This window comes from Haematobia irritans, chromosome 3 (assembly GCF_050003625.1).
Source record: "Haematobia irritans isolate KBUSLIRL chromosome 3, ASM5000362v1, whole genome shotgun sequence".
NCBI lineage: Eukaryota > Metazoa > Arthropoda > Insecta > Diptera > Muscidae > Haematobia > Haematobia irritans.
Window position 1 is genome coordinate 171,586,784 of NC_134399.1, and position 72,089 is coordinate 171,658,872.

Sequence of the window (72,089 nt, forward strand, 5' to 3'; positions counted from 1 at the left end):
GGTGTTTGTAAAGAATCTTACAGTGTGTCGCATCGATACGACTTGACGGCGATGACTAAATAATCGGTAAATGTATTATAGATCCCATAAACATGCAGCAGTATCGATTATGCCATCGGACTTAACTTATAATGTGCACAATATATGGGATATGATCGACACGAGTACTGTCGTCCGGAATTGTTTTTCGTTTTCTGAATTGTTTACATGTTGTTTAAAGTTAAAAGTTCGCCTACTTCATGCGTCATATCGTGTAACCTTATCGTGAAACTCAAACAATTGTAGTTCCCACATTTTAACTTTTTTGACAATGGAATATAAACCCTGCCAGCATTTCAAAGTTCCATTTCATCCTCATCGCTACCACAGACTCGTAAGTGACACTGCAACAATCGTCAACTGTGATAGTATTTTGCCATCACTATTGTTACAAGAGCCATTTTATATTTTGTGAAACACCAAGCACAACTAGCTTCTTATAATTTATTTAAATAAAAATGATAATGAAGTGCTGAAAACATAGTTATTTCGCTTAAAATTGTGAAAGGTATATTGGGGAACAATTTTTGACTTTCCAAATGGAATAAAGTGATAGTTTTTCAAATATTTTTCCAGACACGTTGCCTCCATTGGGAATAAAAGCACTGGCTGACGCTACAACATGTAACTTGCAACTTGTAACTCACCATCAATCTTTTATTAATGCATAAAAATATGTTAAATGTGATGTGATAGTCGTATAAATGTTATATTTATGAGAATTTATAAATGTTTAATAAAATTAATAAACATCTATACAATCGTGTTTTACTTGACCACAATGATTCTTTTACAACTATCTTAAAATGCACTTTGTCTGATTGTTTGAAGGGGTTCTTATTGGCGTCGTTCTAAATTTATTAGAAAAGGCACCTAATAATGCGTGGTACAACTTCTCAATAGTGATGGCGCTTTTCGGGCGAGTTTTTGATGTCGTATACGATTGTTTTCGACGTGGTGGGGATTCTCAGAAGCGCCGTCAAATCGCATGGTATGTAGTTCCACCTTAATGGTTCCTTTGCTATGATGTACTGAAGACGCGTATAGGAGAAATTTTCGGTAGCGTTCAATGTCGTAAGCTGGTACTTACATCTAAAATTTTTGTTCATAAGGCCGGTATGCACCTCTAGCGAAAAATTTCATTCCCATAAGAAATGCATTGCTATTTATGCTAACGAAATTTTCGGTAGCGTTCAATTTCGTAAGCTGGTACGCACCTCTAATGAAAATAACAGGGTTGTCAAAAGCATATTTTGGCAGCAAACATTTACACACCTCTAATGAAAATAACAGGGTTGTTAAAAGCATATTTTGGCAGCAAACATTTAATTTATTACAATCATTGTGTGCGTAAAAGTTTTAAAAGGTCTGTAAATAATAAACAATTTATTTGAGGAATATTTGGAACATATATTAACAATTTTTAAAAGCGATTAGCTGGTTTAAAATTTGTGTACACAGCCCTGTTCTTTTGTTGTAGACTTAAATAAATTTTTGCTACCGAAAATTTTGCTAGAGGTGCATACCGGCCTATAACAGGGATGTAAACAGAATATTTTGGAGAGATCTAGTCGATTCATGACAGCAAACATTAAATTTATTACAGTCATTGGGTGCGTAAAAGTTTTAAGAGGTCTGTAAATAATCAGTAATTTATTTGTGGTATATATGGAACAAATAGTAGCAATTTTTAAAAGCGGTAACGATTAAAATTTGTTTGCATTAGGTTTTTCTACACTCTATGCCCAAGTCGTTTTTTGTTGTAGTCTTAAATAAGTTTTTGCTACCGAACATTTCGCAATCCGATATCAAATGAGTTTCGTTTTGTATATGAACGAAGGCTAGATTTCAAATATTAGAAATAGGCTGATAGCTAATTCTTTGTTTGAAAGCATGTTGATTACAAACAGTTTTCCAATGTTTGATTGCCTGGTAATTACCACGTTTACGATCTACATGTGAGAGAGGGTAACTCTGTTCATCGACCAATCAATACCGAATACCAAATACCCGAAATGCTTACTATACCATTTATAACAAGCGTGGTTCGGGTTTTAAGCAGCGATAATTTCTTAATTTTCGTGTGAAAACGCACTAAAATTGGAATAAATTGTATAGAAAATTGCAAAGAAATGCAATACGCTCAAAATGGCGTTTAACGCGGAACTTGTGCAATGCAAATTAACGTGAAAAGTGTGAATTTTCATATACCACACACCGACTAAAAAGTCTAAAAGGACAGTGTGCAAAAGTGATAGAACAAATCACACACACTCATACAAACCTATATATAAACAGTATTGGTGAAAACCCCCACGAATCATCAGAGAATAGCAGCCAATAGAAGAAGAAAGGCGCATCAAGACGGGTACGACCAACACACAACGCCGCCACGAGTAATCGAATTTCTTGGGGCCGCAAAAAACGAAACAACTGACATTTTACTTTAACATTGACATTTGCTTTTGGGGGCTGTCATTTCAAAGTGATTGAGAGACACGGGCAAAGAAAATACACGAGCAGTCAACTAACTAGAAGAAAAAAAAAGAATGGATCTTCTCAATGAAATAAGGAATAATTAATATAGTTCTAGTGGAAAAACAACGGAGATTCGTTCGATCAAAAACGTGAGACAACAATTTGCAAAGGGAAATTAACCCTTACACCAATTTCCGGAAACCTCGCTTTACTTGAGGAATCAACATCATCATCATCATCATTATCATCTCGAGAGTCTTCGTCATAACCGTAATAAGTTAGTTGGGGTCTGCCTCAATTTCGTTTTACGTTGCTATTTGTATGCTGCTTCTTATTTTTCATGTGATACTTCTCCTCGTATCGAGTGTGTTTATTCCCTGAACCTCGTATCGAAATTTACTACGTACGGATTTTCTTGTCGGATGGATGGCGTAGTAGTATCGTTCTTTTTTCGTTTTGGTTGATTCTATTCAAAATATTTTGATAACTCTTTATAAAGTGAAGCATTAAATATCGAGAGAGAGATAGAAAAACGCGAAACTCCAATCCAATGATGATTAGGAAAGGGTGAACTCTGGCAAAGAACAATCTAAGATTTTTTTCTCGATAAAACCCCCCGCCTCCATAACAAGTGTTTGTGTGAAATAAACAAAAAGTTAAAAACTCATAGTGCAGTGGTAAATTTTTTTTTCAAAGACGACGACTAACCCGAAAATTGATACACAACAATATATATGTATCGTCGTCATTCATTCAATAGAAGACAAAACAAATTCAACCACAAAAACGGAATTTTAATCACATCAAAGTGAGAGGTATTAGTGTTTCTGTTCTACTAGAACACACACACGAACGAAACGACGGACAACGAATGTTGCAAATTTATCGGGGGAAACATAAAAAAATGATGGCCTTAAAAAATTGTCTGGCAATTGTTGTAATTGCTTAGATTCTTCCATATAGAGCAACCGTAAGCGCCACAGCAGTTACATTAATGCCAACAAGAAGAAACTCCTATTACCACAAGCAACAACAACAACGAGAAGCCTCCAGTCAGACGTAGTATATCACCACAAACGAGTGTGTAAATTCTACGAAAACATCAGCAAATTTCATTCAAGAAAATAAAACATGTAAGGATAAATGAAATGAAATATCTTCCATGATATACTAGTGGCGTTTAAATGGCCTATTGGCATTTTTTACGTCTCATCCAAAATGCAATTGTATAAATAATTGCCTAAAAAATTGTTTATTGTTGTAGTAGTTTTTGGTTAATAGTCAGAAACAAGTTTCTCTCATTAATAATTTCACCAAATCTCATACATTTCAACCTCTTCTCCGCGTGCTGTCCTCGCTCTCTTCCTTTTAGAAAGCAAAATAATGTTTCAAGGATTTTTTCTATAATCTTTTGGAAGTAAATGCCTGTTAGTGGTCGGACATTATGTTGATTATCATCCGAAGTTAATCGGTTTCCATTTCTAAATTTGAGCTAAAGAAAATTTATTAAATATTAGCCTAAATAAGACATCTCTACTAATATTACGTGTTCTCCATTCATCTGTAAAACCATTTTTGGTCATAATACTTATTTTTGTATGGTATATACAATCAGTAAGTTCATTGGAGTTTTTAATGATTAAGCTCATACACTGACGAACAGATTATTAGAGGCTTTTGCAATTGATGACAATTTTCACATTACTATTTTGATCCTATGTCGACTAAACTACAAGATTAGCTTAAACAACATTGCAAAAATATATTGATACACGTACACTCGTACACTGATGTGACAGGCGATGGCCGGTGAATAAAATCCATCGGGTCAATCCGGTGCAAAGAACCCGCCGCCGTGGGATTGAAAATATATTGATAATCAGTGTTGCCGTTACTGGCTCTAAAGAGCCAAATTGGCTCTTTTTTCAGCCGCTGATCCTTTTCTGGCTCTATTAGATTTTGCCTCCAAATTGGGCTCTTTTTGGCTCATTTGTAGTTTTATTTTCCGAAATAAAGTGAATAAATTTAAGGCTAAATCAAACAAGTGCCAAAGGAAATGTAAGGCAGGTTGTGAGGTTGGATCGAAATTTGTTATAGCAGCTTTGATAAAGAATAAAATAAAAAAAATATCATATAATCCACATTGGCGTTGGTTGATTAAATGAATGAATAAATCCATTCCATATTGGATGAGTTTTCATTCTATGGACTTAAGAAGGCCACATTAAAATACATACCAAATGATGTCGAACAACTACACAGAAAAAAATATCACCAATATATTCCCAATTAAAAAGTTGATTGAAGTTGAAAACTATCTCAATAAAAAAAAATAATTGATACCATTAACCTTTTAATCAAACTAGAAACATTAACGGCCATTTTCATGTAGCTCCGTTAGGCATTAACTGCCAGTTAACAGAAAGTAAATTGCAAATATCTTCTCTTCAGTTAACTTTAACTGAAAAATTTTCATCAGTTAAGTTCCTAATTTGCATATGGAATATATAGGCAAGATGACAGCTTCGTCCATAATATGGTTTAAAAGTTGGTTAGTTAACGGAACACTAACGGAGCTTTATGAAAATGGGGGTAAGTCAATTAAGTTAATGATTGAGAGTTTTTAAATTTTCAATTATACATTTAATTAATCAAACTCGGAAGAGTAAAACAGTTAAAAAATTATGGATGTATATTTTTTTAATTCTTAAAATTTAAATTTTTTTTCAAACTATGAGTTTTGGAATCAAACTAAAAAGGGTTAAAAATAGTTATAAAGGGTGGTTACAATTTCAAGGGCCGATGTTGATTTTGAATAAAACACAAACTATTTAGGAAATTATTGTAATTTTATTTTATTATGATATATTGGCATTACTCAATTATGTATGGAACAAAATATCGGCCAGATGGGCGCCGCGACCTCGGTGGCACACTTTCATCCGATGGTCCAAATTTTCGATGACGCTGAGGCATAATGGAGGTTCTATGCCGTTAATGTGCCGAATTATCTCATCCTTTAGCTCTTGAATTGTTGCTGGCTTATCGACGTACACCTTTTCTTTCAAATAACCCCCAAGAAAAAAGTCCAACGGTGTCAAATCACATGATCTTGGCGGCCAATTGACATCGCCATTACGTGAGATAACACGGCCATTGAATTTGTTGCGCAAAAGTGCCATTGTTTCGTTAGCTGTGTGGCAAGTGGCACCGTCCTGCTGAAACCACATATCGTCCACATCCATATCTTCTAGTTCGGGCCATAAAAAGTTCGTTATCATCTCACGATAGCGAACACCATTCACTGTAACTACCTGACCGGCCTCGTTTAGGAAAAAATATGGCCCGATGATGCCGCCAGCCCATAAACCGCACCAAACAGTCACTCTTTGTGGGTGCATTGGTTTTTCGATAATCACTCTTGGATTCTCATTCGCCCAAATGCGGCAATTCTGTTTATTGATGAATCCACTGAGGTGAAAATGTGCCTCATCACTGAAGATGATTTTCTTCGAAAATTGATCATCCTCTGTTGCCAATTCTTGGAACCATTTAAAACGTTGTTGGATTGTATATCTCTCCATGGTTCAAATTGAGTAAGTCTGAAATAGAGAAATGTCAAATAAAATTCGGAAAAAAACTTGGAGTTTAGGTGTGGTTCACATTCAACATCGGCCCTTACAATTTAACCACCCTAGAAAGTGATTGAAATATAGTATAGCGATTAAAAATAGTTTCGTTTTTAATTGAAAATTTAATTAAATTTTGCAATCAACGTCAATTAAAAATTTAATTGAATCAATTAAAAAAATTAATTGAAATTTGCTAATGAAATCAATTAATTTTTTTAATCAAGTATTTTTTTTGGATGCTCAATCAAAACTGTGATTGATACTATAATTTTCATGATTGAAGACATTTCAATTAAAAAATTAATTGGATTAATTAATTTTGTGATTGAATCTAATTGTGTGTACAACGAAATCTTTCTACATATTTTAAAGTTTCTAAACGCCAATCACTTTTTAAGGACCACAAAACTATTTTCGAAGTCCCAGAATATAAAATCTTGAAACTTATACCTCATTCACTTTACACTTCCAAAATCCACTTTAACTAGATGCCACCCATCATTTGTCTTATAAAAAAGGGATTTCAAACCCATTTTTAGTAGATTTTGAGCCTATTGTATATGAGCTATTAGGTTTGATTTTTGAGTTAGGTTTGATGTAATAGAAAGTTTTTTTTTTTTTTTTTTTTTAACGATGCAGAAAAAATAATTAAAATCTTCTGAACCTCTCAACAAAATTAATATCATAGAAATGGGATCATGTTCACGTACAGGAGTGCTTGTGCGGAGCTTGCTTTTTCTAAGTTAAGCCTTATAATGAAATTTGTGATAAATAAATGTCAGCACTTAATTTGGTTGATTCCGTCATAAAAGGATGGTTCTGATTTCAGATTGAACTGATAAATAGCTAAAACCTTTATCTGCGAAATGAAAATTTCAAAAATTCAATCCAAAATTATTTTATTACAATTGAACTAAACGAAACTTCGTTCAGTCTTTCTTTGCAGAATGTAGCCTTGTATTACTGAATTTTTAATACGCTTTCTTCCAACAAAATTAATTTTTTATGAATTTGGCTCTTTTCAAAAAAGTCAGTGGCAAAGCTGTTGATAAAATTTGTTAGGGCAAAAAACCTTTAGACTGCGTGACGGTTAGATCGACGATAGTTTAGGAACTTCAACATTCCCGAACAGCATCCATTTTTTCTGATTCAATCAGGAAATTAATTGATTCAATTTAACACATTTAATCAATGTTGATTGCAAAACTCAATTAAATTTTTGAATTAAAAACGTAACTATTTTCAATTACTTTTTATCTAACTTTGTTTTTTTTTTTTAATTTGATTAAAATATTGATTGTTTGAAATAAATGCTTATTTAAAAATTAAATAAAAAAATCCATAACTTTCTAAACTGATTAAATAGTTAATTGTATCAATTAATTGTTTAATTAAAATTTTAAAAATTTAATCAATGTTGACTGCAAAACTCAATTAAATTTTGGAATTAAAAACGTAACTATTTTCAATTACTTTTTTATCTGACTTTGTGTTTTTAATTTGATTAAAATATTGATTGTTTGAAATAAATGTTTATTTAAAAATTAAAAAAAAAAATCCATCACTTTCTTAACTGATTGAATAGTTAGTTGTATCAATTAATTTTTTAATTAAAATTTTAATTTTTCATTGACTTAAATAACTTAATGTTTCATATCTTGATTAAAAAGTTAGATGTATCAATTAATTTATTCATTGAAAAATTTTTCAACTTCAATCAACTTCTTAATTGGAAATGTTTTGGCGATATTTTTTTTCTGTGTACCAAGCATTTTTCAGACAACACTGCAATCGGTCCTACATAACGGAATTGACACAAATAGTCTCTCCTTGTCCTTTCCTTGTTGGACTGCAAGCTCATTATTGAAATATGTTTATTTCGCGTGGTGCAATAGCATGTCCGCCATGAACAAAACATGATTTTAGTCCCAGTTTCGTCAAAACACCAAAAAATTGTTTCAATTGTGGATTATCCCCTCTCATTACTGGTAAGGTTAGGTTATAGAGGATTTATGACCATTTAGACCATAATTGGTTCATTGCGGTTCCTCAAACTCCTTTTCTCTTGTACTTCGTGTATGTCCTACTCCGGCCGGGATAATCCCTTCATATGATAATTTTATCCTTCTGATCTGCCTGCGTCCTCCACCCAGAGGCCTTGATGAAAGCAAGAATACTTCCCAAGCTGCATTTTCGCAAGTCGATCATACTCTGAAAGAAACTATGGGCTATGGCAAACTCCTAGGAACCTGTTTCATTTTGAGTATCAGAATCGCACCAAAAAGGAAACAATTTTTGAATATGATAATGATATTTCAGTAAATGTGTCGATCCAATAAGATTTAATTACCAAGAGAGTGTAGATATAAATAAATTTTAAGAAAATTTAAAAATTGAGGCAAACTGGAGCACTGGTATCAATGGAAATATTTTTACAACGAATTTAAAAATTGAGGCAAACTGGAGCGCAGGTATCAATGGAAATATTTTTAAAAAGAATTTAAAAATTGAAGTAAACTGGAGCACTGGTATCAATGGAAATATTTTTACAAAGAACTTAAAAAATTGAGGAAAACTGGAGCACTGGTATCAATGGAAATATTTTTACAAAGAATTGTGAAGAATAATATTTTGAACCAGGATTGTAAGCACAGATATTCGATAAATTAAAATAATTTATGGAGAATTTATATAAGGAAATCCAATAGTAAAAGTACATTTTTTTATTTTTTTGGCACATGTAGGCTTGAGTTTATAACACAATTTTATTTTTACCAACATTCATGTCTGACTAACCTAATTCGATAAAATTGCCATAGCTCTCTATTCAATCTTTTCGTTCATCATTGTACATAACATTCATGTCGGAATATGCTCTTTTCTTTAATAAAGTTTGTTTTAATTAATTAGCGTCTTGTATATTACCTAACCGCTAATTCGTAAATGTAGCACTTGACTTTCCTAATCTCTTGCCCGACCCCCTGAATTTGTGTTATGTTATCTTTGTCAATATTGGCTAAGCCATTGATATTTTTCGTCTTTCTAATGTTGAATAATGGTTGAAATAATCTACCAAAATTTGGAGAGAAATTAACCAAAAACTACCAAACAAAAAAATCCTATTATACAAAATTTTATTTCTATAGAAAATTTTGTCAAAATTTTATTTCTATAGAAAATTTTGTCAAAATTTTATTTCTATAGAAAATTTTGTCAACATTTTATTTCTATAGAAAATTTTGTCAACATTTTATTTCTATAGAAAATTTTGTCAACATTTTATTTCTATAGAAAATTTTGTCAAAATTTTATTTCTATAGAAAATTTTGTCAAAATTTTATTTCTGTAGAAAATTTTGTCAAAATTTTATTTCTATAGAAAATTTTGTCAAAATTTAATTTCTATAGAAAATTTTGTTAAAATTTTATTTCTATAGAAAATTTTGTCAAAATTTTATTTCTATAGAAAATTTTGTCAAAATTGTATTTCTATAGAAAATTTTGTCAAAATTTTATTTCTATAGAAAATTTTGTCAAAATTTTATTTCTATAGAAAATTTTGTCAAAAATTTATTTCTATAGAAAATTTTATCACAATTTTATTTCTAAAGAAAATTTTGTCAAAATTTTATTTCTATAGAAAATTTTTGTCAAAATTTTATTTCTATAGAAAATTTTGTCAAAATTTTATTTCTATAGAAAATTTTGTCAAAAATTTTATTTCTATAGAAAATTTTGCCAAAATTTTATTTCAATAGAAAATTTTGTCAAAATTTTATTTCTATAGAAAATTTTGTCAATATTTTGTTTCTATAGAAAATTTTGTCAAAATTTTATTTCTGCAGAAAATTTTGTCAAACATTTTATTCCTATAGAAAATTTTGTCAAAATTTTAATTCTATAGAATATTTTATCAAAATTTTTATTGTCCAAATGTTATTTCTATAGAAAATTTTGTCCACATTTTATTTCTATAGAAAATTTTGTAAATTTTTTTTCCATAAAAAATTTTGTCAAAATTTTATTTTTATAGAAAATTTTGTCAAAATTTTATTTTTATAGAAAATTTTGTCAAAATTTTATTTTTATAGAAAAGTTTGTCAAAATTTTATTTCTATAGAAAATTTTGTCAAAATTTTATTTCTATAGAATATTTTGTCAAAAATTTGTTTCTATAGAATATTTTGTCAAAAATTTGTTTCTATAGAATATTTTGTCAAAAATTTGTTTCTATAGAAAATTTTGTCAAAATTTAATTTCTATACAAAATTTTGTCAAAATTTAATTTCTATAGAAAATTTTGTTAAAATTTAATTTCTATAGAAAATTTTGTTAAAATTTAATTTCGATAGAAAATTTTGTCAAATTTTATTTCTATAGAAAATTTTGTCAAAATTTTATTTTTATAGAAAATTTTGTCAAAATTTTATTTCTATAGAAAATTTTGTCAAAATTTTATTTCTATAGAATATTTTGTCAAAAATTTGTTTCTATAGAATATTTTGTCAAAAATTTGTTTCTATAGAAAATTTTGTCAAAATTTAATTTCTATACAAAATTTTGTCAAAATTTAATTTCTATAGAAAATTTTGTAATTTTTTGTTGTATAAAAAATTTTGTAAAAATTTTATTTCTATAGAAAATTTTGTCCAAATTTTATTTCTATACAAAATTTTGTCAAAATTTTATTTCTATAGAAAATTTTGTCAAAATTTTATTTCTATAGAAAATTTTGGCAAAATTTTATTTCTATAGAAAATTTTGTCAAAAATTTATTTCTATAGAAAATTTTATCACAATTTTATTTCTGCAGAAAATTTTGTCCAAATTTTATTTCTATAGAAATTTTTGTTTAAATTTTATTTCTATAGAAAATTTTGTCAAAATTTTATTTCTATAGAAAGTTTTGTCAACATTTTATTGCTATAGAAAATTTTGTCCAAATTTTAGTTCTATTTAATTCTATTTTGTCAAAATTTTATTTCTATAGAAAATTTTGTCAAAATTTTATTTCTATAGAAAATTTTGTCAAAATTTAATTTCTATAGAACATTTTGTCAAAATTTTATTTCTATAAAAAATTTTGTCAAAATTTTATTTCTATAATAAATTTTGTCAAAATGTTATTTCTATAGAAAATGTTGTCAAAATGTTATTTCTATAGAAAATTTTGTCAAAATTTTATTTCTATAGAAAATTTTGTCAGTATTTTAATTATTTAGAACATTTTGTCCAAATTTTATTTCTATAGAAAATTTTGTCCAAATTTTATTTCTATAGAAAATTTTGTCAAAATTTTATTTCTAAAAAATCTACCATTCTTGGTAGAATTCTACCTAATATGGCAACCGTGGTTGGAATAAATTTTTTTTAACAATTATTGGTGAAGTAGAAGTTTCGAAAATATAAAAATAAAATGTTTAAGAAATTCAAATTGTTAACCCAAATTTTAATGTTCAAAAATTCCCATCTTTAATTGTAAGGTCATCCCTAGCCACGATAGATGTTGGGTGTTATTTTTGTTGATTTTTTTTCTTGGTCTGATTAAACTTGGCACACGTTTTGTTGTCGGTTTTCGTTGTTATTGCTTTACACCTTCTTGCCATTTATTACAAATATCTCGTGATGGCGCACTAATCAATTTTTGAAGTAGTTTTCCCTCGTTTCTCTTATCATGGCTGCCATATTTAAAATAAAATTAGATTACTATTTAAGTTTAGATATGTCTGAAGATAAATAATGTTTTGTTTATTTATTTTTTATGTAATTACAGATAATTTCCGAGAAAATAAAATCGTAAAAATATCAAGAACAAGAAGAAGAAGAAGGACTTTGACTAAGTTGTCCGAAATTGTCATCATCATATCATTGGCATTCCATAGTTTTGAATAATTCGAGTTTTCTTTTTCGATATCCCATAGTCCCAGAACTGCTGTTGAATTTCGAATATTGCTCATAAAGAAAAGGGAAAATCGAAAACTGGTGGGAAACCTTTGAAAAACGCATCCCACATACCATTGGATAAACAAAATACATAGAATTTGTTGTGTTTGTAGATTGGCTTGATCGAACTAGAGATATAATACCATAGGCCAACGAACAAACAATTGGACACCAGGTGCTAATCTCTTTTTTAGCAAACGATATTTGTGGGATTTGTGTGTCGGGTGAGGGATTTGTTTGTGTTATCACACACACACACATATAAATAGAAAACATTTTGAATGGATCCTTTTGTTGGTTGGTTTCAAGAGGAACAGGAGGGTCCAGCCTTACGCACATGGTGTAAAATTTGGGAAACCAATGCGCATGAAATGAGCCAATTGCTGGAACAGCAAAATCAACAATTACAATTGCAACAATTACAAGGCGGTGGCAACAAATTCAGTGCCATTACAGCACGCGATCGTGACTCCATACAATTATTGCTGCAACAATTTGGTGGTGGTTTTCGTAATAATCACAACAACAACAACAATAATAACAGTAGCAGCAACGGCAACAATTCCAGCGGTAATAATTCCAGCAACAATTCCATCGATTCGACCAGCAACAATACAAATAACGAGACTTCAACACCTGCCACAACACCAGGAGGAGGAGGAGGCGGAGGTGACAACAACGGTGGAAATTCAACCACCACAAATATAGCCGGAGGCGGTGGTAAGATGCCATCACACGAGCGTCCCAGTTATTACAATCCCTCACGTAGGAAAATTGGCCGCATTGTTGACAATAAGGCCAGCACATACAATCTGAACAAGCACATGGATAAGCTTATATCGAAATATAAAGGTTGCCCGTGGCGTGTTGCCGATTTCAATTATGGCCGTGGTGTTTTGGGACTACATCAGGAGATTGAACAATTTCATAAATATGTTATGCCTACAGCTACCGAACATCGTTTACGATTACAGGTGGTACAGCGCATCGAAGGTGTTGTCCGTGCAATATGGCCATCGGCCATAGTTGAAGTATTTGGTTCCTTCCGTACTGGTCTATTCCTGCCTACCTCTGATATTGATCTTGTTGTCTTGGGTAAGTTTTGAATTAAAAGCATTTTTTTTTAATGTTCGAAATTTCGAAAATTTTCCCATAAGAAAAAAATAAATGTTGCAAAATTTTCGTATATGAATACTCTAGAACTTGGACACTCTGAAGAGTAGACTTTCAAAAGTGAACAATTTACGCAAGACGTTTGCTATATTATCACATTAAAATTATTCTCTCATTAGTATTGTACATAAATTAAATTCATGTTCGCGAATTTAATTTATGTCACGTTCGCGACCAAATTCACTCAGGGAAATTCCTATTTACAATAAAATTCACACTCACGATTTCAATAACCCTCACAGTTTTAATTATAAACCATTTCGAAAAAAATTTCTATAGCATAAAGAATTTTGACAAAATTTCCGCTAGCATAACAATTTTGACAAAATTTTCTAAGCATAAAGAAATTTGACAAAATTTTCTAAAGAATAAAATATTTTGACAAAATTTCTATAGCATAAAAACGTTTGACAAAATGTTCTATAACATGATAAATTTTAGACAAAATTTTGTATAGCATAAACATTTTGACACAATTTTCTAAAGCATACAATATTGACACAATTTTCTATAGCATACACCATTTTGACAACATTTTCTAAAGCATACAAATTTTGAGAAAATTTTCTATAGCATACAAAATTTGACAAAAATTTTCTATAGCATCAAAAATTTAGACAAAATTTTCATAGCATAAGAAATTTTGAGAAAATTTTCTATAGCAAACTTTTGACAAAATGTTTTATAAATGACAAATTTTGGAAATTTTTTTCTATAGCATAAAAATTTTGACAAAGTTTTCTAAAGCATACAATATTTTGACAAAATGTTCTATAACGTGACAAATTTTGACAAAATTTCTATAGCATACAAATTTTGACAAAATTTTCTAAAGGATACAATTTTCTAAAGGATACAATTTTCTAAAGGATACAAGGATACAAATTTTGAGAACATTTTCTATAGAATAAAAAATTTGACAAAATTTTCTATAGCATCAAAAATTTAGACAAAATTTTCATAGCAACAATTTTGAGAAAATTTTCTATAGCATAAAAACGTTTGACAAAATGTTCTATAACATGATAAATTTTAGACAAAATTTTGTATAGCATAAACATTTTGACACAATTTTCTAAAGCATACAATATTGACACAATTTTCTATAGCATACACCATTTTGACAACATTTTCTAAAGCATACAAATTTTGAGAAAATTTTCTATAGCATACAAAATTTGACAAAATTTTCTATAGCATCAAAAATTTAGACAAAATTTTCATAGCATAAGAAATTTTGAGAAAATTTTCTATAGCAAACTTTTGACAAAATGTTTTATAAATGACAAATTTTGGAAATTTTTTTCTATAGCATAAAAATTTTGACAAAGTTTTCTAAAGCATACAATATTTTGACAAAATGTTCTAAAGGGTGATTTGTTAAGAGCTTGATAACTTTTTTTTAAAAAAAAACGCATAAAATTTGCAAAATCTCATCGGTTCTTTATTTGAAACGTTAGATTGGTCCATGACATTTACTTTTTGAAGATAATTTCATTTAAATGTTGACCGCGGCTGCGTCTTAGGTGGTCCATTCGGAAAGTCCAATTTTGGGCAACTTTTTCGAGCATTTCGGCCGGAATAGCCCGAATTTCTTCGGAAATGTTGTCTTCCAAAGCTGGAATAGTTGCTGGCTTATTTCTGTAGACTTTAGACTTGACGTAGCCCCACAAAAAATAGTCTAAAGGCGTCAAATCGCATGATCTTGGTGGCCAACTTACCGGTCCATTTCTTGAGATGAATTGTTCTCCGAAGTTTTCCCTCAAAATGGCCATAGAATCGCGAGCTGTGTGGCATGTAGCGCCATCTTGTTGAAACCACATGTCAACCAAGTTCAGTTCTTCCATTTTTGGCAACAAAAAGTTTGTTAGCATCGAACGATAGCGATCGCCATTCACCGTAACGTTGCGTCCAACAGCATCTTTGAAAAAATACGGTCCAATGATTCCACCAGCGTACAAACCACACCAAACAGTGCATTTTTCGGGATGCATGGGCAGTTCTTGAACGGCTTCTGGTTGCTCTTCACTCCAAATGCGGCAATTTTGCTTATTTACGTAGCCATTCAACCAGAAATGAGCCTCATCGCTGAACAAAATTTGTCGATAAAAAAGCGGATTTTCTGCCAACTTTTCTAGGGCCCATTCACTGAAAATTCGACGTTGTGGCAGATCGTAAGTCTATTCATGATGAAATGTCAAAGCATACTGAGCATCTTTCTCTTTGACACCATGTCTGAAATCCCACGTGATCTGTCAAATACTAATGCATGAAAATCCTAACCTCAAAAGAATCACCCTTTATAACGTGACAAATTTTGACAAAATTTCTATAGCATACAAATTTTGACAAAATTTTCTAAAGGATACAATTTTCTAAAGGATACAAGGATACAAATTTTGAGAACATTTTCTATAGAATAAAAAATTTGACAAAATTTTCTATAGCATCAAAAATTTAGACAAAATTTTCATAGCAACAATTTTGAGAAAATTTTCTATAGCATAAAAACGTTTGACAAAATGTTCTATAACATGATAAATTTTAGACAAAATTTTGTATAGCATAAACATTTTGACACAATTTTCTAAAGCATACAATATTGACACCATTTTCTATAGCATACACCATTTTGATAAAATTTTCTAAAGCATACACCATTTCGACAAATTTTTCTAAAGCATACAAATTTTGACACAAATTTCTATAGCATACAAATTTTGAGAACATTTTCTATAGAATAAAAAAATTGACAAAATTTTCTATAGCATCAAAAATTTAGACAAAAATTTTCATAGCAACAATTTTGATAAAATTTTCTATAGCATAAAAACTTTTGACAAAAATTCTATAACATGACAAATTTTGGAAAAATTTTTCTATACCATAAAAATTTTGACACGATTTTCTATAGCATACAAAGTTTCTAAAGCATACAATATTTTGACAAAATGTTCTATAACATGACAAATTTTGACAAAATGTCTAAAGCATACAAATTTTGACAAAATTTTGACAACATTTTCTAAAGCATGCACCATTTTGATAAAATTTTCTAAAGCATACAAATTTTGACAAAATTTTCTATAGCATACAAATTTTGAGAAAATTTTCTATAGCATAAAAAATTTTACAAAATTTTCTATAGCATCAAAAATTTAGACAAAATTTTCATAGTATAAAAAAATTTGAGAAAATTTTCTATAGCATAAAAACTTTTGACAAAATTTTTTATAACATTACAAATTTTGGAAAATTTTTTCTATAGCATAAAAATTTTGACAATTTTCTAAAGCATACAATATTTTGACAAAATTTTCTTAAGCATACTATATTTTGACAATATGTTCTATAACATGACAAATTTTGACAAAATTTCTATAGCATACAAATTTTGACACAATTTTCTATAGCAAACAACTTTTGAGATTTTTTTTTTTCATAGCATAAAAAAATTTAGACAACATTTTAGCATAACATGTTTTGACAAAAATTTCTATAGCATAAAATTTTCTATAGCATGAAAAATATTTAAAAAATGTTCATAGCACAAAAACAATTCTGACAAAATTTTCTATAGCATACACCATTTTGACAAAATGTTCAATAGCAATAAAAAAATGTTGGACAAAATTTTCTACAGCAAACAAATTTACAAAATTTTCTATAAAATTTTTGACAACATTTTCTATAGCATAAAATAATTTCGACAAAATGTTCATAGCATAAAAAATTTTTACAAAATATTCATAGCATAAAAACAATTCTGACAAAATTTTCTATAGCTTACACCATTTTGACAAAATGGTTTATAGCACAAATATTGTAGACAAAAAAGGTTGACTAAACTTTCTATAGTTTTGTTGCTTTAGAAAATTTTCTATGGCATAACAATTTTAGAAAAATTTTTCTATGGGATGCAAAATTTTGATCAATTTTTATATCATAAAAATTTGTGACAAAATTTTCTATAGCACAAAAAATGTTTACCAATTTTTATACCATAAAATTTTTACAAAATAAAAAAAATTCTCACAAAATTTTCTATAGCATACACCATTTTGACAAAATGTTCTGTAACAAAAAAATTACACATTTTCTATAGCACAAAAATTTTTTGGACAACTTTTTCTGTAGCATAAAAAAATTTTGACAAAATGTTCATAGCATAAAAAAATCTATAAAAATAAAAACAAAATTTTCTATAGCTTACACCATTTTGACAAAATGTTCTATGGCATAAAAATTTTGGACAAAATTTTTTATACCAAAAAAGGTTGACATAATTTTCTATGGGATAAAAAATTTTTATCAATTTTTATATCATAAAATTTTTTGTCTATGCATAAAAAGTTTTTGAATAGCACAAACAATTTTAACCAATTTGTATAGTATAAAGGTTAGGTTAGGTTATGTTAGGTGGCAGCCCGATGTATCAGGCTCACCTAGGCTATTCAGTCCATTGTGATCCCACATTGGTGAACTTCTCTCTTATCACTGAGTGCTGCCCGATTCCATGTTAAGCTCAATGACAAGGGACCTCCTTTTTATAGCCGAGTCCGAACGGCGTTCCACATTGCAGTGAAACCACCTAGAGAAGTTTTGAAACCCTCAGAAATGTCACCAGCATTACTGAGGTGGGATAATTCACCGCTGAAAAACTTTTTGGTGTTCGGTCGAAGCAGGAATTGAACCCACGACCTTGTGTATGCAAGGCGGGCATGCTAACCATTGCACCACGGTGGCTCCCAGAGTATAGCATAAAATTTTTACAAAAATTTCATAGCATAAAAACAATTCAGACAAAATGTTCTATACCACAAACATTTTGGACAAAATTTTCTATAGCAAAATAAGGTTGACAACATTTTCTATGGCATAAAAATGTTGACAAAATTTGCTATGCCATTAAAAATGTTGACCAATTTTTTTTGGCATTAAGTTTTTTTACATAATTTTCTATAGCAAAAAAAAAATTTTTTGACAAAAGTTTCTAGTAGAGGTGTGCACGTGACGCAAAATTGTCGTGACTCACGAAAATTTTCGTGACCCACGCGTGAGTGTGGGTGACTAAACAACCAAATGTCGTGCGTGAGTCACGAAAATAATATCTTCGTGAGTGTGCGTGAGTAACGAATTTCGGAAAAACAAACGAAAATAATTCCGCGTGCGAACATAAAATGCTTACGAGTTGAATTCATTTATAATTTTAGTGACACCCTAGGTGTAAAGAGTTTTATAACGCTCTCGATTTTAATCATACTCACGTTTTCAATCAGGTTCTATAAGTAAATTACTCATAAAATTATTCGTGAGTCACGATATTTTTCGTGAGTCACGACATTTAAAAGATTTTCGTGCGTGAGTGTGCGTGAGTACAAATTTTCTTTTCGTGAGCGTGAGTCCTACCAAAAAATATCGTGCGTGAGTGTGCGTGAATAAGATTTCTCCGTCGTGAGTGCGCGTGAGCAAAATATTACTCACGTGCACACCTCTACTTTCTACTAGAGGTGTGCACGTGACACGAAATTGTCGTGACTCACGAACATTTTCGTGATTCGTGCGTGAGTCGTGAGTCACGCTCATGACAACAGCGTGAGTGTGCGTGAACGTGATTAACAAACCAAAATGTCGTGCGTGAGCGTGAGTCACGAAAATAATATCTTCGTGAGTGTGCGTGAGTAAAGAATTACACTCACGAAAATATTCCTGCTCTCCAACGTAAAACACTAAAGAGTTAAATTCAATTACAATTTTAGTGACACCTGGGATGTTAAGAGTTTAATAACACTCTCGATTTTAATAATACTCATGTTTTCAGACACTTCGGTAAGGTAAATTAATCATAAAATTATTCGTGAGTCACTATATTTTTCGTGAGTCACGATATTTTTCGTTAGTCATGGTATTTTTCGTGAGTCACGACGTTTTCGTGCGTGAGTGTGCGTGAGTACAAATTTTCTTTTCGTGAGTGTGCGTGAGCGTGAGTCCTACCAAAAAATATCGTGCGTGAGTGTGCGTGAGTATGAATTTTCAGTCCTGAGTGTGCGTGAGCGTGAGTAAACTATTACTCACGTTCACACCTCTACTTTCTACAGCGTTACAAAATTTTCTATGGCATAAACATTTTATTTCATTTCATTTCATTTTATTTAACAATACAGTAAGCCTTCGTGGCCAATAAATCGTATTGTTCTTAAAAAAAATACATTAATAGTAATTGTAAAGTTATCAATCCTAATCATTAATACTTAAATTACCCTACTATGCCTACCACTCCACCATCCTCACTTTGGCCAAAGTCACATAGAAAACTAATATTAATAAAGGTAAACTAACACCTACCATTGGTAAATAACAGTCAACATTAAATATATTCATTCAAACTAGTCAGTAGCAAGTTCCTAAATTGATTCTCAGGAAACCCTAAATCCCTTACTGCTACAGGAAGATTGTTCCAAACCCTAGCAGTAGTAACAATAAACCCCCTCTCAAAAAGGGAACAATTTATTCGTGGTATAATTATCTGCGGATTTCTCACCGATCTGGAAAAAACAAATCCCTGAAGAAGTTCATGTAACAACCCATTTCTTTTCATCATATGGAAAAACATTAATCTCCGCGACAAAACGTAAGGTTCAAATGAAGAACCAAGAAAATCAATTACCTTATCTGTCACGTGTTCAAAAATACGCAACCCAAAAACATAACGCACTACCCTGTTCAGAATCAGAGCAATCTTTGACCTATTATATTGAAACGTACAAGATACCACCTCGATACAATAGTTAATCTGAGACATCAGCAAAGCATGGGCCACTATACGTTTGACACGCTCAGTCAAGTATATACCACAATTGTATAATTTCCTTAGTCGCAAAGTCACTCTCGCTGAGAGGGAAGATATATGTTGTTCAAAATCCAAATTCGCATCAATTGTAATACCCAAGCATTTGACCGTCTGAACAAACTGAATAACCTCACCACACATTCTGATCTGCGGATAGGTCACATTGCGATACCCCGCCTGAAACATAATCGCCGTCGTCTTACCTGCATTAATAACCAACCTATTGTCAACCATCCAGGAATAAACAATATCAAGAGCAGAATTCATGCGCCTCTCCAAACTATCCAGACCTTCCATCCCACCTGTAAATACAATTTGAATGTCATCCGCATACATATATACTCTAACAAAATTAGGTTCCAAGCATCCAACAAAATCATTCAAGAACATGATAAACAGGAGCGGTCCAAGTACAGAACCTTGGGGTACTCCACAACTCAAGAATGCAGTACCCGAACTCCGCCCATTCAGCTCCACGAACTGCGATCTTCCATGCAAGTATGACAGAATCAGTCTACACGCAACTCCTGAAAATCCATAGTTCGCCCTAAGCTTGTTAATTAATAATGTATGATTTATTAATTAACAAGCTTAGGGCGAACTATGGATTTTCAGGAGTTGCGTGTAGACTGATTCTGTCATACTGATTCTGTCATGATTCTGTATTTTAAGGCAAATTTTTCTATAGCATAAGAACTTTTGATAAAATGTTCTATAACTTGACAAATTTTTACATTTTTTATAGCATAAATAGCACAAAAAATTTTGTCAAAATTTTCTATAGCATAAAAAATTTTGACAAAATTTCCCATAGCACAAAAAATTTTGACATAATTTTCTATAGCATCAACATTTTTAACAAAATTTCTACAGCATAATAAAAAAAAAATCTTGAAAAAATTAAAAAAAATTTTTGAATTTAATTTTCAATTTTTATATGTTTTGTTTTTTTTTTTTAATTTTTAGGTCTCTGGGATAAAATGCCATTGAGAACATTAGAAACTGAACTCATTGCCCGTGGTATTGCTGAACCACATTCGGTTCGTGTTCTCGATAAAGCCTCAGTGCCCATTATTAAGTTAACGGATCGTGAGTCACAAGTAAAAGTGGATATATCATTTAATATGCAATCGGGTGTACAATCCGCTGAACTCATAAAAAAATACAAACAGGAATTTCCGCTACTGGAGAAATTGGTGCTAGTTTTGAAACAGTTCTTGCTGCAACGTGATCTCAATGAAGTTTTTACCGGTGGTATTTCTTCCTATTCATTGATACTTATGTGCATTAGCTTTCTTCAATTGCATCCGCGACAAATTCATGCCGAGACTGATAATTTGGGCGTCCTGCTGCTGGAGTTTTTTGAGCTGTATGGGCGTAAATTTAATTATATGAAAATTGGTATTTCCATTAAGAATGGAGGCCGCTATATACCCAAAGAAGACTTACAACGTGATATGATTGATGGCCATAGACCTTCGCTGCTGTGCATTGAGGATCCCCTAACTCCGGGCAATGATATTGGCCGTAGTTCGTATGGGGCCTTACAAGTTAAACAGGCATTTGAGTATGCTTATCTAATGCTCTCACAGGCTGTGAGTCCTCTTAACAATTGGGCCAATGATTGCAATGAACGTTCAATATTGGGTAAGTGTAACTGACTCTAAGTGGCCAAACACAGCTCTCTTCAATTATCGTTTTCGTTTTTGTTATTGCAGGACGTATCATACGCATTACCGATGATGTTATCGATTATCGCGAATGGATTCGTGATCATTTCGAGTATCTTCTTTCGGCGCGGCAATCTCCGGTATCTACATTGGGTGTAACTGCAGCAGGGACGCCAAATGTTATGGGAAACACGCCCAAATATATGATAATGGCTTCCACCATGTTGCCAGCGGGTGCCTTAGGTGGCCAACAGCAACAGATATTAATATCCAACCTCTATCATCATCACCAACAACAACAGCATCATGCGGTACCCATGCCAACGCCATATCGACGTGGTAGTACCTCATCCGGTGATGATTCGGAGGATAGCAAAGAATGTGATGCTGATTCCACTTCACCAACGACAACGACGCCCGGTGTCAATACACATGTTGTAGGGGTTGCCGGAGGTCCAAGTGTTATTGGTGGTGGTCCAGCTGGTAATATGGCTACATCCGCGAATATTCACACGGCTGCCAGGTTGGATACATGATGAATAGTTGCCGGTTTGGTGCAGCAATCGCAGAAACAGCAGCAACAAATGGTCCAAATGCCGACGACCGGTGGAACCCAGTTCCCAGTGTCGACAGCAGCAACCACAGCCATGCTGAAACAGATGCATTTGCAGCAGCAAACCACGCAGCCTCTAACGCCCCAAACACACACAACTACTTTTATATCTGCATCTCCACCACCCTCATCGTCGTCAGCCGCCACATCACCCACATTAGCAGTAAAATCTTTCCATGAGATGGTTACCACATCGCCGATTGTTAGTTCCACATCAGATGTGGTGAATATTGTCGCAACCTCAAAGATAACAGCGAATCACCTGCAACAACAACAACAGCAGCAACAGCAACAGTCACAACAGCAATCATCCAAACATTATTATCGCCAACAGTTTTATGTACCACCTCCAATGCAACAGTATCAGCAACAATATGCGACATCCTCCTCCACTACATCATCATCATCATCAAATCCAAAATATATTGGCAGTAGCAATAATAAACCCCGCTATTCAAATCAACAACAACGCCTACAGCAACAACAACAGGTGCGGCAACAACGATTGCAACAGAATTCCAATTCGTCCACATCGTCAACATTGCCACGCAATAATTCCAGTTCGACACATGGAATTCTAACATCGGCATCGTCCACCATATCGATTATTTCCATTTCATCTGAATCATCAGTATGTACAATTTCGGATTCTTCTTCCAAATCCGGATCCGAATCGGAATCACGTCCATCGAATTCGGCATCGTCGTCTTCAGTGTCGGCAGCAAATAATAAAGCCGCAGGAGGTAAGTGATGATATTTTTGTTTGGGGTTTAATTAATCCAAATTGAAAAAGACAAATATAAGAATTTAAGATTTCTATGTCTTAACCCTTTATCCTTGGTCAGGGGCATATCATGAGAAAGCTGTCGGTGCAATGTGTGCCTCGTTTGTTCACTCCGAACAACAAGTTCAACTATGAGATTATTTGAGATTAGAGGTTGCGCTGTTCAAGTGCAAAGCGAGGGAGTTTCTGCATTGTTTAGTGAACGTCGACAAAATAGGGATCCAAAAATAGACTTCAGATACCAAGTACCTGTCCAAATGTCAGCATTCGAACATGCTCCGAAGAAGGCGAAAACTGGCGTATCGGCCATAAAGTTCCGTTTGCTGGGATCCAAAGGGTGCGATATTTAAAACGAAAACGTTGGTCATATATTGTAGAGAATTTTGGTTTTCTAACTCCGGTTTACAAATCTAACCGTGAGGGAAGAGTTTGACATTATTTGGGAACAATCCACTGAAGTTTCGGCGTCATTTTCTGCCAGACGAAGAAACAATGGTCCACTGATAAGCAGCTGAGACTAAGGAGCAGCCGAATGAGTGAATGGCAAACGTGCTTTTCTGGGAATAAGTGGATGTGACCCACATCGACTACCTGGAGAACGGTTAAAACGATTTTTTCTTGATAATGCTGCCACCAACTGCTGCTATTTAAACTTAATTGCTGTCGATAATGAGGAAGAAGGCAATAGCTGGACACAGCTATTGAAACCCCTGTGCATATTTCTCACAGGGCTTTCAAGCCAGATCAGGTATAATGGCATCACGTTATACTACCACAAGTCGAAACTGGGATTGAATTCATAACTATTGTACGTAGGACGGACATGCTAACCATTGCACCACAGTGGCTCCCTCACAGGGGCTAATAATTCCGAACGCAAGTGCAAGTTTATCCAATAAAAAAAGTACTATGTCAAAATGTCCAGTCCTGCCCATTGTGACACCACATTGGTGAACCTATCTCTTATCACAGAGTGCCGCCCGTAACCATGTTTAGCTCAATCATACGGGAACTCCTTTTTTAGCCTAGTTTGAACGGCATTTAACTTTACGTTGGAACCATTTAGAGAACTGAAAAACTTTCGTGTGCGCCCAAAACTGGGATCGAACCGACTACAATTTGTATGCAAGACGGGCATGCTAACCATTGCCTCAAAGTTGCCACGTGGTAATAGACTTTAAATAATTCCAAAAATCAAAATTTTAAAAAATTTACAAATTGAAAGATCATATTTTCCAAATGTGACAAAGTCAACTTTTACCAATGCCCAATATTCGAAAAGCCTCATTGGGATCTCTAGACCTGTACATTTTGGCTTAGAAAAGAAAAATTTTGACATTGATTTAATATAATCTCCATTTGTTAGCACCTATATTACCTGTTTATTTTCATAATTCATTATGATTGTAAATATATAAATAAATAAATAAATAATCTCCATTACGCTTTTCGATCATCACCAGTGTGAAAATTATAGATTTTGGCGACTACCTGATTTTGCTACAATAAGAGACCAGCAAAAAAAGCGTCGCCAAAAAAGTAATGAAAATGTTCTTTTAGGATCCGGAAGTGGTGCAAAATTGACGCAGAAGCGATGAATTTAACATGGGCTTGTCATAGGACAGAAGTCCTCCATTTCAACAGCCGGTGCACTGAATTTGCATCACTTCTATAGGTGTGATCCGAATTCAATGTTTTGGATGTAAATTAAGGAATTCTGTGATATTTTGTCAACAATAAAATAATTTTTTATGAATTCTTAAACTGTTTTTAACCAATTTGAAATAAAAAAGTTAAAATTACACATAAAGAACATCATTGGAAGTACATCTTCTGGAAGTGCTTATAAAGTTGTCCCTTTGGAAGAACTTCCAAATTTTTTTGCTGGGAGTCTTTATATTAGCCACTGTGATGCAATGGTTAGCCACCGTGGTGGTGGTTAGCATGCCCGCCTTGTATATACAAGGTCGTGGGTTCGATTCCTGCTTCGACCAAACACCAAAAAAGCTTTCCAGCGGTGGATTATCCCACCTCAGTAATGCTGGCGACATTTCTTTCAAAGCTTCTCTAAGTGGTTTCACTGCAAGGTGGAACGCCGTTCGGACTCGGCTATAAAAAGGAGGTCCCTTATCATTGAGCTTAACATGGAATCGGGCAGCACTCAGTGATAAGAGAGAAGTTCACCAATGTGGTATCACAATGGACTGAATAGTCTAAGTGAGCCTGATACATCGGGCTGCCACCTAACCTAACCTAACCTAACCTAACCTTATATTACTTCCTTAATGTGTCATACTTGTTCTGGAGATTTTCTCCCAAATTGGTATATTTTTTCGTAGATGGATCGAAATTTATGTGTTGGGGACTTGGCGATGTGCTAGGGAATAATAATAAAAAAATAATGAGAAAAATCAGGTTTACACTATAGTGATTTATATGAAAATCTTTTTATTTCCACTTTATTAAAAAAGATGTGAATTGTCAAAATTTAAAAAGAAGACTTTGCTCCTCTTTATTTCACGGCATCAGTACGTTGGGTCCAAGCGTTAATTTATATCGACCACGCAATTTTATTACTTTAGTATGGTGGCCGAAATCCCATTTTTATTTCTTTAACAATTGAAAAGACGGTCACAACTGTCCTGGTATTGAGGTTTTCGAAATCATACCGCATACTGTTATGACAAAATTTTGAAATTTTGTTTATTAATACTGATTTTCTACAGCGAAGCCCATTTCTGAATATATTTCTTAAAAACGTAGCAAAAATGTATATAGATTTTTGTGAGGAATTTTAATTTAATTTGGTAATGTTTGGGACGAAAGCATTTCAATCTTGGGATAACAACCAGAAAAATACTGGCAACACTGCCTGTGGGTAGGACCAAATATAATTGAGAAGAAGATGCAGTCTTCTCATAGCAAAACTGAAACACCAGAGGACTCTGCCAACAAAATATCATAAAGTTTGCGTCGACGTGTCTCTCAAATGTACTGCCGTTTGCGTCGGAAAATATCATAACATTTGTGTTTTTCATAAATTTCTGAATAAAATCCCACAAAAGCAATACCAAAACGGTTGTAGAAAATTAAAATAATACGTATGTGTGTATTAAAGCGATTATTCAGTATGGTTTTATGTGAGTATTGCCGTTTAAATTTATTCCTGGGCAGAGCTGCTTTGGAAAAAATTGACAAATAAAACAATTTTTTCTCATAGCCCTCTAAACCTTGACATTTGTTTTCTCTTTATAAGAGCACAATGCTTAATCTTGTTATACTCAATTATCTTTGGTAGGACCATAGACCAATTAGAAGAAGACGCAATCTTGTTATAGCAACACTGAAGCACCAGAGGTCTCTGCCAACAAAATATAATGGAGTTTGCGTCGACGTGTCTCTCAAATGAACTGCCGTTTGCATCGGAAAATATCACAGCATTTGTGTTTTTCACAAATTTCTGAATTAAAACCCTCAAAAGCAATACCAGAACGATCATAGAAAATTAAAATAAAACGTATATTAAACCGAATATTTATTGTGGTTTTATGTGAATATTGCTATTTTAATTTAAACCTGGGCAGACTTGCCATGGAAAAAATTGACAAATAGTCCTCTACACATTGACATTTGTTTTATCTTTATAAGAGCACAAGGCTTAATCTTATTATTCTCATTTATCTTTGGTAGGACATCCGAAATTTAAAACATTTATTAACAAAAAAGTAATTAAAAAATTACAATATCAATAAATTTTGCTATTTCTAACATTTTGTGTTTCAGAAAACCACCAAGCACGTACCTATAACAAAAATAATGGAAACAATGGTAATGGCAAGAAGAAAACGAAGAAGTCCGCTAAATCGAACAAATGGAAGTAAAACAAAAATACTTTTGCCACCCACAATACCACCCAAAAAAAAAAAAAAAACAATAGAGTTTAAAATTTAAGGTGATCTTTTAGAAAAAAAATGAAAGTGTATACACAAAATACAGATAAGCAAACAAAGCATTTAGCAATACAAAAACCCCCCAAAAAACAAAGACAACAGAATTGTACGAGAAACTGAAAACATCACCCACTATATATCTTAACTCTCTATCGTCCTATCTCTTTATATAGCAGAGCATAAGAAATCAACTACTATAGTAAATCTCTACTCTCACACTATCTCTCTCCTTTTCTCTTTAGTATGATAAGCAATAACGTTATTAGCTTCACTTAAATGCCATTATCCCCCCATCCACCCCCTCTCTCCCTACTCTCCTTGTAATTGAGCATAAGGATTATGCTCATTTTCCTATGATATTCATCTAACAAAAAGTCTGTCAATCATTCATTTACTCTCTTGGCAAATGAAAAAAAGACTATAAGGAAAAACAAAAAAATAGATGCTAACTAAGATTTAAATACACATTTCTACATACAGGCAAATAAACACACACACGCATACATCATAATGCATACCATATACTAATAACTAAAGCCAGAGAATATTAAGAAGAGCAGTAACAACGAACTTGTAGGCGAAAGTAACTAAACTAAACATTTAACTCTCCATATATCATCGTTGTCGTCGTCGTCGTCGTTAGCTAATGAAATAATACACCCCAAAAGGCAATAGTATCCTCTTGAACTGCAAATATTATGAATCCTAAATAAAAATCTACACATTAAAAATCGTTGTAATAATTGTTGTCTTAGGAATTTAAAAACAAAAATCATAAACTCTCACACTCAATCAATGTAGCGGATAAAATGCAGTGCATTTACATTGTTTGGCGTGAGTTTTATAAGAAATACAAAATATTAAACCATCCTTCAGCCCCCTCACCCCATTATCCATAATAGTTTCCAGCCCCTTATCCATATATCACAATTGTTATATCCCTTCATTATAGGTAGTTTATCAATATTTTATGTGAATTTTCAGTTAAGCTTTTTCAATCATTTAATTTTAAGTGAGTAATTAAGGTGGCAATATTGTTTAATAGGACGTCCGATTTTGTTTTTATATTCTTAATATAATGGATTTTGTAGAGTTTTGAATTAAATCTCTGTAGAGAATTTCGTTGCAAAATTGTCTTTAATTTGTTGCGAGGATAAATGCAAAAGATCACAAATAAGAGATTTTTTTTTGGAAGATTTGGCATCATACATTTACGCTAATTTTTTAATAATGACACTCTAAATTTGATAGCATCTTCAGAGGTGAAGAATCCACTTTTGAATTGGGAAACATTTTTTATATAAATGGAATATTTTTAGAAGTTTTCTGAATATTGTCAACTATGGGCTAAGGACTTTTTAGTAGACACTTTGGATTGTAATCGGAACCAAAAATTCATTTTAACGACTGTTTCTCAACTTTTTTTTTAATGTTTAAGTTGCCACCTATTCAGGTGAGACTACTTGGCCAGATTCCCTCAAAAATGGGGAACCAAATCCATCACCAACTTTGAAAAACTTGAAAAAATTACTGGCATTCGGAAAGTCAGCTTCGAATTTTGTGAAGAGTTAAAAATCGGTTTTTAAAATTCTTTTGACTTAATAAATTGTAGAATCAAAAATTCAATAGTTTAAATTTCTATTCTTTTTGGCATTGTGAAAGTTTTTTTTTTTTTACTTTTTGGACCTGTTCGAAACAGAAACTTTTTACTATGGTGAGAAAAATATTTAACAAATAAAATTATTTTTTTTATTTGTTTTGAGATAATCAAAATATACCAAGTCATGTGATGTCATAAATGCCAAGAATTTTCCACAAAAGTCAAATGTTTCTTACTAGCCCCCTTGGCTTGTGAAATTATACTCACCTTGATTTAGGTCAAATTTTTACCAGGGTATGTAAAAAATTTTGGATAGGAGCAGGCCCTTTAAAAAAATGTCAACTTATTTTTGGAATTACATGAATGATAGTGGAATAAAAAAGCCAACATATTTCAATTTTGGAAAATTCGATATTTTCAAAACTTTAGTCTTGCCATACAAAAAAGGAATAAATCATTTGATTTTGAAATATCATTTGCTTTGTTATTTTCTACGCATGTGAAAATCCATGGTTTAATTACTATTTATAAGGTAACAACAAAAATATTACAATGGCTTAGAACAATGTGGGTAAAAAGTAAATAAATTAATATAAAAAATTTATTTGAATTCTGTGACACTCAAGAGAAATATTTATAAATGGTGTGGAAATACATATTAAGTGAGAGATACTTAATAGTGTGCAAGGTTTTTGGGTATTTTTACCATTTACGCGCTTGTAACACATAAAAATGCGAAAAATTTCCCTTGTATTTAATTTATTTCCGAATTTCAATTTTAAATTTTTAACAACAACAAAATTTAAACAAAAGTCAAAATGTCAATAATATTTAATGGCATTTTTGCAGAGCTTTTGAAATTTGTCGGTGATGAATTAGGGCTACCTTATAAATAATTGTACCATGTGAAAGGCTATTTCAGAGTTTTTAACCCTCTAATGCCCCAATTTTTTTGCCAGCTGATTAAATTTTCAATGTTAACGACACGAAAGCAAGAAAACTAAACAAGAAAAATTTATACGGTAAAATGCAGTATATGCTGCAAAGCCTCTTGAACAGTTTTAACTAAGTTTTCTTTTTATTTTACCCATTTTTGTTGTCTTAAGGTGTGTTTTACTAAAAGCTTCCTTATAAAAGGAAGACCGCCTAAAGGCGGGCTGGGGCATTAGAGGGTTAAATTTTCGTAATTTCTCAAGTGCCAAATATGCCACACATGTAGTGAAATTAAAAAGTGACAGCTTAGACTTTACAACTTTGAACGATTTTTTTTATAATATGGTTTTTGGATGACTTGATTTCAAAAATGAACGAATTTTAAACTGAAAAAGTTGGATATTTAAATTTTCGTTTAGGGCGTTATGATTTATTTTTTACGGCATTAAAATTCCTTTTGTTGATTTCGAATAACATTTATACCAAATTATTTTTTTTTTTGTGGCAAATATTAAAAGTCGATTCGTCGAATTTAAAGATTACGAATAGTGGATTTAAGTTGATTTTAAAATTCTAAAAAAGTATATTGAGTGGATTTTGAAGATTACCAAAAGGCGATTTCTTGTACACTCCAATTCTAAAAAGTCAAAGTCCATCAGTCGATTTTTCGATTTCATCACTATTTCAATTCAAAAAACGACGATTTCAATTCCAAAACCAAATTTTGCCAAATATAATAAAATGAGTGAAATTGTATATTTCGAAATTTAAGGAAAATGTATCAGTCTTGTATAAAGAAAAGGCATGAAAGGCAATTTACGCATTTTAAAAAATCGACTTATGGTGTTTTCTTTTCTGAAAAAAGTGCTTTGCCTTCATTTTGTCTGTACAGAATGGGCATTTTTAAAATGTTGCCAGCAACCTAAAAAATGCTATCATTTCAGCGGGCAGAAAAGAATTCAAAGGAGAAAACAGGGCAATCGTAGCACTCACATTTGTCGGCAATGCTGAAAATGCCCTCAATTTGCCTCTCTACTTGGCACTATTTTTACAATAGAATTTGAAGACTTTTCGCACTTTTTCCTGTTTTTTTTTTTTTAGAAAAGAACCTAAAAAGCTCATTTTCCGGGCAAAATGCAAAAAAGGTGCGCATTTTTCACAAGAAAAGAAAACACCATTAGATATTCCATGGTTTAGAAAATTGACTTATCGATATTTAATAGTAACAAACAGCCAATATTCGTCTAAGTTATAGTCGAGTTATAATCTCTGTGAAAAAAAAAAATCGCAACAAAAATGAAATCTTTAGTACATGCCTTTAAGTTTTTAGCAGATTTATGATGGAACTCAAAACTGCAATGACGTTTCGTTTTTATCGAGGCTAGCGAAATTTCCATTAACAACCAAAAATTCTTATAAAATTTTGTAAAATCGGCCTTCTGGTTCTGATTGCAAATCAGAGAGGGAAAATATCAAAATGAACTTAAACTTCAAACGAATAGAAAATAATTGGATGGACGGATGTGTATGTTTTCCCAATTAAATATAAACCCTAATGTCCATATACATAAAAAAAACCAACAAGAAAAGAAAATTGATATTTTACAAGTCATGTGATGTCATAAATGTCAAGAATTTTCCACAAATGTCAAATGTTTCATACTAGCCCCCTTGGCTGGTGAAATTATACTCACCTTGATTTAGGTCAAATTTTTATCAGTGTAAGTAAAAAGTTTCGGTTAGGAGCAGGCCCTTTAAAAATTTCAACTTTTTTTGAATTACATGAATGATAGTGGAATAAAACAGCCAACATATGTATTTCAATTTTGGAAAATTCGACATTTTCAAAAATTTAGTCTTGCAATACAAAAATGGAATCAATTATTTGATTTGGAAATATCATTTTCTTTTTTATTTTCTACGCATGTGAAAATCCATGGTTTAATTATTATTTAAAAGGAAACAACGAACATATTACAATGGCTTAGAACAATGCAATGACGTTTCGTTTTTATCGAGGCGAGCGAAATTTCCATTAACAACCAAAAATTCTTATAAAATTTTGTAAAATCGGCCTTCTGGTTCTGATTGCAAATCAGAGAGGAAAAATATCAAAATGAACTTAAACTTCAAACGAATAGAAAATAATTGGATGGACGGATGTGTATGTTTTCCCAATTAAATATAAACCCTAATGCCCGTATACATAAAAAAACTAACAAGGAAAAGAAAATTGATATTTTACAAACGAAATTTCCGTTAACAATAAAATCTTTTTTTGAAATGTTGAAAAGTCGACCTTCTTAAGCTTATAGATGATTTCGATTCTTCGAAAGGAAAAAAAAAACAAATGAAACTTAAACTTCAAACGAATAGAAAATAATTGGATGGACGGATAAATATAGACCCTAATGTCCATATACATAAAAAAACTAAAACTAATAAGTAGAGGAAAATTGACAGTTTACCAAAAGATTGTTTTTGTGGCTGTTTTGTAGGCTTCAAATTTACTTTAACATTTTTTTTGTATATGGCTGTAAAACTATAACCAACATTGGGTTTTATTAATTATTATTATTATTAATAATATTTTAATTAAATTTATATATATGTTCTAATAATAATTCATTACATTTGCCTTTAACAATTATTCTTTTATTCGATTGTCAATTTATCACTTTAATTAATTTAGTATTTGTGTTTACTAAAATTAATTTAAAAAAATGTTGAAGAATATTAATTCATTTAATATTAAATATAATTGGAAAAAACATTTCTTTTTTTAATTTAATGTTGATGATAATGACATTTCATAGCCACAGTAAAGATTTGTAATTAAATTTTTCCAAGTTTAATGGATTTGTAAAAAAAATACAAATAATATTTAATAATGGCTTTGTCTGCTATTTATCCAAAAGAAATCTGATGTATGTTGCCAAATCGTAAAAAAAAAGTCTCTATAATTGTAGTCTTTTATTTTGCTATCTATAGAAACTGCCACACATCGATTATGAATCGATTGCTGATTGTTTGCTATAGCTATTTGTATAATTAGCCATTATACTGCTAATGAGAAATATTACAAACATAAATTGATTCCTAAATTCTTTTAAGCTTTCGTAGAAAGCATTGAATAAATAATAATAATAATTCGATTGTGAATTGAATTCAATTTGCGATAGCGCTTATACGGTTGTGATTCATAATTTAAAAATGCCATAGAGCATTTATTTTTTATGTTTCGTGAAAATTACTTTATTACTACTATTATTATTATTTTTTTTTTGAAACAATCGACTTTAAACCTACTTACATACGTACTCCAAAAAACGCATAGTTTTTCTTTTTGTTTTAATTATTATATTTTTTGTTTTAGTTTATTTTTTCTTTATAATCAAAACAGTTCAAATTAAAGATGTTAACTAATGTACAGAATATTAAGAATAATAATAAAAAAACATGAAATAATTTTATGATGCTACAAAATAGAAGAAAATATCAGAAAAGCCTCCCCCTACAAAATAAAAAGATAATAAATATATATATAGAATATGAAATGGAATCAAATCAAATGAATGATATTAATAATTACATACCTACCTACCTACCATACATATTCATAGCGAGATATAATTATTAATGAATGAATATATAGAAAAACACAATTATATTATAAAAACAAAACAAACAAAAAAAAGTCCAGAAAAGTCAATAGAAACTTATGAAGGAAACTGAATATATAAAGTGTTTTTATATATATACAGAACACCCACACACACACATCCAAAATAGCCATACCCACTAAAAATGAAATATATATATGAAAAAAATAGGAAATGAAGAGGATTAAAAGTACCATTAGGTAATTCTTAATTTTATTTTCAATGAATTACCTTTACTTTAGTCCTTTTTAATTTAGCACCTTCCCTCCCCCCCACTCCCAAAAAAATACCAACAGAGATTAAGCGAAATAAAACTAATAGTCTTGTTTTATTTTTATTTATATATGCTAGTTTTTTTTACTAAGTAAAACTTAATAGATTTCTTTTAAATTAATTTTATTTACGCATTATGTATTATGTATGCCAATAAAACAAAACAGGAAAGCAAGTTAATTGTAAAAGTTTTTGAAAAGCATTCTCTCTCATCCCTTAACCAGAATTCCTAAGACTTATTTTTCGCATGGGTTAGAATTTTCGTTTGAAAACCTACAGAGTTTTATATATTCAGCGGTTGACATTTTTTTAGGTTTTTAACAAGGATAATTTTTTGCTTTATTTAGGGAAGAAATTGGAAAAATATGAAGAAAAAAAGTAAGAACACAAAAAGAATGCTAGAAATTCATTATAAATTGTTAGTATAATTTATAATGAATTTCTAGCATTCTTTTGTTGTATTGTATTTGTTTCATTGTATTTCTGCCAATTTATATTATACATATATAGAATAAAGGCTTAAAAAACACAAAAAGAAATTTTTAATGAAAAAGACTTGCAAAAAAAAAGTAAAACTTTTATGATTTTAGGTTTCCTCTTTTAGAAAGACTTAAAAACATGCTTTGCTTCGAAATGATTTTTTTTAAGCAAAATATTTTTTTTGAGAATAAAGGTGGGTATTAAGTTCGAGTTTAGCCGCTAAAATCGCCATTTCTTCACGATTACTTTTCTTTAATAATCCATTTTAAGGAATACAAACTTTGTGAAAATTTGCTTTGGGCTATTCCCCATCAAGTTATAATGAAATCTGCAACAAATATGTATAATTTAATGCTTTTTTTAACTGATTTATTTTTCACTTTAGTGAAAAAATGTCGATTTTAGCGGCTAAACTCGAACTTAATACCCACCTTAAAAATTCAATTCATCAAAAAAAGACAATTCTTAAATAATACTAGGGTTGACAAAAATTCGTATTTACTTTTCCAAACAAAAAAATTCTAAAAATACGGTCCATTACACACAAAAAAATTTTTTTCTGATTCAATCACAAAATTAATTGATCCAATTAATTTTTAATTGAAATGTCTTCAATCACAGAAATGATAGTATCAATTAAAAAATTAATTGAAGGTCAATTAAAAAGTTAATTGATCCAATTAAAAAATTAATTGATACTATTATTTATGTGATTGATTTTTGTTTCAATTAACAAATTTGTTGAATCAATTAAATTTTTAATTGAATATTTTTTAAAACTCAATTAAAATTTTAATTGGAAAAATGTTTGTAAAATTTTTTTGTGTGTAGCTATTGAACTGAAGTCAAGGGTTGCCACAATTTTTTTTACTTAAAGAATTAACGGCAACGCCCTACCACTTTTTAACTAAAATCTAGAGACGTCACGAATTAAAAAAAAAATATTTTAAAAAGAAAAAAAAACCGGACCTTTAAAAGTTATTCCAAAATTCCAGGTTTGCTATAAATTCGGCTGTTTTTTCTCCTACAAAATTTTCTCTTAGATTTTGTTAAGCAAAAAAATTGTATTTGGCCTTTGAACAAAACTCTAAGGTTCCACTTTCACCTTTCAACTAAAATCTAGAGACTCGAGGAATTATGTCTTATTTTTTTTCGCCAAAAAAATATTTTCAGAAGAAAAAACACGGGCCTTTAAACGTTAAACAAAATTCTAGGTTTGCTATAAATCCGGCTGTATTTTCTCCTAAAGACTTTCTCTTAGAATTAGATTTTGTTTTGGAAAAAAATTGTATTTGGCATTGGAACAAAACTCTAGGGTTCCACTTTCAACTAAAATCTAGTGACGCCATGAATGATGTCTTATTTTTTTCGCAAAAAAAAAATCAGGAGAAAAAAAGCGGGCCTTTAAACGTTAAACAAAATTCCAGTTTTGCTATAAATCCGGCTGTATTTTCCCCTAAAAACTTTCTCTTAGAATTTAATTTTGTTTAGGAAAAAAAATGATATTTGGCCTTTCACCTTTCAACTAAAATCTAGAGACGCCACGAATTATGTCTTATTTTTTTCGCAAAAAAAAAAATATTTTAAGAAAAGAAAAAAACAACAGGGCCTTTAAAAGTTATTCCAAAATTCCAGGTTTGCTATAAATCCGGCTGTATTTTCTCCCAAAAATATTCTCTTAGAATTAGATTTTGTTTTGAAAAAACAAAATGTATTTGGCCTTTGAACAAAACTCTAAGGTTCCACTTTCAACCAAAATCTAGAGACGCCACGAAATATGTCTTATTTTTCGCAAAAAAAAAATATTTTCAGAAGAAAAAAAAAACGGGCCTTTAAACGATAAACAAAATTCCAGTTTTGCTATAAATCCGGCTGTATTTTCCCCTAAAAACTTTCTCTTAGAATTCAATTTTGTTTACGAAAAAAATGGTATTTACTTTTTTTTTAAATAACAAGAATTTTTGGTAATCTAGGCTTATTTTTTTCGTAAAAAATATTTTAAGAAGAAAGAAAAAACGGGCCTTTAAACGTTAAACAAAATTCCAGTTTTGCTATAAATCCCGTTATATTTCCCCCCAAAAACTTTCGCTTGGAATTCAATTTTGTTTAGGAAAAAAATGGTTTTTGGCCTTTTAACTAAAGTCTAGGGTTACCAATAAATTCGTATTTAATTAAAAAAAAAAATCTAAAAATACGGCAAGTAATCTTTGAAATAGAATTAAGGGTTGCCAATATTTTTTAATAACAATTACAAGAATTTTTGTTATTTTTTATTTTTCTCTTAAAAATATTTTAAGAATAAAAAATTCCACATTGATGAAAATGAAAATTTGCTTTGATTGCCTTAGAATTACTGAAATTTTGAAATAATACTAGGGTTGCCAAAAATTCGTCTTTTCTTTTCCAAAATAAAAAAAATTAAAATACGGCTCATTAACTGTTGAACTAAAATCAAGAGTAGTCACACTCTAGTAGTAGTGACAATCTAGGGTTGCCACAAATTATGTTAATTTTTTATTTTAAAAGTACTTTAAAATCAAAAACGGTCATCTAATCATAAAAAATATGGCGTTCAACTAAAATCAAGGGTTGTCCAATTTTTTTTAAAGAACAGCAATTTGTGACAATCTAGGGTTGCCACAAATTATGTTAATTTTTTATTAAAAAAATCAAAAACCGACATTTCATCATAAAAACTATGGCTTATTAACTAAAATCAAGAGTTACCAAAATTGTTTTAAGAACAACAAAAATAATTTTTGGTAATCTAGGGTTACCACAAATTATGTTAAGTTTTTCTCTTAAAAATACGGACGTTTAATCATTTCCAAATGTTTTCGGAATTTTACTAAAAAAAATACTACAAACTTTATCTTCGTAAATTTAATTTCGTTTAGGAGCCAAATGGTATTTGGTCTTTTAACAAAATTCTTGGGTAGTCTTAAATTCGGTTTAAAATTTCATTTTCGAACAAAGCATTTTGTTTTTGAGTTTAAACAACTGTATATGTTTTAACAAACACTCCCACACAAACCCTTTCACACTTCCAACCCCCACACTACTTTTCTATTATCGCACCTCCCTCCACCCCCTAATACATTTTTGTTGCTTTTAAGTAAAACTTATGTTATTGGTAATATTAAATAATTATAATAATTTTTTTTTTACATATAAGAGTTTTCTAGGTTTTAAGCTTTCAATATTTTTGAATCTTGAGAATATTTTTAATGAAAAACAAACAACAAAGAAAAAAATCTTAATAATTCCGTCATGTGTTAAGCACGTTTTTAAACCTATATATATATGTAAATGTATAGATTTGTATAAAAATACTACTACTATTATTCTGCAAATGACGTTTTTTTTCCTATTTATTACTTTTGTTTATGCAAATGTAGTTTAATTTTTTTTTGTCAAATTAATATATTTCCACAAAAGTTGCCATACTTTGCTCACATAGTATTTAATTTTTGTTTTCTAAGAAAAATTATAATTTTTGAAAATTCTTATATATTTTTGTAATTTTAATCTTCTATTTTTTTATGCGAAAAGGCCGTTTTAACTTTGTTGAAGAAAAAAAAAATATGAAAAGAAAAATATATATAAATAAAATACATTGGGTTATTATAGTTAAGAAAAAAAATCAGAAATAGTTCGTTGCTGATGCCTATGGATAGATCTAGATAACAAGATTTTTTTTTTAAAAGAATTTCGACATTTCAAAATTTGCTATCAAAATTCTATGTGTTGGAATATATTCAATTTTTCCATACAATTTCAAATTTTCCATAAAATTTGAAATATATGTAAAATTTCTAAAAAAAATCTATAAATATAGTTTTTAAATTTAAAGCATTTCATATTTCCATAAAATTTTAATAATATGTAAGAGTTTGAATCTTTAAGAATATGCTATCAAAATTCTATGTGTTAGAATATATTAAAATTTTCCATATAAATTCAAATTTTCCATTAAATTTGGAATATATGAAATTTTTTTTTTTTTAAATCTATAAATTTAGATTGTGTTAAAGTTTTTTCATTGAAGTGATTGAAATATAAAATAAATCGTGAATAAACTAGAGAAATTCGAATTTCGTTATCTTCGAAATGTTGTGTGAAAAATTATAATCGGGAAAAAATTTATAATATATAAGAATTTATAAATAATTTAACATTTGAATTGAATTATTAATAGCCCATATACGTGGATGGTTCAGAAAAACGAACACTCCCGCTTCCATATGGGTTAAACCCCAAGCACAATTCTGAAGTGTGGCTTAAATTTCGACTGTAAGTGTTTGGCGGTAATGAACCACACGATAGCAAAATTGCTGTAGCGGAATATCCACGGTGGTGTGAAAATGGGCCCCCAGCAAAATATGTCCCACAACCCTAATGAAACAGGGCCACAAATGTGGGGGACGACGCTTCATAATGAATATAGGCCCCATGAAATTAAACCCCAACAAAATGTAACTGAAGTATGAAAAATCAAATTAGGGTTCATTTTCACTTTTGAATTGAAGGACCGTGAATTTAAACCCCAACAAAATGTAACTGAAGTATGAAAAATCAAATTAGGGTTCATTTTCACTTTTGAATTGAAGGACAGTGTGAGAATGAACCCTAACTGAGGGAAAAAATATGACATTTTAAGAAAAAATTAAATATGTGTTACTGAGTACGAATGTTTTGGGAATCGTGTTAGCCCACTTTGGAGAAAGCCTTAAAACCCACGCAAAAAATAATTCTGATGCGATTCAATGCGGCTCGGAAAAAGTGTGTATAGTTTGAAAAATCCAAAAAACCCCATCTGAAAAAGAAGCACAATCCCAAAAAGGAAATTGAAAATCATTTTGATTAAAAATATTGGGGTTTATTTTCATAAGAAAAACGGGGCCAAAAAATGAAGTTACTTAAAAAAAAATAAATAAATAAAAATTTTATCTTCTTGCTTTTCCTACAAATTTTGGGAATCCTACTTCAAATAGATTTTGGGACTAATTTTCATGGGGCCTATATTCATAGCGCCTAGATATACACTTTCTTTTATTTAGCTCTATCACATATGGCACCAATCTCTTTCTTAATATTTTTTAAATTTCATAATATTATTTTCTAAACATAAAATTGATCATTAATCATAATTAATTGAAAAACAAAACAATACTATGTACTACCTACCATTGATCCTTATCGAATCATTGCCAGAGCCGCCTTCCTAAACATGCATATAATTTTTGTCTTTAGAGAAAAAAAAACAATGACATTAGAAGATGTAAAAGAACAACATACATATTAGTGTAAAATTCAGAAAATTACAACATTTTCTAAATAAAACAAATTTTTTTATTTATATTTGAAAAAACAAAACAGAATAAAAATACTAAGAAACTAAGAACAAAACTACACAAATAAGAAAACGAAAGAGAGAAATAATGAAAGAAACGTCATATGTTGTAGAAATGCAAGATGAAGAAGAAAAAACCTACCAACAACAAACAATCTTTGTAATTATTATATTATATATAAATATAAATATTATTATTAATTAGTTGTAATACACAAAAAAGAAACAAAACAGAGAAAAGAATGAAAGAGACCCAAATAGAATAATAAAAACAAAAACAAAAGAATATTAGAAAGGAAACCCACAAAATCCAATCAATTATTATTAAATCATTATTACATTATAAATTATAATTAAAAGAATTAATTTTTTACCATTTCAAATGATGTCAACATAACTGAAAAGGGTTATTTGAGATTTAATTTTAAAATTCCCTCATTCTCAATGAATATCTTATTTTCCCACTCTCTCTCTCTGTCTTTTTCTCTCTCTCCCTTTGCCGGGAGAGAACTTGTTTCTTATTTTGAATAACATCAAAACAAAAACATAACTGTGTAAATTTTGTGAATTTTTTATTTTTAATTTAATATGCAATTATTTCATTTATATTAAAATAATGTAATATATAAACATATTTTTCTTTGGAGAATATAAAAAAAGGAAATTATATATATACTTATATTTAATGAAACAAAAACAACTCGTAAATATTTAATGAAAGAAGAGAAGAAAAAAAAAACATAACAAAAAAAATGATATTTAAAATATATAAAATACGTTAAAGAAAAGATAAAACAACAAGAAAACACCCAAAAAACCAAACGAAAACCCATACAAAAAAAATCAATAAAATTAAAAAAAAAATTACCTATATTACTTTCAAAAAACGATATAGGTTATTTAAAAAAATTTAAAAACCTAAATAAAAAAACCAAAAGTTGTTTTATTCTAATTTAAAGGGGGGGGACTAAATTTCAGATATCATTTTTGCTCGATAAAGGGTGATACGGTCAAAATTTGGTCAAGGGAAAACGCGTGTAAATCGGTGAAATCGTTTATTTAAAAAATCAAATTTCTTTTTCAAGTTCAATTAATATAAAATTCAGGAAAAATATTCAGTTAGGCTTTCGCTTTTCCAAATCCGAATTGCCGGGCCTCACGCTTGACACCTGCCATCAGATTTTGTACAGCCACCTTGTCCACCTTCTTCGCCGCAGAAAGCCAGTTCGCCTTGAACTGCTGCTCGTCCCTAGCAGTTTTTTTGGTCTTCTTTAGGTTCCGCTTGACAATAGCCCAGTATTTCTCAATTGGGCGGAGCTCTGGCGTGTTGGGAGGGTTCTTGTCCTTGGGAACCACCTGCACGTTGTTGGCGGCGTACCACTCCATGGCCTTTTTACCGTAATGGCAAGATGCCAAATCCGGCCAAAACAGTACGGAACAACCGTGTTTCTTCAGGAAAGGCAGCAGACGTTTATTCAAACACTCTTTCACGTTAATTTCTTGGTTGACAGTCCCGGAAGCTATGAAAATGCTGCTTTTCAAGCCACAGGTACGGATGGCTTGCCAAACCAGATATTTCTTTGCGAACTTTGACAGTTTTATGTGCTTGAAAATATCTGCTACCTTTCCCCTTCCTTTTGCCGTATAAAAATCCTGTTCTGGAAGCTGCTTGTAGTCGGCTTTGACGTAGGTTTCGTCGTCCATTACCACGCAGTCAAACTTCTTCAGCATCGTCGTGTACAGCCTCCGGGATCGCGCTTTGGCCGTCGTATTTTGTTTATCATCGCGATTTGGAGTCACTACCTTCTGGTAAGTCGATAGTCCGGCTCGTTTTTTGGCTCGATGCACGGTTGTAGACGATACACCCAGCTTATTTGCGGCATCTCGGAGAGAGAGGTTAGGGTTTCGCTTGAAACTACCGGCAACTCTCTTTGTCGTCTCAGCGGCTTCCGGTTTTCGATTTCCCCCCGATCCAGACTTCCTGGCTGTCGACAAACGTTCCCCAAACACTTTAATTACATTTGTAACGGTTGATTTGGCAACTTTTAGCGATTTTGCCAGCTTTGCGTGCGAGTAGCTCGGATTTTCGCGATGCGCGAGCAAAATTTTGATACGCTGCTCTTCTTGCTTGGACGGCATTTTGACAACTGAAGAGTGATTTCCAAAAACAAAATAGGAGCAACATTCTACACACACACACACCTTCAAAATGAGGGGTGTTCAGGTTTTTTAAATGCAAAATTGAAAGAAATACGTCAAGTTTATATTGACCAAATTTTGACCGTATCACCCTTTATGACTACCAATTGCCTTCACCATTGCTCTGATCACCAGAAAAAGAGTTCCATGTTGCACGAATGTAATATGCCGATATTATCTCCAAATCAGGGTTCTTTACGTTGCTCCTTAAAAGAGCCCTAATAGAATAGAATTCGGGTAAATCGATAAAGCAGCTTCAAAACGGTTTCCCAACAAAAAGTCGCATATACTTCGACATCAGGCTTTATGAAAACGATTGTAGAGTAGAGGTGTGCACGTGAGTAATATTTTACTCATGCACACTCACGACGGAAAAATTGTACTCACGCACTGTATTTTTGGTAGGACTTACGCACACTCACGACGGAAAAATTTTACTCACGCACAATATTTTTGGTGGGACTAATTAAAAACGTAGGAATGAGCTCAAGCGGAGGACCTGAAGCAATGTAACAACGGCACAGGAACAGGTTAGTTGTGGTCAACGGTGAGAGCCCTCTCGAACCCCGCTACAAGGGATAATAGGTTCTCAGTGACCTTTGGCGACGTAACGTTGATTAATCTAAAGAGATGCGTTAGATTTTTGAACCACCAGTTTCTCAAAGAGTGATAGAGCGAAAAGGAGAGCCATTTGCCGCAACCATGTAAAACTATTCAAGGAAATTTAGAACGTCCTTACCTGCAGGACTCTGCAGCGTTGGGTTCTAAATTACCTGTTAAGCTGAGTAGTATGTTCAGTTTTCAAGCTGAAAACCAGCTCATTTTCACGGTTACTTTTTTAATCAATTAATTTAGAAATATTAAATGGTTCGCAATTAATTCATTGGATCTTTTCCATCCATAATTTGAGAAGACTTGATAAAAATGTAATCGTCTTCATATATATTTTTGCATTTATAATTTAATGTTGTGGTGAAAAACCTGAAGATAGTACTCACCATAAGCCGCCAGTCGAATGTCGAATTTAGGGATTATAAATCAAGACTCCGTAGAGTGATACTGGGAGTTCCGGAACTGTTTAACATTTACCTATCCTCTGTTCCACCGCGGCAGAAGTACGCAAGCAGTTGAAATCAGAGTTGATGGCGAAACAGTTCAGACTATAAATTAAGCCAAAATTGTCGAGGTCACATTCGACAGCCTTTTTAAGTCGTCTGCCCATATCACTGCAATTTGTGCCAAGTTCTGCGGTAGAAACAAGGTCCTCAAGTAGCTTGTCCCAACAAGTGATACGCAGTGGAATAACATACCGTCCTACCAGAACGCTACCCTTAGAGCCTCGTCAGGATGTCCACAGCACACCCCTAGATCACCTTTATGCGGAGACCAAAATCCTTCCAGTGCGTAAACACAATTATATGTTTTTTCTTCTCGGCTGTTATCGCAGTAATCATCCAAATCACCATCTTATAGAGAGACAACCACCACCCAGGAATGTAAGGGTTGATCTATATTACCTAGAGCACGAGATCCAGCCACGGTTGCCACTCGAACCAAAAATAATCTACCAAAATTTGGAGAAAATTTTACCAAAAAAACAAAAAAAAATAATTTTAAAATTTTATTACTTTAGAAAATTTTTGTCAACATTTTATTTCAAATAAAATTCTTTATTTTGCCAAGCTCGACAGCTTTCGCTATTGCACGAAAGCTGACGAGAGCAGTGATGCTCTAATAAGAATTTTGTGTATAGTGATTGATTTATATATCATACACCTCTGATGAAGAAATTCAACGAAAAATGCGAAATATTAGGACGGATGAATTGAAAATAATAAAAACAAATAGATCTCAAGCTTGGCAAAATAAGGAATTTTATTTAAACTGAAAAAGATAGAATAAGAAACAAATAAATCAAGTTAAAATTTTATTTCTATAGAAAATGTTGCCAAAAATTCAATTCTATAGAAAATTTTGTCAAAATTTTATTACTATAAAATTTTTTTTGCAAAAGTTTATTTCTATAGAAAACTTTTGCAAAATTTTATTTCTATAGATTTTTTTTTGCAAAATTTTATTACTATAGAAATTTTTTTGCAAAAGTTTATTTCTATAGAAATTTTTTGTAAAATTTTATTTCTATAGAAAGTTTTTGCAAAATTTTATTTCTAAGAAAATTTTGTCAACTTTTTGTTTCTATCGAAAATTTTGTCAAAATTATATTTTTATAGAAAATTTTGTCAACATTTTGTTTCTGTAGAAAATTTTGTCAAAATGGTATTTCTATCGAAAATTTTGTCAAAATTTTATTTCTATAGAAAGTTTTGTCAAAATTTTATTTCTCTAGAAAATCTTGTCAAAATTTTATTTCTAAAGATTTTTTTTTTATTTGTATAGAAAAATTATCAAAATTTTATTTCTATAGAAAATGTTGTCAAAACTTTATTTCTATAGAAAATTTAGTCAAAATTTTATTTCTATAGAAAATTTTGTCAAAATGTTATTGTTGTTGTTTTTGATTTCAGCTTAAAACCATGCATTGACTAAACTACAAGTGTAGCTTAACCAACAGACGAAAAGAATGTTTGTCAAATTTATTTGGGTAAAGCCAAATCACCATCTGATAATTGGTTGATAGTTTTGCTGCAAGTAGAGGATGCTGATGAGGAATGTGGTAATTCCGAAACGTGCGTCCATCCAACCATCTTGCAGTCTATAGGGCTTTGCCCAAATAAATTTGACAAACATTCTTTTCCTCTGTTGGTTAAGCTACACTTGTAGTTTAGTCAATGTATGGTTTTAAGCTGAAATAAAAAAAAAAAACAACAACAATGCTTAAAGAACAAAACCAACAATAACAAAACAACAAACAATATTTCTATAGAAAATTTTTGTCAAAATTTTATTTCTATAGAAAATTTTTGCAAAATTTTATTACTATAGAAAATTTTGTAAAAATTTTTATTTCTATAGAAAATTTCGTCAAAATTTCATTTTTTATAGAAAATATGTTCAAATTTTATTTCTATAGAAAATTTTCTCAAAATTTTATTTCTATAGAACATTTACTTAAAATTGTATTTCTATAGACAATTTTGTCAAAATTTTATTTTTATAGAAAATTTTGTCAACATTTTATTTCTATAGGAAATTTTTGCAAAATTTTATTTCTATAGAATTTTTTTGTCAAAATGTTATTTTTATAGAAAAATTTTGCGAAATTGTATTTCTATAGAAATTTTTTGTCAAAATTTTATTTCTACAGAAAATTTTGTCAACATTTTATTTCTATAGAAAAATTTTGTCAAAATTTTATTTCTATAGAAAAATTTTGTCAAAGTTTTATTTCTATAGAAACATTTTTGTCAAAATTTTATTTCTATAGAAAAATTTTGTCAAAGTTTTATTTCTATAGAAACATTTTTGTCAAAATTTTATTTCTATAGAAAAATTTTGTCAAAGTTTTATTTCTATAGAAAAATTTTGTCAAAATTTTATTTCTATAGAAAAATTTTGTCATAATTTCATTTCTATAGAAAATTTTATTTCTATAAAAATTTTGTCAAAATGTTATTTCTATAGAAAATTTTTTCAAAAAATTTTTTATAGAAAATTTGTAGAGTAACACTTAGTTGGAGAGGGATATTTTTCAAAATCTACCAAAACATCAAGAATTCCACCAATCTACCAAACAATATAAAATTTAACAGTTTTGGGAGAATTCTACCAACTGTGGCAGCCGTGGATGCAGCGCTACAAAAGAGAGGAACGGGATTCATTAGGATACTGGAGGGGAGGTTAATCCTGTTTTCGGAGTCCGACCACTGCCCATAGCAACGGAGCAAAGCGATCTCCCACGGCAGACTAGAGTAGTATTTCCCTAACTACACTGAAAAAAATATTTATGTGTTATTAAAGATTACGCAACCTATATTTTAGGATGCGGATTTACAAGGACAAATTTAGCTAAAATAATGTAATTTTAATTACAATAAATCTTTGCTTCAAATTGTTTTTTCATTAAATTTAGGACACAAATTTTGAAAATTTGCGTCCCTCCGACAAAGTCGCATGTCTTTGAATTAAGGGTAATTTTCCTTAAAGTAAAGAAACACATTTTTGATTTAAAGAAATTGTCCTTAAATTAACTGAAATATTGAAACTTTGATTTAAGATAAAAAACGCTTCAAATATAGGCTAAGACTTATTTTGAGGATTTAGCGTCTTTGTTTTAAAGATTTTTGTTTGGAATTAAGAAAACATTTTTTACTTTGAAGTATCCCTTATAATTAGAATTTTTAAACTAGCATTTGTTTGTACGTGAGTACCTTTATTAATAAATAGCGAAAAGAGAATGGAAATTTGATAAATGAGATGTGTATCCTAATTTTAATTTTATTGTTCCTAGATTTAAAGCCAGATAGGTCGCTAAAAAAAACTCTATACTTTAAAGAAGATGCGATCTTTGGATCGGAATCAATACCAAAATCTTTAAGGGAGGGTCAAAATCTTTGGATCCAAGTACATTTTTTTTTTGAGTGTAGGATCAGGCAAGTACAGCTGCCTTAATTCCTACCTATCAGTGATTGGTGATAGCAGCATTGTTGACGTGTGTCCCATCTGTAATCAAGGGCCATATGACACGCGTCACCTTTTCGTTTGTCCGACCAAACCTACTCGCATCACTACCAGATCACTCTGGCCGCATTCCATCTTCGTCGGAGAGTTCCTCGATCTGACTACAAGCTGATGTACAAACAGAGCAACACGAAATGGATGATAACCCAACACACTGTTACAACAACAACATGTTTTATAAGATATGCCAAAGAAACGCAAAAATTCGAGACCACGTTTGAATTAAATTTTAATTGAAAATGCACAAAAATAATAACATCAATAAACAATGTCTTTAAAATTTTCTAAAATGTTAAATGAAAAATTTTTAGTCATATATTTTTCTGTGTATTTAGCTGTTTTAGTAAGTATACTTCAAAATAAATTTATTTTTGTTCTCTAGTGTATAGCATATGTTTGTTTATAATTAAAATATTCTTATCATCAAAATTAATTCTGCATTAAAATCGTACCTTATCAAAAAAGCTGAGTTTTTTTGTGAAATATTTTTGTTTTGTATTTCCTTTCCAGCCTAGTTCTCAATTTGTTGAACCCCACATGATAGCCAGTATATTTCAGTATTTGATATTAAAATGATCAGTTGCAAATTAAATTTAAAAACTATTTTAATAATAAGTGAAATATGTATATTTTTGCTGCTCATGGGATCATGTACAACAAATGGAGATGCAACGAATACATTTGGTGATTTTTATGTGGAAAGGGAACGTAAGGTAGAGTAAATTTGAAGTGTATGGTGAAATAAATCAATTGGTTTTTAAAAGTTTTTAAATTATTGTGTAATTAAAAGAATTTTCCAATTGGAAAAATATTCGAAGTATTCAAAGATGAATTAAATGGTTGTTGTGAAATCCCTAAAAGTATGTTATATATTTAAAGAAAAAATTTAAACGATTTTTGAATTTTTATTTTCTTTTAGGGAAATTGGTTCCAGGCATTCAACAATTGTTCAGCGAGGCGTATGAATTTAGTTATTTTGGATTCTCAAGAAAAGACCGAAGCTCTAACCGGAGAGCTGAAAAAGATTTTTGGTAAATATATCGCATAGATCCATAAGAAAATAATGTTGTTCTGTAAAATGAAATATAGTGAAACCTCTTAGAAGTGAATATCCACGGAAGTCTAAAAATTTGTTTACATTTGGGAGGTGTCCTTATGAGACATTTTCTATAGAAATAAAATTTTGACAAAAATAGAAATAAAATTTTAACAAAAAATTTCTATAGAAATACAATTTTGCAAAAATTTTCTATAGAAATAAAATTTTGCCAAAATTTCCTATAGAAATAAAATTTGGCAAAATTTTCTATAGAAATAAAATTTGGCAAAATTTTCTATAGAAATGAAATTTTGACAAAATTTTCTATAGAAATAAAACTTTGACAACATTTTCTATAGAAATAAAACTTTGACAAAATTTTCTATAGAAATAAAATTTTGACAAATTTTTTTATAGAAATAAAATTTTGACAAAATTTTCTTTAGAAATAAAATTTTGACTAATTTTTTTATAGAAATAAAATTTTGACTAAATTTTTTATAGAAATAAAATTTTCAAAAAATTTCGATAGAAATAAAATAAAATTTAGAAAAAATTTTTTATAGAAACAAAATTTTGACAAAATTTTCTATAGAAATAAATTTTGACAAAGTTTTCTATAGAAAAGAACTTTTGACAAAATTTTTTTTTAAAAAAATAAAAATATAATTTTGACAAAATTTTTTTATAGAAATAAAATGTTGATAAAATTTTCTATAGAAATAAAACTTTTACAACATTTTCTATAGAAATAAAACTTTGACAAAATTTTCTATAGAAATAAAATTTTGACTAAATTTTTTATAGAAATAAAATTTTGACAAAATTTTCTTTAGAAATAAAATTTTGACTAATTTTTTTATAGAAATAAAATTTTGACTAAATTTTTTATAAAAATAAAATTTTCAAAAAATTTCGATAGAAATAAAATAAAATTAGCAAAATTTTTTTATAGAAAAAAAATTTTGACAAAATTTTCTATAGAAATAAAATTTTGAAAAGTTTTCTATAGAAATGAACTTTTGACAAATTTTTTTTTTCTATAAAAAATATAAATAAAATTTTGACAAAATTTTTTTATAGAAATAAAATTTTGATAAAATTTTCTATAAAAATACAATTTTGACAAAATTTTCTATAGAAATGAAATTTTGACAAAATTTTCTATAGAAATAAAACTTACAAAATTTTCTATCGAAATAAAACTTTGACAAAATTTTCTTTAGAAATACAATCTTGACTAAATTTTTTATAGAAATAAAATTTTGACTAAATTTTTTATAGAAATAAAATTTTGACAAAATTTTCTATTGCAAAATTTTCTAAAAGAAATAAAATTTTTACAAAATTTTCTATATAAATAAAATTTTGACAAAATTTTCTATAGAAATAATATTTTGACAAAATTTTCTAAAGAAATAAAATTTTGACATTTTTTAAGGAAATAAAATTTTGATAAAATTTTCTATAGAAATAAAATTTTGACATTTTCTATAGAAATACAATTTTGACATCATTTTCTACAGAAATAAAATTTTGACAAAATTTTCTATAGAAATGAAATTTTGAAAAATGTTCTATAGAATTAAAAAAAATAAATTTCGATAGAAATAAAATTGTGACAAAATTTTCTATTGAAATAAAATTTTATGATAATTTTCAGTAGAAATAAAACATGACAAAGTTTTCTAAAGGAAATAAAAATTTGCAATTTTTTTTTATAGAAATAAAATTTTGATAAAAATTTCTTTAGAAATAAAATTTTGACTAAATTTTTTATAGAAATAAAAAATAAAATTTTCTATAGAAATACAATTTTCTATAGAAATAAATTTTTGACAAAAAATTCTAAAATTTTGACAAAATTTTCTATAGAAATAAAATTTTGACAAACTTTTCTATAGAAATAAAATTTTCTATAGAAATAAAATTTTGACAAAATTTTCTATAGAAATAAAATTTTGACAAAATTTTTTATAGAAATAAAATTTTGACAAACTTTTCTATAAAAATAAAATTTTCTATAGAAATAAAATTTTGACAAAATTTTCTATAGAAATAAAATTTTGACAACATTTTCTATAGAAAAAAAATTTCTATATAAATACAATTTTGCAAAAATTTCCTATAGAAATAAAATTGGCAAAATTTTCTATAGAAATAAATTTTGACAAAATTTTCTACAGAAATAACATTATGACAAAATTTTCTATAGAAATAAAATTTTGATAAAATTTTCTATAGAAATGAAATTTTGACAAAATTTTCTATAGAAATAAAACTTTGACAAAATGTTCTATAGAAATAAAACTTTGACAAAATTTACTATAGATATACAATTTTGACATTATTTGCTATAGAAATAAAATTTTGATAAAATTTTGTGTAGAAATAAAATTTTGATATTTTTTTTCTTTGACAAAATTTTTTTTTGTAAAAATTAAATTTTAACACAATTTTCTTTAGAAATAAAATTTTGACTACATTTTGTATAGAAAAAAAATTTTGACTAATTTTTTTATAGAAATAAAATTTTCAAACAAATTCGATAGGAATAAAATTTTGACAAAATTTTCTATTGCAAAATTTTCTAAAAGAAATAAAATTTTGACAAAATTTTCTAAAGAAATAAAGTTTTGACAAAATTTTCTAAGGAAATGAAATTTTTACAAAATTTTCTACAGAAATAAAATTTTGATAAAATTTTTTATAGAAATAAAATTTTGACAAAAATTTCTAAAGAAATAAAATTTTGATTAAAAATGTTTATAGAAATAAAATTTTAACATAATTTCCTATAAAAATACAATTTTGACAAAATTTTCTATAGAAATAAAATTTTGACAATATTTTCTATAGAAATAAAATTTTGACAAAATTTTCTATAGAAGTAAAATTTTGACAAAATTTTTTATAGAAATAAAATTTTGCAAAATTTTTTTATAGAAATAAAATTTTGCAAAATTTTCTATAGAAATAAAATTCGTACAAAATTTTCTTTAGAAATAAAATTTTGACAAAATTTTTTATTTCCTCTTTTTCCTACAGCTTGCCATCGTTTTAAAAAAACTTTTTCCGTTTTTTTATTTTAAATTTCTAATTGATTGAGACCACTGTGAATAATATTATTTTTCTTTTACAGGATCTGATCATCCTAATATTTGGATTGGTGGCAATGACAATGCTAAAACCGGCCAATTCGTTTGGATAAAAACAAATAAGCAATTCGATTATGCAAATTGGGCTCCACGCCAGCCGGATAATAAGGAGGGAAAAGAGCATTGTGTTATGCTCTGGTCGGAACATAATTATCTTTGGAATGATGGCAATTGTTTGTCTAAACTAGTCTATGTTTGTGAAAAGAAAAGATAAACTACAAAAATAGTATATTAAATATTTTTAATTTCGTGAGATCGTGAGAGTATTGCGAGCATTTGGTTTTATTTTGTTAACATCTTATATTAAAAAAATAATTAAAAATTTTAGATCCAAATTTTAATTCCATGGAAAATTTTGGTTACATTTTTGTTTACAGAAAATTATAAAAAAATATTTGTTCATACACTGAATAATTTTGTAAAATTTTTTAATTTTTAAATTGTGAAAATTTTATTTCTATATACAAAAAATTTTAAACTTTATTTCTATGGAAATTTATTGTCAACATTTTATTTCCATAGAAATTTGTTGTCAACATTTTATTTGTATAAAACATTTTGTCAAATTTTTGTTATCTATACAAAATTTTGTCACATTTTTATTGCTATACAAAATTTTGTCAATTTGTTTTTTATAAAAAATATTTTCAAAATTTTACTTCTATAAGAAAATTTTGTCAAAATTTTATTTCTGTAGAAAAATTTCTGAATTTATTTCTATAGAAAATTTCGTTCAAATTTTATTTTTATACGATATTGTCTCAAAAGTTTATTTCTATAGAAAATTTAAAATTATATTTCTGCAGAAATTTTTGTTAAGATTTTATTTGTATAGATGTTCAAATTCAGATATTCAAGACCCCAAATGGGGGGGTCGGTTTATATGGCGGCTATATCGATATAGCCCATCTTCGAACTTGGCCTGCTTGCAGACAAAACACGAATCTGTGACGATTGTTTTATTATTGAAGGCTGTAGTGCGATTACAACAAAAAGACAGACGGATGTGAGACAGACAGGTTCTGGGTATAAAAATATACAGCAATTTTCAGTTTTCTTAGTTTTGAAGAATTTTGTCCTTAATATTGTCTAAAAAAAAATATTTCTTTAAGAAACTGTTTGTCAACATTTTTTGTTCTACAAACACATTTTGTCAGAAAATTATTTTTACATCTTTAAAAAATATTGGTAAATTTATTTGAATTAAATATTTAACTTATTAATAAATATGTTTATTATAATTCCATTTCCTATACTAAGAAAATCTTGTATCCAATTTAGGCCACACCAATGTCTCTATCCAATCGAGGTAGGACGACACTCGTGTATAAATTGCCGGAGACCCACTAGCACATCCCAAACCAAAAGAGGTAATTGCCACCACATAGCCACGTTTAAATGGACCAACAAGGTTAACTAATGGTCCACCAGAATCTCCTTGACAAGTATCTCGAAGTCCAACGGGATCACCAGCACATAATTGTGAACTCAGTATACCATTGGGGGCTTCCGCATAATCATTGGAATAGAATTTCAAGCAATCCTTATTTGACACTGCCTTGAGGTCGGTTTTTAAGAGTTGCTGGGATCCTATACCACCAAATTGGGTATGGCCATAACCAATTGCTGTAAGAGTTTCCGAATTCAACATATCCTTCGTCCACAAACAAGCTGCATATACACTAGACAATTGAAAATAATTAACATTTCTTAATAATTTCTCATATACAAGGTCATACTCTTTCACATCTTCATTCAATTCCACCAATCCTATGTCATTATAAACTTGAGGAGGTCTGTAATCTGGGTGTCTAATGAACCGCTTAATTTTAACATCTCGCACCGAATTATCTGTCAAATTTGAGCCACCTATACGTACAACACTTGCCATTTCACTGAAAAATATTGTGTTTTTTTATTTAAATATTCAAAGGAGAAGGTTTGCCCTTACCCTCCTATATCTTGACAGTGGGCCGCTGTTAAAACAAATCTTGGGGAAATTACAACTCCACCGCAACGATACCATATTTCATTATTGAACCTATTTGTCCAACCAAGGGCAGCCTGAAAAGAAAAGCAAATTTAAATACTAAAGCAATAAAAAATTCAAAACATAAATAAATTCAAAATTTCTATAAAAATCGAGTAAGTTAAAATTTTCTATAAAAATTTGAACAACTTAAAATTTTCTACGAAAATTCGAATAAATTCCAATTTTCTATGAAAATAAATTCAATTTTGTTATGAAAATTAAAATAAATTAAACTTTGTTATGAAAATTCGAATTTTCTATGAAAATTCAAATGCTTTCAAATTTTCTATAAAAATTCGAATACATTCAAAGTTTCCATAAAAATTCGAATAGAGTTAAGTATACTATACAAAGTGGAAAAAATATTTTTTTTTTTTAGCAATTAAAATTTTCTATGAAAGTTCGAATAAATTTAAATTTTCGAAAAGATTAAAATTTTCTATGAATATTCCAATAAATTAAAATTTCTATGTAAATTCGAATAAATTAAAATTTTCTATGGAAAATTCGAAAAACTTAAAATTGTCTCGGTCAACTCGAAAAAATTCAATTTTTATGGAAGTTGTAATAAATCAAATTTTCTATGAAAATTCTAATGAATTCAAATTTTCTATGGAAAATTCGAAAAAAATCAAATTTTCTAATAAATAAATTCAAATTTTCTATGGAAAATTCGAATAAATCAAAATTTTTTATGGAAATTTTAAAACAATTCAAATTTTCTATAGAAACACGGATAAATTCAAATTTTGTTTTAGGGAAACTCGAATAAATTCAAAATTCTATGAAAATTCGAAAAAATAAAATTTTTATGAAAATTCGATTGAATTCAAATATGGAAAAATATGGAAAATACTAATAAATTTTCTATGGAAAATCGAATGAATGCAAATTTTGTAGGTCAACTTGAATAAATTCAAATTTACTATGAAATATTGGAATAAATCAAAATTTTCTCTGAAAATTCGAATAAATTCAAATTTTCTATGGAAATTTTAAAAAATTAAAATTTTCTATAGAAACACGAATAAGTTAATTTTTTGTAAACTCGAATTAATTTTTTTATGAAAATTCGAATAAATTCAAATTTTCTATGGAAAATTCGAATAAATCAAAATTTTCTATACATACACAAATAAATTAAAAAATTTATGGAAATTCGAATAAATTAAAAGTTCTATGATAATTCGAATTAATTCACATGTTCTATGGATGGAAAATTCGGAAAATTTAAATCGAAAAGTCGAAAAACTTAAAATTTTCTATGGAAAATCGTATGAATTCAAATTTTCTAGGTCAACTCGGAGAATTTTTTTATGGATTAATAAATTCAATTTTTTTTTTTCGAATAAATTCAAAATTCTATGAAAATTCGAATAATTTCAAAATGTCTATGGAAAATTAGATCAAATCAAAATTTTTTATGGTAATTAAAAAAAAACAAATCATCTATAGAAATTCGAATAAATTCAAAATTCTATGAAAATTCGGATAAATTAAAATTTTTTTGAAAATTCGATTAACTAAAATTTTTCTATGAAAATTTGATTAAATTAAAATTTTCTATGAAAATTCGAGTAAAATAAAATTTTCTATGGAACTTTTAACAAAAACAACTTTTCTATGGAAATACTACTAAATTCAATTTTTTTATGGAAATTCGAATAAATTTAAAATTCTATGAAAATTCAAATCAATTAAAATTTTTTATGAAAATTCAAATAAATTATTTTTTTTATGAAAATTCGAATAAATTAAAATTTTCTATGGAAATTTGAAAAAAAAAACAAACAAATTTTCTACGAAAATACGAATAAAGTAAAATTTTATATGGAAATTCGAATAAATTCAAAATTATGAAAATTTTAAAAAATTAAAATTTTCTATAGAAACACGAATAAGTTCAATTTTTTTATGAAATCTCGAATTAATTTTTTTATGAAAATTCGATTAAATTAAAATTTTCTATGAAAATTCGAGTAAAATAAAATTTTCTATGGAACTTTTAAAAAAACAACTTTTCTATGGAAATACGACTAAATTCAAATTTTTTATGGAAATTCTCGAATAAATTTAAAATTCTATGAAAATTCAAATCAATTAAAATTTTTTATGAAAATTCAAATAAATTACTTTTTTTATGAAAATTCGAATAAATCAAAATTTTATAAAAAAATTACAAATTTTCTATGGAAATTTAAAAAAAAAAACAAACAAATTTTCTATGAAAATACGAATAAAGTAAAATTTTATATGGAAATTCGAATAAATTCAAAATTATGTATAATAATTTTAAAAAATTAAAATTTTCTATAGAAACACGAATAAGTTCAATTTTTTTATGTAAACTCGAATTAATTTTTTTATGAAAATTCGATTAAATTAAAATTTTCTATCAAAATTCGAGTAAAATAAAATTGTCTGTGGAACTTTTAAAAAAACAACTTTTCTATGGAAATACGACTAAATTAAAATTTTTTATAGAAATTCGAATAAATTTAAAATTCTATGACAATTCAAATCAATTAAAATTTTTAATGAAAATTCAAATAAATTATTTTTTTTAAGAAAATTCGAATAAATTAAAATTTTCTAAAAAATTTCAAATTTTCTATGGAAATTAAAAAAAAAAAAAAACAAACAAATTTTCTATGAAAATACGAATAAAGTAAAATTGTATATGAAAATTCGAATAAATTCAAAATTATGAAAATTTTAATTAATTATAATTTTTTATGGAAATTCGAATAAATTTAAATTTTTTATGAAAATTCAAATAAAACTTTTTTTATGAATATTCAAATAAATCAAAATTTTCTACGGAAATTAAAAAAAAATAATAAAATTTTCTATGGAAATACGAATAAATTAAATTTTTTTGTGGGAATTTGAATAAATTAAAATTTTCTATGAAAATTCGATTAAATTAACATTTTCTATGAAAATTCTAATAACTTAAAATAAATACAATTTCCTATGAAAATTGAAATAATTATAATTTGCTATGAAAATTCTTATAAATTCAAGGACAATTCGAAGAAATTCAATACTTTATGAAAATTCGAATAAATTCAAATTTTTAATGAAAGTTCGATAAAATTCAAATTTTCTATGAAAATTGGAATAAATTCATATTCATATTCGAAAGAATTAAAATTTTCTATGAATATTGGAATAAATGTAAACATTCTATTAAAAAAATACAATAAAATCCAATTTTGTATGGAAAATTTGAATACTCGTAAACTAACATTTTCTATGAAAATTCGAATAAATTAAAACTTTCTATGAAAATTCGAATAAATTAAAATTTGATATGCAAATTGGAATTATGATAGGTCAAATTAATTCCAATTTTCTATAAAAATGCAAATAAATTAAAATTGTCAATGGATATGGGAAAATATATATTTTTTTAAATTCGATTAAACCAAAGTTTCTATGAAAATTCGAATAAATCCGAAATTTCTATGAAAATTCGAACAATAGGAATTTTTCGAACAAATTAAAATTTTCTATGGAAAATTCGAAAATAAATTCAAATTATTTATAAAATATCGAATAAATTCCAATTTTCTATGACTTTAGTAGGTGATAAATATATAAATAAATAAATAAACTATCACTGTCATCCATCAATGTTTGGAGTGTATTATATAGTGGTATTTCCTTACCATGAAAGGAAATTCATCCTTTTTAGTTGGTGTTCCATGAACGATTGTCGATTGAACTCTGGTATTAAGATCACATTCTGAAATTTTTTTTAATTAAAAATCGTATATCGAAATGTTTCGGTAATGAATATTTTAACTAAATATCTACTCACCCAATTCACTTCTACGCTGTTCCAATTGCAACTCATCTAGTAAACTCGATGTGGATGAAGGTGTCATCAGTTCAATACTTTCAATTGGTTTAATGGTCACAATTTCTCTAGTATTTAAAGCTGCCGATTTAGGACAACACACATAATGATCCTTTTTAATAAAATAACAAGTTTTGGGATAAATATTTTCTTTTTGCCATTTATATAGAACTTCTGGGCAATTTTCTATGTTTGTACATTGTCCCGGTTGCTTAAAGGGTGTGTCTAGGGTGCAATCATCCCAATTATCTGTAGGATAGATTATGCCACGTTGAGATTTGGGTAGGATGGAAGGTTCACCATCTGTGTAGAAAGAAAACCATTAATAAAAAATGTTGTCTTAATTTCAAAAAACAAAAAAAAAAATAAATAATTATGAAAATTGTCTTGTCAAATTGTCAAATAAATTCGACAAAATTTTCGAATTTTTAGGGGTTGAACACGAATTAACCTCCGTTCCGTTCTACGACGCTTAGTTTAGAAGATATGAGCAAAAGAAGTTTTTCATATAAAAATATTGATTGTTTCAGGGTGTTTTTGGGGGGTGATCTAGAACTAAGTTAAATTTAGCAAATTTTTTACTGTTTGGTAGATTTTGCAAAATGTTCCTCTCCAAATACGAGGAACAATTTTCTATAGAAATAAAATTTTGACAAAATTTTCTATAGAAATAAAAATTCGACAAAATTTTCTATAGAAATAAAAATTTTTAAAGAAATAAAATGTTGACAAAATTTTCCGAAAATTTTCTATAGAAATAAAGATTAGACAAAATTACTATACAAAAAAAAATTTGACAAAATTTTCTATAAGAAAAAAATTTTGATAAAATTTTCTATAAAAATAAAATTTTGATAAAATTTTCTATAGAAATAAAATGTTGACAAAATTTTCCAAATATTTTGTATAGAAATAAAGTTTTGACAAAATTTTCTATAGAAATAAAGATTTGACAAAATTACTATAGAAAAAAAAATTTTGACAAAATTTTCTATAAGAACTAAATTTTGACAAAATTTTCTATAAAAATAAAATTTTGATAAAATTTTCTATAGAAATAAAATGTTGACAAAATTTTCCAAATATTTTGTATAGAAACTCAGTTTTGACACAATTTTCTATAGAAATAAAATTTTAACAAAAAGTTCCTATAGAAATGAAATTTTGTCAAAATTTTCTATAGAAATGAAATATTGCAAACATTTTTTATAGAAATAAAATTTTTGGAAAAATTTCTATAGAAATAAAATTTTGAGAAAATTTTCTATGGAAATAAAATTTTGACAAAATTTTCTATAGAAATAAAATTTAGACAAAATTTTCTATAGAAATAAAAATTTAACAAAATTTTCTATCGAAAAAAAAAAATTGACAAAATTTTCTATAGAAATAAAAATTTGACAACATTTTCTATAGAAATAAAAATTTTGACAAAATTTTCTATAGAAATAAAAATTTGACAAAATTTTCTATAGAAATAAAAATTTGACAAAATTTTTTGTAGAAATAGAATTTTGACAAAACATTCTACAGAAATAAAATTTTGATACAATTTTCTATAGAAATAAAATGTTGACAAAATTTTCCAAAAAATTTCTATAGAAATAAAGATTTGACAAAATTTTCTATAGAAAAAAAAATTTGATAAAATTTTCTATAAAAACAAAATTTTGACAAAATTTTCTATAAAAACAAAATTTTGACCAAATTTTCTATAAAAATAAAATTTTGACAAAATTTGCCAAACATTTTGTATAGAATTAAAGTTTTGACAAAATTTTCGATAGAAATAAAGTTTTGACAAAATTTTCTATAGAAATAAAATTTTAACAAACGTTTCTATAGAAATGAAATTTTGTCAAAATTTTCTATAGAAATAAAATTTTTGGAAAAGGTTTTTAGAAATATAATTTTGAGAAATGTGTCTGTAGAAATAAAATTTTTAGAAAATTTTCTAGGGAAATAAAATTTTGACAAAATTTTCTATAGAAATAAAATTTAGACAAAATTTTCTATAGAAATAAAATTTTAACAAAATTTTCTATGGAAATAAAATTTTGACAACATTTTCGATAGAAATAAAATTTTGACAACATTTTCGATAGAAATAGAATTTTGACAAAATTTTCTATAGAAATAAATTTTTGACAAAATTTTCTATAGAAATAATTTTTTGACAAAATTTTCTATAGAACTAAAATTTTGACAAAATTTTCTATAGAAACTAAATTTGGACAAACTGTTCTATAAAAATAAAATTTTGACAAAATTTTCTATAAAAATAAAATGTTGACAAAATTCTCTATAAAAATAAATTTTTGATAAAATTTTCTGTAGAAATAAAATTTTGAGAAAATAGAAATAAAATTTGGACACAACTTTCTATAGAAATAAAATTTTGAAAAACATTTTTAAAGAAATAAAATTTTGTCAGAAATTGCTATAGAAATAAAATTTGGACAAAATATTTTATAGAAAAAAAAATGACAACATTTTCTATAGAAATATAAGTTTGACAAAATTATCTACAGAAACGAAATTTTCCAAAAAAAAATGTTCTAAAGAAATAGAATTTGGCAAAAATGTTCTATAAATACAATTTTGAAAAATTTTTCTATTGAAATAAAATTTTCTATGGAAATGAAACTTTGACAAAATTTTCTATAGAAATAAAAATTTGACAAAATTTTCTATAGACAAAAAAACAAATTTACAAAATTTCCTATAGACAAAAACAAAACAAATTTACAAAATTTTCTATAGAAATAAAAATTTGACAAAATTTTCTATAGAAATAAAATTTTGAAATAATTTTCTCTAAAAATAAAATTTTGATAACATTTTCTATAGAAATAAAATGTTGATAACATTTTCTATACAAATAAGATGTTGACAAAATTTTCCGAAAATTTTCTATAGAAATAAAGATTTGACAAAATTTTCTATAGAAAAAAAAATTTTTGACAAAATTTTCTATAAAAACAAAATTTTGAAAAAATTTTCTATAAAAAAAATTTTGATCAAATTTTCTATAGAAATAAAATGTTGGCAAAAATTTCCAAACATTTTGTATAGAAATAAAGTTTTGACAAAATTTTCTATAGAAATAAAATTTTAACAAAAGTTTCTATAGAAATGAAATTTTGCAAACACTTTTTATAGAAATCAAATTTTTGGAAAAGGTTCTATAGAAATAAAATTTTGAGAAATTTGTCTGTAGAAATAAAATTTTCAGAAAATTTTCTATGGAAATAAAGTTTTCAGAAAATTTTCTATGGAAATAAAATTTTGACAAAATTTTTCTTAGATATAAAATTTTAACAAATTTTCTATACAAATAAAATTTTGACAAAATTTTCTATAGAAATAAAAATTTGACAAAATTTTCTATAGAAATAAAATTTTCACAAAATATTCTACAGAAATAAAATTTTGAAAAAAAATTTTCTATAAAAATAAAATTTTGATAAAATTTTCTATAGAAATAAAAATTTTACAAAATTTTCTATAAAAAAAATTGACAACATTTTCTATAGAAGTAAAAATTTGACAAAATTTTCTATAGAAAAAAAATTTTGACAACATTTTATATAGAAATAAAAATTTGACAAAATTTTCTATAAAAAAATTGACAAAATTTTCTATAGAAATAAAAATTTGACAAAATTTTCTATAGAAATAAAATTTTGACAAAACATTCTACAGAAATAAAATTTTGACAAGATTTTATATAAAAATAAAATTTTGATAAAATTTTCTATAGAAATAAAATGTTGACAAAATTTTCCGAAAATTTTCTATAGAAATAAAGATTTGACAAAATTTTCTATAGAAAAAAATTTTTGACAAAGTTTTCTATAAAAATAAAATGTTGATAAAATTTTCTATAGAAATAAAATGTTGACAAAAATTTCCAAAAATTTTGTATAGAAATAAAATGTAGACAAAATTTTCTATAGAAATAAAAATATGACAAAGTTTTCTATAGAAATAAAATTTTGACAAAATTTTCTATAGAAATAAAGTTTTGACAAAATTTTCTATAGAAATAAAATTTTAACAAAAATTTCTATAGAAATGAAATTTTGTCAAAATTTTCTATAGAAATGAAATATTGCAAACGTTTTTTATAGAAATCAAATTTTTGGAAAAGGTTCTATAGAAATAAAATTTTGAGAAATTTGTGTGTAGAAATAATATTTTCAGAAAATTTTCTATGGAAATAAAATTTTGACAAAATTTTCTATAGAAATAAAATTTGATAAAATTTTCTATAGAAATAAAATTTGATAAAATTTTCTATAGAAATAAAATTTTGACAAAATTTTTTATAGAAGTAAAATTTTGACAACATGTTCTATAGAAATAAAATTTTGACAAAATTTTCTACAGGAATAAAATTTAAACAAAATTTTCTGTAAATTCAATATAAAAAATGTATTTCGAATAAAAATATTGGTATATTTTTTTGGCACGAGTGGCAATCGTGGAGTGATCATGAATTATGGGATACAATTAAGTAACTTTTTGCATGAGGTAGTTCATTTTTCTCCTAAAGCAGTTTACGTTTTTCTCTGCATAACATCCACACATTACATAAACAAAAATCTTAAAACTTACAATTCTCTTTCACTAAAATTATGAAAATATTGAAAATATGCCAATATCCATGCATATTGAATTAACTAATGCCGCTGAAACAATAATTTAAGCCACTTAACCGTGAAAAATACGTAGTGTAATCCTTCTTGGAAGACACCTTGATACCAACTGGCCTAGCAGAAGAGAGATTTCATCTTCCAAACGGCTTAAAAAACTCTTGCTCACTTCATTTGTGTTTATTTTATAAACTGGATTTTGCTACATTGCAGAGAAAACGAAAAAGTTAAGAAAAAAATATCAAAATCAATTACGACGTACGTTGTGCCCTCCATTACCGGCTCAGAGGAGTGGCTCTGAAGGGGAGGATATCGGGGATAATAAGGAAATATGCAGTGATGCATACATTCTAAGTGATTCACTTCTAATAGCCCATTATTATTAATGAAGCACATGCCGAAATTTAACAATAATTTGTATATGGCTCGAAATTAGTCAGAGCCCACAAACAAAATCCCCTCTTATAATAGAATGTTTTAAAAGCTGTTGTATTAAATTTAATCTATTATTTGTTGTTGCAAAAATTTTATACAAATATTTAATGTACAATATAAAATATTTTTGCCGGTTTAAATTTTAAATTTAAATTTTGGACGATTAAATGTGCCAAAAAAGAAAGAAGAAGAAAATCGACAGTAAAAAATAATGAAAATAAAATTAAAAATTTCAACCGCGCGTGGATTTGAACCTGTGCCTTTTGACTTTTACACTTCCATGGATTTTTTTTTGAGAAGGTTTTGCAAATTACTATAATTTAAAATTTTTTTATTGTGTTTAAATAAAAAAAAAAAAAACAATTAAGAAAAGTCTAAAGTCGGGCGGTGCCGACTATATTATGCCCTTCACCATTTTATAGACCGACTTTGTTTCAAATCCTTCAAATTTGTTGGGAGCTAAATAAAGGATTATATTCCGATATACATACACATATTTAAATCTGAACCGATTTAAACAAAATCTTTGACACTTCCAAAAAATCTCTAGGCATAAAATTTAAATTTGGTTAACGTCCTGGGACAAAAAAAAATGTAAAATAATATGAGAAAGATGGTTTTCGGACATTACACAGACATTAATTCAGTTTTAAAAAATATTCAATTCAAAATTTAATTGATTCAACAAATTTTTTAATTGAAACAAAAATCAATCACAAAATTTTATAATATCAATTAATTTTTTAATTGATTTTCAATTAATTTTTTTTATAGATACTATCATTTCTGTGATTGAAGAAATTTCAATTAAAACTTAATTGGATCAATTAATATCGTAATTTTTTTTTTCTATGTATGAGGGAAAATGCAATTGGTCAGAAAAACTTTTTTGAATTAGTCTTTATTACTTTGTAAACAAGTCCACGTTTAGCAAAAAAAGTCTATACGTTGCCTCCAAATAATCTTCCTTACAGAATTTATTATCACTGACTCTGACTGATATTTTATTTTTCACGTACTTAAATTGAATGAATCTACGCATCTGTTCCATAATTTGCTTACAAACACCCATAATAAACTGTTTGTCTTCTTTCTTTTCAAAAAGATATTTTTCCAATGACTTTTAATCGTCTCCCAAGCCAGGTAAGCTTCGGATCATTGATGTCAACATTAGTAATGTTTTTTTTTATTTCTTATTGGACTAATATTAAATCAATGAAAATGTTCGTTAATAGTACGAAACGTTACGTTAATTAACAGAAAATTTGTTATAAAAACGAAAAAATTCGTTGTATTAAAGAATTTGTTTCATTGGCTCACTTTTAATGACACATTTCGTTAATATAACGAAATTTTTTCTATCAGTGTAGGTGTGCCCGCCTTGCATATAAACGGTTGTGGGTCCAATCCCTGCTTCAACCGAGCACCAAAAAGTTTTTCAGGGATGGATTATCCCCTCTCAGTAATGCTGGTGACATTTCTGAGTGTTTCCCAGCTTCTTTGAGTGGTTTCACTGCAAGGAGGTCATTTTTCATTGAGCTAAACATAATATAAGTTCACCGCTGTGGTATCACAATAGACTGAATAGCGTAAGTGAACCTGAAATATCAGGCTGTCTTCATACCTAACCTAATTTAAGGTTCACACACACACAAAAAAATTCATTAAAACTCAGCCAAATTTTCATTGATATAACGAAACATTTTCATAAATACAATGAAAATATTCGTTAATAGTACGAAACGTTACGTTAATTAAGAGAAAATTTGTTATAACAACGAAAAAAATTAGTTGTATTAACGAATTTGTTTCGTTGGCTGACTTTTAACGACACATTTCGTTAATATAACGAAAGTTTTTCTATAAGTTCACGAAAAAAAAATTTATTCTGATTCAATCACGAAATTAATGGATCCAATTAATTTTTTAAATGAAGTTAAATTGAATACATCAATCACAGTGTTATTTGAGTACAAAATTAATCGATTTCATTAGAAAATTTCAATTAATTTTTTAATTGATTCAATAAACATTTAATTGGAATTGATTGAAAACTCAATTAATTTTATAATTAAAACCATAACTATTTTCAATTACTTTCTTAACTGATTTGCTGTTTTTAGTTTGTTAAAAAATTTATTGTTTTAAATAAATTTTTAATTAAAAATTAAAAAAAACTCCATCACTTTTTTTAACTGACTTAGTCTCCCGATTTTGATTAAAAGGTTAATTGTATCAATTAATTTCTTAATTAAAAAAGTCACCAATCACAGTGTTATTTGAGTAAAAAAATAATCGATTTCATTAGAAAATTTCAATTAATTTTTTAATTGATTCAACTAAACTTTTAATTGGAATTGATTGCAAAACTCAATTAATTTTATAATTAAAAATGTAACTATTTTCAATTACATTCTTAACTGACTTGGTGTTTTTAGTTTGTTAAAAATTTATTGTTTTTAATAAATTTTTAATTAAAAATAAAAAAATCCATCACTTTTTCTAACTGACTTAGTCTCTCGATTTTCATTAAAAAGTTAATTGTATCGATTAAATTCTTAATTAAAAATTTCAAAATGTTCAATCATTAATTTAGTAATTGAAAAATTTTTTAACTTCAATCTACTTTTTAATTGGAAATATTATGGTGGTTTTTTTTTGTGGTGGTATAAAAAGGGCTGATCATCTCAAGATGGTTCTTTGCCGGGAATGGGCCAAAATACCGCATATCCAATTTCGTGCAGCGTGTGATTGCTTTGTTTACCATTCCGAACAAATCTAAACTGATTCTAATTTTTTTGCTATTTCCGAAATTTTTTTGTCGTACATGTACTTCGAATAACACCGGTATTGAATGCGTATCGTACAAGATAAGTGCATGAACTACAAAACATGTCTATTATTATTGAACACAGTGATAATGGCGGTGATTCACCTCTTCATGATGCTGTCGACAATTCAGCATCAGATAAATGATAAATAAATCATAAAAACATCTTGTATATTAGGTTGGATGTACTATTACCCAGATTCTAGGTAAGTATTTGAGACAGGCGTATGTAACACCGAGAATTAAAAGTACGTGTGTACCATTTGTCGCTGTCTATTCATGGTATTTCAGTTCGTCTTTCTGTCGACAATTCAGCATCAGATAAATAATAAATAAATCATAAAAACATCTTGTATATTAGGTTGGATGTACTATTACCCAGATTCTAGGTAAGTATTTGAGACAGGCGTATGTAACACCGAGAATTAAAAGTACGTGTGTACCATTTGTCGCTGTCTATTCATGGTATCTCAGTTCGTCTTTCTATCCAAATCGATATAGCTCTTTTCGTCTGTGCGCCTGTCCATATATTTATGAGTTTAAAGTAAAACTCGTTATTTACGTTCTAATTGTGTATGATATCGAGCTTCGAACGCAAAAATAAAATTTTACTATAATTGACTAGAACTATTTTAAAAAAATTGAATTTTAACCTTTTTTATCGAAAGAGGGATTCACGATTTCTACTCGATCCAAAATTAATCTAAAAAAATTTGGAGAAAATTTTACTAAAAAACTACCAATCATAGAAATATTGTCAAAATTTTATTTTTATAGAAAATTTTGTAAAAAATTTATTTTTGCATTGTTGTTGTTTTTTATTGCAGCTTAAAACCATACATTGACTAAACTACAAGTGTAGCTTAACCAACAGAGGAAAAGAATGTTTGTCAAATTTATTTGGGCAAAGCCCTATAGACTGCAAGATGGTTGGATGGACGCACGTTTCGGAATTACCACATTCCTCATCAGCATCCTCTACTTGCAGCAAAACTATCAACCAATTATCAGAATAAATTCAGGCAGTTTATTAAACCCAACAAAAACCACACTTGAACCCTCCGAAAAAAGGTTTTACATTGATAGCCGGCTTATGCCGAAATAAATTCGAAACAAACATATCTCTTTTCCTATGCCACTGTCAAATCATCGATTTGAATTCACATGGCTGGGTTTATTTTGAGCGTGCCTCCTCTTCTTTTTCCATTTGTTTTGTTTTGTTATTGTTGGTTTTGTTCTTTAAGCATTGTTGTTGTTTTTTATTGCAGCTTAAAACCATACATTGACTAAACTACAAGTGTAGCTTAACCAACAGAGGAAAAGAATGTTTGTCAAATTTGTCCATCCAACCATCTTGCAGTCTATAGGGCTTTGCCCAAATAAATTTGACAAACATTCTTTTCCTCTGTTGGTTAAGCTACACTTGTAGTTTAGTCAATGTATGGTTTTAAGCTGCAATAAAAAACAACAACAATGCTTAAAGAACAAAACCAACAATAACAAAACAAAACAAATTATTTTTATAGAAAATGTCAAAATTTTATTTCTATAGAAAATGTTGTCAAAAATTTATTTCTATAGAAAATTTAGTCAAAATTATATATCTATAGAAAATGTCAAATTTTATATCTATAGAAAATTTTGCCAATTTTTATTTCTATAGAAATTTTTGTCAAAATTTTATATTTATAGAAAATTTTGCCAAAATGTTATTTTTAAATTTTATTTCTATAGAATTTATTTTTATAGAAATTTTTGTCAAAATTTAATTTTTATAGAAAATTTTGTCAAAATGTTATTTCTAAATTTTATTCCTATAGAAACTGTTGTCAAAATTATTTTCTATAGAAAATGTAGTCAAAATTTTATTTCTATAGAAAATTTTGTTAAAATTTAATTTCTATAGAAATTTTGTCAAAACTTTATTTCCATAGAAAATTTTGACAAACTTTTGTTTCTATAGAAAATATTGTCAAAAATTTTTTTCTATAGACAATTTTGTCAACTTTTTATTTCTATATAAAATTTTGTCAAAATTTTATTTCTATCGAAAATTTTGTCAAGATTTTATTTCTATAGAGAAATTATTGTCAATATTTTATATATGTAGAAAATTTTGTCAATATTTTATTTTTATAGAAAATTTTGTCAAAATTTTATTTCTATAGAAAATTTTGTCAAAATTTTATTTCTATAGAAAATTTTGTCAAAATTTTATTTCTATAGAAAATTTTATCAAAATTTTATTTCTATAGAAAATTTTTTCAAATTTTATTTCCATAGAAAATTTTGTCAAAATTTTATTTCTACAGAAAATTTTGTCAAAATTTTATTTTTATGGACAATTTTGTAAAAATTTTATTTCTATAGAAAATTTTGTGGAAATTTTATTTTTATTGAAAATTTTGTCATATTTTTTATTTCTATAGAAAATGTTGCCAAAATGTTATTTTACAAAAACTTTTCTCAAAATTGTATTTCGATCGAAAATTTTGACAAAATGTTATTTTTATAGATAATTTGGCAAAATTTATTTTACAAAAATTTTTTTCAAAATTTTATTTCTATTGATAATTTTGCCAACATTTTATTTTTATAGAAATTTTTGTCAAAAATTTTTTTCTTTAGAAAATTTAGTCAATATTTTATTTCTAAAAAAAAAAAATTGTCAAAATTTTATTTCTATAGAAAATTTAGTCAAAATTTTAGTTTTATAGAAAATTTTGTCAAAATTTTATTTCTATAGAAAATTTTATCTACATAGAAAATGTCAAAATTTTAGATTTATAGAAAATTTTGTCAAAATTTTATTTTTATAGAAAATGTTGACAAAATTTTATTTCTTTAGAAAATTTTATCTACATAGAAAATGTCAAAATTTCAGATTTATAGAAAATTTTGTCAAAATTTTATTTTTATAGAAAATATTGACAAAATTTTATTTCTTTAGAAAATTTTACCAAAATTTTATTTTTGTAGGAAATTTTGTCAAAATTTTATTTTTATAGAAAATTTTGACAAAATTTTATTTTTATAGAAAATTTTCTCAAAATTTTATTTTTATAGAAAATTTTCTCAAAATTTTATTTTTATAGAAAATTTTGTCAAAATTTTATTTTTATAGAAAATTTTGTCAAAATTTAATTTCTACAAAAAATCTTTGTCAAAATTTTATTTCTATAGAAATTTTTGTCAAAACATTATTTCCATAGAAAATTTTTTTCAAACTTTTATTTCTATAGAAAATTTTGTCAAAATTTAATTTCTACAAAAATCTTTGTCAAAATTTTATTTCCATAGAAAATTTTGTCAAATTTTATATTTATAGAGAATTTTGTCAAATGTTATTTTTAAATTTTATTTCTATAGAAAATTTTGTCAATATTTTATTTTTATAGAAAATTTTGTCAAAATTTTATTTTTATAGAAAATTTTGTCAAAATTTTATTTTTATAGAAAATTTTGACAAAATTTTGTTTCTATAGAAAATTTTGTTAAAATTTAATTTCTATAGAAATTTTGTCAAAATGTTATTTTATTTCAATTTTTGAAAAATTTTTTTCTTTAGAAAATTTTGTCAATATTTTATTTTTATAGAAAATTCGGAATTTTGAAAATAAAGTTGTCGTTAACTCATTTTTAGGAGGACTTTGATAGCATATGAAGAAAAAAAGCTAAAAGAACGAACAATTAAAAGTTCCTAGAAGCAAGTACACAAAACCCAAATTTGAAAGAGAATTGTGTCTTAAAGGGTGATACTGTCAAAATTTGGTCAATATAAACTTGACGTATTTCTTTCAATTTTGCATTGAAAAAACCTGAACACCCCTCATTTTGAAGGTGTGTGTGTGTAGAATGTTGCTCGTATTTTGATTTTGGAATTCCCGGAAGCTATGAAAATGCTGCTTTTCAAGCCACAGGTACAGATGGCATGCCAAACCAGATATTTCTTTGCGAACTTTGACAGCTTTATGTGCTTGAAAATATCTGCTACCTTTCCCCTTCTTTTTGCCGTATAAAACTCCTGTCCCGGAAGCTGCTTGTAGTCGGCTTTGACGTAGGTTTCGTCGCCCATTACCACGCAGTCAAACTTCGTCAGCATCGTCGTGTACAGCCTCCGGGATCGCGCTTTGACCGTCGTATTTTGTTTATCATCGCGATTTGGAGTCACTACCTTCTTGTAAGTCGATAGTCCGGCTCGTTTTTTGGCTCGATGCACGGTTGTAGACGATGCACCCAGCTTATTTGCGGCATCTCGGAGAGAGAGGTTAGGGTTTCGCTTGACACTACCGGTAATTCTCTTTGTCGTCTCAGTGGCTTCCCGTTTTCGATTTCCCCGATCCAGACTTCCTGGCTGTCGACAAACGTTCCCCAAACACTTTAATTACATTTGTAACGGTTGATTTGGCAACTTTTAGCGATTTTGCTCGGATATTTTTCCTGAATTTTATACTAATTGAACTTGAAAAAGAAATTTAATTTGATTTTTTAAATAAACGATTTCACCGATTTACACGCGTTTTCCCTTGACCAAATTTTAAAAGTGTCCTTACTTGTATTCTCCGCTTCTTTGGCTCGGAATCAATACCAAAATTTTTGAAGTAAAGTCAAAATCTTTGGAACCGGGCATGATTTTTTTTCAGTGTATAAAGTCTCCTTGTATTTTTATCCATTGGTTGTATGGGATAGAAGCACTGTCTGTCGGTCGTTTACTGGTAATGCATAAAGGAGTTAATTGGTTTCCTTCAATGACAAGTGCACGTTAAGTAGTCGGGTGAGTAACTACATTTTGGCTTAATTTGGAATTGGCCATTCTAGTTTCATTTCCCATCGGGGTTCTTTTTGAAATAACTTTAACTTAATACTTTTCTATTGGATGACTTTGTTTAGAGTGTTTTCCGTTAGAAAATCCATTAAAATTTGCAATATGCATTGGTGTGTGAGTAGATCCACTATAAAATATATATCTGGATGAGATTGAAAGATTAGACATTGACTTGTTGTGTTCTAGAAAACATTCATTACAAATAAAAAAACAAAATGCAAATATTATATTTCACTTTGCTATTAGTTTTTATATTTCCCCAAGGTCTCATCACCTTGGAGAATGGTGACATAGTAGAAAATATGATTAATTGTTATTATGGCACCTGGACGGCGGAACGTTCGGAAAAGCCCTTTTGGCCTGAAAGAATACATCCGGAATTATGTACTCATGTGAGTTACGCCTTTATTGAAGTCACTGTGGATGAGACAAAAGGTCCTAGACTCAGCTCTATGGCCAATTTGGGTACGGCTTTTAGATTATTTCATTACTTGACTTCTAAAAAAATAATTTTATAGATTGGTTGGATGACACTTTGGCCTTGCGACATCGAAATCCCAATCTTAAAATCGTAGCTGCAATTGGTGGCCGTGGTGTAGATTCAACTCACTTTTCTCAAATTGCCCGTAAATTAGAATGGCGTAAAAAATTCGTGAATATTTTAATGGATTTGTTTCGATGCTATACTGATTTAAATGGCATCGATTTGCATTGGCTATATCCTGGCTCATCGATTAATCCATATGGTGATTTAGTTGATCGCGATGATCGTGAGAATTTTGTAATTCTATTAAGGGAACTGAATGAGGAGTAAGTATTTCATTGTTAATTTGGGAAGTATTTCGCTCCTCCCAGAGGCTCTGAAGGTCAAATCTGGTTATCGGTTTATATGGGGGCTATATATAATTATGGACCGATATGTACCAATTTTTGCATGGTTACTAAATATCATATATTAACACCAAGTACCAAATTTCAACCGAATCTGAAGAATTTTGCTCCTCCAAGAGCTCCGGAGGTCAAATCTGGGTATCGGTTTATATGGGGGCTATGTATAATAATGTATATATATATATATATATATATATATATATATATATATATATATATATATATATATATATATATATATATATATATATATATATATATATATATATATATATATATATATATATATATATATATATATATATATATATATATATATATATATATATATATATATATATATATATATATATATATATATATATATATATATATATATATATATATATATATATATATATATATATAGTCGGGCGGGGCCGACTATATTATACCCTTCACCCCTATGTAGGCCAAAATTTGTGTTACCATCTCAACTACTTCACATTTGCTGGAAGCTATATAAAGGAGACAATTTTTTACTTCTACAAAATCCAGTGTTGCCAGGTTGGAGGTTTTCCACCCAAATTTAGGGGTCCATTGTGATACCACACTGGTGAACTTCTCTCGTTTCACTGCCCGATTCCATGTTAAGCTCAATGTAAAGGGACATCCTTTTTATAGCCGAGTCCGAACGGCGTTCCACATTGCAGTGCAACCACCTAGAGAAGCTTTGAAACCCTCAGAAATGTTATCAGCATTGCTGAGGTGGGGTAATCCACCGCTGAAAAACTTTTTGGTGTTCGGTCGAAGCAGGAATCGAACCGGAATTTGTAACAAGTGGTGTAATGGTTTTATATAATGATTTTTATTTACTTCAAAAGAAAATTTTTAGCATAAAAAAAAACTTATTTTGTCTAAAATTTTGTTCCTTAGAAAAAATATTCTTTCGGTTTATATATTTGTGTTAAATTTAATTTTTTAAGTGTATCACTACAGGATTTTTTATCGAAATTTTGGGCCTCTTTTTGTATTATTTACATACTTAAAATTTTTGGGGGTTTTTGAAAAAAGTCTAGTCCCATTTAGGGGTTTTTTCTTAAGATTTGGGGGGAAGAATCAAAAATTACCTGGCAACACTGACAAAATCTCTAGAATTAAAATTTAAATCGGCTAACGCTATCCAGTTAATTGAAGGAAACTTCCATTGAAAATGGGTCTAAAATGTGTAACAGTCTACCATATTTCCCCAACTCTGGTGTACGTATATACGGGAGCTATATATAATCTGAACCGATTTTGACTAAATTTGACATGTATAGTTAGAATAATAATTCTGCTATCTATGCGGAATTTCACGTAAATGGGAATATAACTTTGGCCCCCCTGGTCATATGAGTGCAAATCGGACGGAAGATATATATGGGAGCCATTCCTACATCTGAACCGATTTCAACAAAATTTGGCACCATTACCGATACTACTAAACGTACTCCTTGTGCGAAATTTGAAGCAAATCGCGGCAAAACCGTGGATTTTGAGGCCATATAAGTTCAAAGCGGACGAAAGATATATATGGGAGCAATATCTAAATCTGAATCGATTTTGACCATATTTGGCACATACAATAGTATCGGTAAAAGTACCGCTTGTGCAAAATTTGAAGTAAGTCAGGGCAAAACTCTGGCTTTTAAGACCATATAAGTCCAAATCGGGCGAAAGATATATATGTGAGCTATATCTAAATCTGAACCGATTTTTTCCAAAATCAATAGGGATCGTCTTTGAGCCGAAATAGGATCCTATACTAAATTTTAGGACGATCGGACTAACTGTGAGCTGTACTTTGCACACAAAAATACATCAACAGACAGACAGACGGACAGGCAGACAGACAGACATCGCTAAATCGACTCAGAATTTAATTCTAAGCCGATCCGTATACTCCTTCTTGGCGTTACATACATATGCACAAACTTATTATACCCTGTACAACAGTAGTTGTGAAGGGTATAAAAATTGACAACATTTTCTAGAGAAATAACATTTTATTGTTGTTTTTGATCTCAGCTTAAAACCATGCATTGACTAAACTACAGGTGTAGCTT

At 28.4% G+C, this 72,089-nt stretch overlaps 4 protein-coding genes across 4 annotated transcripts in view; 3 read left to right on the forward strand and 1 right to left on the reverse strand.

Moving 5' to 3' along the window:
• Positions 1 to 2,085: 2,085 nt before the first annotated feature.
• On the forward strand, positions 2,086 to 39,346 carry Trf4-1 (Topoisomerase related function 4-1). The gene is given in 5 exon segments (XM_075298138.1): positions 2,086 to 3,650; positions 11,922 to 13,186; positions 21,081 to 21,761; positions 21,833 to 23,140; positions 26,965 to 39,346. Coding segments are annotated over 4 exon segments (2,901 nt in total). The 5' UTR covers positions 2,086 to 3,650; positions 11,922 to 12,372; the 3' UTR covers positions 27,063 to 39,346.
• Positions 39,347 to 46,785: 7,439 nt separating this feature from the next.
• On the forward strand, positions 46,786 to 50,807 carry LOC142229066 (salivary C-type lectin 2-like). Its single transcript, XM_075299596.1, has 3 exons — positions 46,786 to 46,982; positions 47,189 to 47,300; positions 50,451 to 50,807. Exons 1-3 carry the CDS (start codon positions 46,842 to 46,844, stop codon positions 50,678 to 50,680), a joined length of 483 nt encoding a protein of 160 aa, XP_075155711.1. The 5' UTR covers positions 46,786 to 46,841; the 3' UTR covers positions 50,681 to 50,807.
• Positions 50,808 to 51,627: 820 nt separating this feature from the next.
• spirit (Serine Protease Immune Response Integrator) lies at positions 51,628 to 61,157 on the reverse strand. Its single transcript, XM_075300969.1, has 6 exons — positions 60,984 to 61,157; positions 56,325 to 56,666; positions 56,173 to 56,249; positions 52,418 to 52,530; positions 52,206 to 52,361; positions 51,628 to 52,148 (listed from the first exon to the last, which is right to left on the reverse strand). The coding sequence occupies exons 1-6, from the start codon at positions 61,036 to 61,038 to the stop codon at positions 51,722 to 51,724; spliced, it is 1,170 nt and encodes a 389-aa protein (XP_075157084.1). The 5' UTR covers positions 61,039 to 61,157; the 3' UTR covers positions 51,628 to 51,721.
• An 8,131-nt stretch (positions 61,158 to 69,288) lies between these two features.
• LOC142231571 (chitinase-3-like protein 1) overlaps positions 69,289 to 72,089 on the forward strand; it is a 10,562-nt gene continuing 7,761 nt past the window's right edge. The window contains exons 1-2 of the mRNA XM_075302209.1: positions 69,289 to 69,576; positions 69,630 to 69,921. Of these exons, the coding sequence (XP_075158324.1) occupies positions 69,327 to 69,576; positions 69,630 to 69,921 (542 nt within the window). The 5' untranslated portion in view covers positions 69,289 to 69,326. The remainder of the gene's footprint in view (positions 69,577 to 69,629; positions 69,922 to 72,089) is intronic.

Coding starts and splice junctions, on each gene's coding strand:
- LOC142229066 (XM_075299596.1), top strand. CDS start 46,842: ATGATCAGTTGCAAATTAAATTTAAAAACTATTTTAATAATAAGTGAA. Junction 46,983..47,188: donor ATGTGGAAAGGGAACGTAAG/GTAGAGTAAATT, acceptor ATTTTCTTTTAG/GGAAATTGGTTCCAGGCATT. Junction 47,301..50,450: donor AGAGCTGAAAAAGATTTTTG/GTAAATATATCG, acceptor TTTCTTTTACAG/GATCTGATCATCCTAATATT.
- spirit (XM_075300969.1), bottom strand. CDS start 61,038: ATGCATGGATATTGGCATATTTTCAATATTTTCATAATTTTAGTGAAA. Junction 56,250..56,324: donor ACAGCGTAGAAGTGAATTGG/GTGAGTAGATAT, acceptor AAAAAATTTCAG/AATGTGATCTTAATACCAGA. Junction 52,531..56,172: donor AGGATGAATTTCCTTTCATG/GTAAGGAAATAC, acceptor TTTTCTTTTCAG/GCTGCCCTTGGTTGGACAAA.